Consider the following 72,089-nt stretch of genomic DNA (forward strand, 5'->3'; position numbering starts at 1 on the left):
CTGTCCTCTGCTTAAGGTAGTTGAACATTTTTGACAGATGACTTTGCGCTGATCAATTGGATGTTGTTTAAAAAAATGCCAGACTGCACTCTTTCTAGCATCGGATACCTTTTCAGGCATTGCAGACTGAGCTTTAACCGGATGGCCACGCTGTCCTCCAACAGGTTTTAGCTTTGCCACGCGTTTTGGGCAAGATACGGGCCCTGCAGATGGAACCTGTTGCGATGTTGATGCCTGCTGCGGCCCCTCCTCCTCCGCTTCAGAACTGCTGCCACCTGCACCCTGTTCCCCCAATGGCTGCCAATCGGGGACAAGAACTGGGTCATCTATTACCTCTTCTTGTAGCTCGTGTGCAACTTCGTCTGTGTCACCGTGTCGGTCGGTGGTATAGCGTTCGTGATGGGGCAACATAGTCTCATCAGGGTCTGATTCTTGATCAGCACCCTGCGAGGGCAATGTTGTGGTCTGAGTCAAAGGACCAGCATAGTAGTCTGGCTGTGGCTGTGCATCAGTGCACTCCATGTCAGATTCAACTTGTAATGGGCATGGACTGTTAACTGCTTCACTTTCTAAGCCAGGGACGGTATGTGTAAAGAGCTCCATGGAGTAACCCGTTGTGTCGCCTGCTGCATTCTTCTCTGTTGTTGTTTTTGCTGAAGAGGACAAGGAAGCGACTTGTCCCTGACCGTGAACATCCACTAACGATGCGCTGCTTTGACATTTACCAGTTTCACGAGAGGAGGCAAAAGAGCTAGAGGCTGAGTCAGCAAGATAAGCCAAAACTTGCTCTTGCTGCTCCGGCTTTAAAAGCGGTTTTCCTACTCCCAGAAAAGGGAGCGTTCGAGGCCTTGTGTAGCCAGACGACGAACCTGGCTCCACAGCTCCAGACTTAGGTGCAATATTTTTTTTCCCACGACCAGCTGATGCTCCACCACTACCACTACCCTCATTACCAGCTGACAATGAACGCCCCCGGCCACGACCTCTTCCACCATACTTCCTCATTGTTTTAAAAACGTAAACAAACTAACGGTATTTGTTGCTGTCACACAAATTACACGGTGAGCTATAACTTCAGTATGATTTAGCTACCCCTTTACAGGTGAGTGAGACCACAACGAAAATCAGGCACAATGTTACACACTCTGTTGTTGGTGGCAACAAATGAGAGAGATGCCACACACGCAGGACTGTCACTGAAGCACAAATGTAAATATTAATCTCCCACTGATTTGAAAAAAAAAAAAAATAATAGGCTTTCTATGGCCCACAATTGGAGAGAGAGAGAGAGAGAGAGATGGCACACCCAGGAGTCAAGACTGGCACACAAGCAGAAAGGGCAATATTAATCTCCCACTGATTTGTTTTTTTTTTTTTTTTTCAGGGAGACTTTAGGAAAAAAAAAAATAGAATAAAATGATTTTTTCAGGAAGAATTTAGAAACCAAATAAAATAAAATGATTTTTTCAGGGAGAATTTAGAAAACAAATAAAACAAAAAAAGGCTTTCTATGGCCCACTGAGTGAGAGATGACGCACACAGGAGTCAGGAGTGGCACACAAGCCCAGAGGCCAATATTTATCTCCCACTTTTTTTTTTTTGTTCCAGGGAAAATTTATAAACCCAATAAAAAAAATAATAAATAGGCTTTCTATGGCCCACTATCTGAGAGACAGAGAGAGATGGCACGCTTAGGACTGGCACACAAGCCCAAAGGCCAATATTAATCTCCCTTTTTTTTTTTAAGGGAGAATTTATAAAACCAAAAAAAAAAAAATAAATAGGCTTTCTATGGCCCACTATTTGTGAGAGAGATGGCACGCTCAGGACTGGCACACAAGCCCAGAGGCCAATATTAATCTCCCACTTTTTTTTTTTTCCAGGGAAAATTTATAAACCCAATAAAAAAAAAAATAAATAAATAGGCTTTCTATGGCCCACTATCTGAGAGAGAGAGATGGCACGCTTAGGACTGGCACACAAGCCCAAAGACCAATATTAATCTCCCACTGATTGATTTATTAATTTTTTCAGGTAGAATTTAGAACCCAAATAAAGCAAAAAAAAAAAAAAAAATGGGCTTTCTATGGCCCACTGAGTGAGTGATGATGCACACAGGAGTCAGGAGTGGCACACAAGCCCTGAGGCCAATATTTTTCTCCCACTGATTGATGTAGTGATTTTTTCAGGTAGATTTTAGAACCAAAATCAAGCAAAAAAATAAATAGGCTTTCTATGGCCCACTGAGTGAGTGATGATGCACACAGGAGTCAAGAGTGGCACACAAGCCCTGAGGCCAATATTTTTCTCCCACTGATTGATGTAGTGATTTTTTCAGGTAGATTTTATAACCCAAATCAAGCAAAAAAATAAATAGGCTTTCTATGGCCCACTGAGTGAGAGATGACACAGACAGGGATGGCACTCTAGCAGAAATGTCAATCTTAATCTCCCACAAAAAAAACAAAAAAAACAGGGAGTGTCCTTCAATTACTGTCTCCCTGCAGTAATCTCAGCCAGGTATGGCAGGCAGCAATAAGGAGTGGACTGATGCACAAATTAAATAAAAAGTGTGTACAAACCAAAAAGATAGCTGTGCAGAAAGGAAGGAACAAGAGGATTTGTGCTTTGAAAAAAGCAGTTGGTTTGCACAGCGGCGTACACACAGCAATGCAGCTATCAGGGAGCCTTCTAGGGCAGCAAAATGAGCTACAGCGCTGAGGGGGAAAAAAAAAAATGTAGCTTCCACTGTCCCTGCACACCGAAGGTGGTGTTGGGCAGTGGAAATCGCTACAGCACAAGCGGTTTGGTGGTTAATGGACCCTGCCTAACGCTATCCCTGCTTCTGACGAAGCGGCAGCAACCTCTCCCTAAGCTCAGATCAGCAGCAGTAACATGGCGGTCGGCGGGAACTCCCCTTTATAGCCCCTGTGACGCCGCAGACAGCAAGCCAATCACTGCAATGCCCTTCTCTAAGATGGTGGGGACCAGGACCTATGTCATCACGCTGCCCACACTCTGCGTTTACCTTCATTGGCTGAGAAATGGCGCTTTTCGCGTCATTGAAACGCGACTTTGGCGCGAAAGTCGGGTACCGCATGGCCGACCCCGAACAGGGGTCGGATCGGGTTTCATGAAACCCGACTTTGCCAAAAGTCGGCGACCTTTGAAAATGAACGACCCGATTCGCTCAACCCTATTTCAGAGTGCTCAGAAACAGCGGAGCACTCTGCACCACATGATCGCCACGCTCCCACAGCGGCGTAGCCCATTCCAACGCCCTGTCTGACAAGAGAGACACTATAAATCCCACCTTAGCCAGCTCTGTGGGAAAACGTGCAGCCAGGAGCTCGAGGTGAATAGAGCACTGACTCACAAATCCCCTACAAAATTTGCTATCACCAGAAAATTTTTCTGGCAGCAGGAGGTGAGAAAATGTCGGAGCAGGGGTGGCAATGGACAGGGTTGCTGCAGCCACGCTAGCAGCCTGTACAGCAACTGCGGTAACATCCACAGCTGAGGTTGCGCTCTCAAGAGCCGCCAACCTACCCTCCAGCTGCTGGATATACCGCAAGGATTGCTGTTTGTCCATCATTACTAGCCAGACCCTGGCGCTAGTGTAATGTTAGGGCTAGCGGAACGCACCAAATAATAAGACAGATAGAGTATGGTGCGTTCGCAGCCCGGGGTCCACCGTGCAGAGATGGAACCTGCTGCCAAGTAATGACGGACTATATGGCGGTACTCATAAGTATACACACGTGGGTTAAACTTCACCCAGCATGAAGGAAGCGATCCTGTTGCGTCACAGGACCGCGGTACCGCACATAGAGCGCGAGCAAGTAGTCAGCGAACTCAACCCCAACTAGGATTGAAGTCCGATTAGACCCTTGCTGGCACAACACCGCAACTGGGTGTGTAAGGAAACTATATAACAATATTTAGGCACAAGAGTGCATGCGGTGCCGCACTGACGAACGCCACTAACCACCCAGGCTTGGGTAAGGAAAGCACAGAGGAAGTGCACGGCGCAGTACTGGCGGTCACAGCAATTGGACGCTGTAATGTGTGATTCGTGCAGTAGGATAAGTCGGGCGCTAGATAGCAGCCATACACCTTCCGCGAACAGACATTCAATAGGGTAGGGGTATCCAAGGACGACTTGCACTCACAACATACACACATTACCAATTGTACACTAGCGCATGGCCGTGTGGTCATGCGCAGTTTATATAGCTGCAGCACAGGAAGTGGCCACAGAAACTTTGCCCTTCCAAGACCTGCCAAGAGGACCAATGGAATGTGCTGCAGAGCCTGAGCACATGACCCTCGATCTCCAACGGGAGATCTTGCCCTGGGCATGCTCAGTGTGTGCAGACAAGGACTTAGTCCCAGAGAAGTCCGCTCGCTGCTGACCAGCACTGGCTTTAATGGCAGAAGCTGAAGAAGAAGCAGTAACTCTCTGTACAGAGTGAGACTGAGCAAGACGCTGAGACCGATGTCCCTGCTGAGCAGGCTCCACTGCGGCTGAATAAAAATGGGAGACCGCAGCGGAGATGGCTCGAGATTCCCCCTGTGCAGAAGCGGGAACTCGAGACCTAACAAATTCTTCCTGAAAAAATCATTTTTTTTAATTTTGTTCCTAAAGTCTCCCAGAAAAAATTAAAAAAAATCAGTGGGAGATTAATATTGCCCTTTCTGCTTGTGTCCCAGACTTGACTCCTGGGTGTGCCATCTCTCTCTCTCAAATAGTGGGCCATAGAAAGCCTTTTTTTTGTTTTTTTGATTGGGTTTCTAAATTCTCCCTGAAAAAATAAAAAAAAATCAGTGGGAGATTAATATTGCCCTTTCTGCTTGTTTGCCACTCCTGACTCCTGGGTGTGCCATCTCTCTCTCTCAACTAGTGGGCCATAGAAAGCCTATTTTTTTTTTTATTTGGTTTCTAAATTCTCCCTGAAAAAATCATTTTTTTTATTTGGTTTCTAAATTCTTCCTGAAAAAATCATTTTTTTTATTTTGTTTCTAAAGTCTCCCTGAAAAAATAAAAAAAAATCAGTGGGAGATTAATATTGCCCTTTCTGCTTGTGTGCCAGTCTTGACTCCTGGGTGTGCAATCTCTCTCTCTCTCTCAAATAGTGGGCCATAGAAAGCCTTTTGTTTTTTTGATTGGGTTTCTAAATTCTCCATGAAAAAAAAAAAAAAAATCAGTGGGAGATTAATATTGCCTTTTCTGCTTGTGTGCCACTCCTGACTCCTGGGTGTGCCATCTCTCTCTCTCTCAGCTAGTGGGCCATAGAAAGCCTATTTTTTTTTATTTGGTTTCTAAATTCTCCCTGAAAAAATCATTTTTTTTAATTTGGTTTCTAAATTCTTCCTGAAAAAATCATTTTTTTTAATTTTGTTTCTAAAGTCTCCCAGAAAAAATTAAAAAAAATCAGTGGGAGATTAATATTGCCCTTTCTGCTTGTGTGCCAGTCTTGACTCCTGGGTGTGCCATCTCTCTCTCTCAAATAGTGGGCCATAGAAAGCCTTTTTTTTGTTTTTTTGATTGGGTTTCTAAATTCTCCCTGAAAAAATAAAAAAAAATCAGTGGGAGATACATATTGCCCTTTCTGCTTGTGTGCCACTCCTGACTCCTGGATGTGCCATCTCTCTCTCTCAACTAGTGGGCCATAGAAAGCCTATTTTTTTTTTATTTGGTTTCTAAATTCTCCCTGAAAAAATCATTTTTTTTAAATTTGGTTTCTAAATTCTTCCTGAAAAAATCATTTTTTTTAATTTTGCTTCTAAAGTCTCCCTGAAAAAATCAAAAAATAAAGTGGGAGATCAATATTGACATTTGTGCTTGAGTGACAGTCCTGCGTGTGTGGCATCTCTCTCATTTGGTGCCACCGAAAACAGAGTGTGTAACATTGTAATCCAAAAAAAGAGAAAAAAATCCAGCTTCCAAAAACTTACAAATTTATTCAGGATAAAAGGCCACCCACCTGTAAAGGGATATCTAAATCATACTGAAGTTATAGCTCACCGTGTAAGTTGTTTGACAGCAACAAATACCGTTACTTTGGTTACGTTTTTAAAACAATGAGGAAGTCTCGTGGAAGAGGTCGTGGCCGTGGGCGTTCATTGTCAGCTGATAATGATGGTAGTGGTAGTGGAGCATCAGGTGGTCGTGGGAAAAAAAATATTGCACCTAAGTCTGGAGCTGTGGAGCCAGGTTCGTCGTCTGGCTACAGAAGGCCTCGAACGCTCCCTTTTCTGGGAGTAGGAAAACCGCTTTTAAAGCCGGAGCAGCAAGAGCAAGTTTTGGCTTACCTTGCAGACTCAGCCTCTAGCTCTTTTGCCTCCTCTTTTGAAACTGGTAAATGTAAAAGCAGCGCGTCGTTAGTGGATGTTCACGGTCAGGGACAAGTCACTTCCTTGTCCTCTTCAGCAAAAACAACAACAGAGAAGGATGCAGCAGGCGACACAACGGGTTACTCCATGGAGCTCTTTACACATACCGTCCCTGGCTTAGAAAGTGAAGCAGTTAACAGGCCATGCCCATTACAAGTTGAATCTGACATGGAGTGCACTGATGCACAGCCACAGCCAGACTACTATGCTGGTCCTTTGACTCAGACCACAACATTGCCCTCGCAGGGTACTGATCCAGAATCAGACCCTGATGAGACTATGTTGCCCCGTCACGAATGCTCTACCACCGACTTACACGGTGACACAGACGAAGTTGCGCACAAGCTAGAAGAGGAGGTTATAGATGACCCAGTTGTTGACCCCGATTGGCAGCCATTGGGGGAACAGGGTTCAGGCGGCAGTAGTTCTGAAGCGGAGGAGGAGGGGCCGCAGCAGGCATCAACATCGCAACAGGTTCCATCTGCCGGGCCCGTAGATGGGACAAAACGCGTGGCAAAGCCAAAAACTGTTGGAGGACAGCGTGGCCATCCGGTTAAAGCTCAGTCTGCAATGCCTGAAAAGGGATCCGAGGCTCGAAAGAGTGCAGTCTGGCATTTTTTTAAACAACATCCAACTGATCCACACAAAGTCATCTGTCAAAAATGTTCAACTACCTTAAGCAGAGGTCAGAATCTGAAAAGTCTGAATACAAGTTGCATGCATAGACATTTAACCACCATGCATTTGCAAGCCTGGACTAACTACCAAACGTCCCTTAAGGTTGTAGCACCCTCGGCCAATGAAGCTAGTCACCAATGCTACATCCCTGCCGTCACTGTAAGGCCACCATATTCCGCACCACCTGCAGTATCTGTGCAGGATTCTTTGCCAGGCCAAAGCAGTCAGGGTCAGGGAATCACCAGTTTCGTAGTAGGAAACACTGCATCTAGGGCACAGGCGGAAACAATACCGTCTCCAACCGTCTCTCAGTCTGCCATGTCCACCGGCACACCCGCTAGTTCCACGATCTCCAGCTCTCCAGTCCAGCTCACCCTACATGAGACTCTGGTTAGAAAAAGGAAGTACTTATCCTCGCATCCGCGTACACAGGGTTTGAACGCCCACATAGCTAGACTAATCTCATTAGAGATGATGCTCTACCGGTTAGTTGAAAGTGAAGCTTTCAAAGCCCTGATGGACTACGCTGTACCACGCTACGAGCTACCAAGTCGACACTTCTTTTTGAGAAAAGCCATCCCAGCTCTCCACCAGCATGTTAAAGAGCGCATCGTCCATGCACTCAGGCAATATGTGAGTACAAAGGTGCACCTGACAACAGATGCATGGACCAGTAGGCATGGCCAGGGACGTTACGTGTCCATCACGGCACACTGGGTGAATGTGGTGGATGCAGGGTCCACAGTGGACATCAATTTTGGGACAGTTCTGCCTAGCCCACGGTCTAGGAAACAGTTGGCTGTAGGCATTCGCACCCCCTCCTCCTCCTCCTCATCCTCCTGCAGAAGCGAGAGCTCGTCCACAGATCGCAGTCGCCCAACCACTCCATCCGCAGCTGCCACTGTTGCACACCAGTTGTCCCATTATGGGGCAGCTACTGGCAAGCGTCAGCAGGCTGTATTGGCTATGAAGTGTTTGGGCGACAACAGACACACCGCGGAAGTTCTGTCCGAGTTCTTGCAGAAAGAAACGCAGTCGTGGCTGGGCACAGTAGATCTTGAGGCAGGCAAGGTAGTGAGTGATAACGGAAGGAATTTCATGGCTGCCATCTCCCTTTCCCAACTGAAACATATTCCTTGCCTGGCTCACACCTTAAACCTGGTGGTGCAGTGCTTCCTGAAAACTTATCCGGGGTTATCCGACCTGCTTCTCAAAGTGCGCGGACTTTGCTCACATATCCGCCGTTCGCCCATACACTCCAGCCGTATGCAGACCTATCAGCGGTCTTTGAACCTTCCCCAGCATCGCCTAATTATAGACGTTGCAACAAGGTGGAACTCAACACTGCACATGCTTCAGAGACTGTACGAACAGAGGCGGGCTGTTATGTTTTTGTGGGAGGATACACATACACGGGCATTCAGTAGGATGGCAGACATGGAGTTGTCAGGTGTGCAGTGGTCGAAGATTCAAGACATGTGTCAAGTCCTTCAGTGTTTTGAGGAATGCACACGGCTGGTTAGTGCAGACAACGCCATAATAAGCATGAGCATCTCCCTAATGCGTCTGCTGATGCAAAGTTTGACGCACATAAAAAATCAGGCGTCTGCAGCAGAGGAAGAGGAAAGCCTTGATGACAGTCAGCCATTGTCTGGTCAGGGCAGTGTACAGGACGAGGTAGCGGGCGAAGAGGAGGAGGATGAGGAGGATGATGGGGATGAGTATATTTTTAATGAGGAAGCTTTTCCGGGGCCACTGGAAATTGGTGGCGTGGCAAGGTCGGGTTTGGGTTTTTGAGGGACACAAGTGACGTAGATTTGCCTGAAACTGCCCCTCAACCAAGCACAACCGCAGATTTGACAACTGGAACTTTGGCCCACATGGCGGATTATGCCTTACGTATCCTCAAAAGGGACACACGCATTACTAAAATGATGAACGATGACGATTACTGGTTGGCCTGCCTCCTTGATCCTAGCTATAAAGGCAAATTGCAAAATATTATGCACATGACAACTTGGAACTAATATTAGCAACCAAACAATCAACTCTTGTTGACCGTTTGCTTCAGGCATTCCCAGCACACAGCGCCCGTGATCGTTCTCACACGTTCTCACAGGGGGCCAGCAGAACAGAAGTGTTAGAGGTGCAGAAATCAGAAGTGGCGTTGGCCAGATGGGTTTTCTGACCAGGTTGTGGAGTGATTTTGCTATGACCGCAGACAGGACAGGTACTGCTGCATCAATTCAAAGTGACAGGAGACAACATTTGTCCAGTATGGTTACTAACTATTTTTCATCCCTTATCGATGTTCTACCTCAACCGTCATTCCCATTTGATTACTGGGCATCCAAATTAGACACCTGGCCAGAATTGGCAGAATATGCTTTGCAGGAGCTTGCTTGCCCGGCAGCTAGTGTCCTATCAGAAAGAGTATTCAGTGCTGCAGGTTCAATATTAACCGAAAAAAGGAGTCGTCTGGCCACCCAAAATGTTGATGATCTAACCTTCATTAAAATGAACCACAACTGGATTTCGAATTCTTTTGCCCCACCTTGCCCGGCCAACACCTAGCTTTCCTATGAAAAGGTATTGCCTGTGGACTACTCTGAATGACTTTACCAATCTCGTAATTTGCAGCAGCTGATTGTCCAGCATACAACATGTTTACACCTCCCTAAATGGCCAAACTCCCCACAAGGGGCCGTGGTATCGCCACTTGGCGCAAGCACCCGTGAGAGTGCTGTTTGTCTGAAGAGGTGGGTGTGCCCGCTTTTGGTCTATGGCACTGCCACTGGGTCCCTCATAGTACAATAAAGTGTCTCTGGCGGTGGTGGTGTGCACCCAACGTCAGACACACTGTTGTAACATGAGGGGCCATAGGCATGTACCGCCAGCCACAAGAGAGTTCACCCACCCCCAGCTCAAACATTGCTCTACCACTTGCACAATTATCTCTCACAGTTACACCTATGTTTAGTCTATGCGCTGACATCCGTAAATTACTGCCACTGACAATACCATTGTGTTGACATGTATGATGGTACTTAAAGGGACTCTGTCACCTGAATTTGGCGGGACTGGTTTTGGGTCATATGGGCGGGGTTTTTGGGTGTTTGATTCACCCTTTCCTTACCCACTGGCTGCATGCTGGCTGCAATATTGGATTGAAGTTCATTCTCTGTCCTCCATAGTACACACCTGCGCAAAGCAATCTTGCCTTGTGCAGGCGTGTACTATGGAGGACAGAGAATGAACTTCAATCCAATATTGCAGCCAGCATGCAGCCAGCGGGTAAGGAAAGGGTGAATCAAACACCCGAAAACTCCGCCCATATGACCCAAAACCAGTCCCGCCAAATTCAGGTGACAGGTTCCCTTTAACATAGTCAGGGGCAGTGTCCTATATTTACCCCAGTAAATACTTTGTGCCAAATTACTAGGTCTGAAACTACGCAGAGGAGCCCAACCCTGTACCTAATGATTGCACCCTTTTGGTTTTTCTTTTTGTTGTAATGCGAGACATTAACATGTATTGATTTTTTGGGACTACTAACTGGCAGACACTCATCACAATCTGCCGCCGCTGACAACACCAATGGTTCCCACTGCCTGTGTACCCCTGCAAGAGAATTCAAAGTGCCTACAGCCCAATTTTATTATGTTAGGCCTTCGAAGCCTGTCTGTGGTCCCTCCTTCCACTAGGCCTCCACTGACCAGTCTACTGCTGCCCGTGTACCCCTGGAACCAATGTTAAAGTGCCTACAGCCCTAATTTATTATGTTAGGCCTTCGAAGCCTGTCTGCGGTCCCTCCTTCCACTAAGCCTCCACTGACCTGTCTACTGCTGCCCGTGTACCCCTGGAACCAATGTTAAAGTGCCTACAGCCCTAATTTATTATGTTAGGCCTTCGAAGCCTGTCTGCGGTCCCTCCTTCCACTAGGCCTCCACTGACCTGTCTACTGCGGCCCGTGTACCCCTGGAACCAATGTTATAGTGCCTACAGCCCTAATTTATTATGTTAGGCCTTCGAAGCCTGTCTGCGGTCCCTCCTTCCACTAGGCCTCCACTGACCAGTCTGCTGCCCGTGTACCCCTGGAACCAATGTTAAAGTGCCTACAGCCCTAATTTATTATGTTAGGCCTTCGAAGCTTGTCTGCGGTCCCTCCTTCCACTAGGCCTCCACTGACCTGTCTACTGCTGCCCGTGTACCCCTGGAACCAATGGTAAAGTGCCTACAGCCCTAATTTATTATGTTAGGCCTTCGAAGCCTGTCTGCGGTCCCTACTTCCACTAGGCCTCCACTGACCAGTCTACTGCTGCCCGTGTACCCCTGGAACCAATGTTAAAGTGTCTACAGCCCTAATTTATTATGTTAGGCCTTCGAAGCCTGTCTGCGGTGCCTCCTTCCACTAGGCCTCCACTGACCAGTCTACTGCTGCCCGTGTACCCCTGGAACCAATGTTAAAGTGCCTACATCCCTAATTTATTATGTTAGGCCTTCGAAGCCTGTCTGCGGTCCCTCCTTCCACTAGGCCTCCACTGACCTGTCTAATGCTGCCCGTGTACCCCTGGAACCAATGTTAAAGTGCCTACAGCCCTAATTTATTATGTTAGGCCTTCGAAGCCTGTCTGCGGTCCCTCCTTCCACTAGACCTCCACTGACCTGTCTACTGCTGCCCGTGTACCCCTGGAACCAATGTTAAAGTGCCTACAGCCCTAATTTATTATGTTAGGCCTTCAAAGCCTGTCTGCGGTCCCTCCTTCCACTAGGCCTCCACTGACCAGTCTACTGCTGCCCGTGTACCCCTGGAACCAATGTTAAAGTGCCCACAGCCCTAATTTATTATGTTAGGCCTTCGAAGCCTGTCTGCGGTCCCTCCTTCCACTAGGCCTCCACTGACCTGTCTACTGCTGCCCGTGTACCCCTGGAACCAATGTTAAAGTGCCTACAGCCCTAATTTATTATGTTAGGCCTTTGAAGCCTGTCTGCGGTCCCTCCTTCCACTAGGCCTCCACTGACCTGTCTACTGCTGCCCGTGTACCCCTGGAACCAATGTTAAAGTGCCTACAGCCCTAATTTATTATGTTAGGCCTTCGAAGCCTGTCTGCGTTCCCTCCTTCCAATAGTTCTCCACTGACCAGACCAATGCTGGCCGTGTACCCCTGGAACCCAGCTGAAAGTGCATGGAGCCTCCTTTTTTTCTTTGTTTTATATTTAGAAAGCCCAGATGAACTACGCTGTACCACGGTTCAAGCTACCCAGTCGACATTTCTTTTGCGAGAAAAGCCATCCCAGCCCTCCACCGGCATGAAAAAGTCTGCATTGTCATAGCACTCAGGCAATCAAACAGTAGAAAGGTGCACCTGACAAGAGACGCATGGACCAGTAGGCATGTCCACAAAAAGTTACGTGTCCATTACGGCGCACTGGGTTAATGTGTTGGAAGCATGGTCCACAGGGGACAGCCTACAAAGTCTGTCTGCAGTCCCTAATTCAAATTGTCCTCCGCTGACCACACCACTGCTGCACGTGTACCCCTGGAACCAATTTTAAAGTGCCTACAACCTAATTTTGTTGTGTTAGGCCTACTACGCCTGTCTGCGGTCCCTCCTTCCAATACTCGTCCACTGACCACACCACTGCTGCCCGTGTACCCCTGAAACCTATTTTTAATTGCATAGAGCATCCTTTTTTTAATTGTAGGCGTACAAAGTCTGTCCTCCACTGACCAGAGCAATGCTGCCTGTGTACCCCTGTAACCTTTTTTAAACTGCAGTGAGCCACATTTTTGGTTTAAGGCCTACTACCTGTGTCTGTCTGCGCCACTCAATACAGCTGTCCTCCTTTGAAAAAAGCAGAGCGTCAATAGTCTTGATTTCAGCCTCTAGGAATTTGAAAACTGCATTGGGGCTACTACTTTGGTAGGGCCTACTAAAGGTGTCTGCCGCTCCAAGGTGTGCCCCAGGTTTCCTCTCCATTGCTTCGATCTTCCGACTCTCGTTTAGTAGTTGTTGAAAACTACACTGCATTAGGCCTACAAATTGGGTATGGGGTGTAGAGACGGTATGTTCCACTCCAAGGTGTTCCCCAGGTTTCCTCTCCATTGCTTGGGTCTTCCGACTCTCGTTTAGTAGTTGTTGAAAACTACACTGCATTAGGCCTACAAATTGGGTATGGGGTGTAGAGACGGTGTGTTCCACTCCAAGGTGTTCCCCAGGTTTCGTCCACATTGCTTCGATCTTCCGACTCTCGTTTAGTAGTTGTTGAAAACTACACTGCATTTGGCCTACAAATTGGGTATGGGGTGTAGAGAGATGGTGTGTTACACTCTAAGGTGTTCCCCAGGTTTCCTCTCCATTGCTTCGATCTTCCGACTCTCGTTTAGTAGTTGTTGAAAACTACACTGCATTAGGCCTACAAATTGGGTATGGGGTGTAGAGACGGTATGTTCCACTCCAAGGTGTTCCCCAGGTTTCCTCTTCATTGCTTGGGTCTTCCGACTCTCGTTTAGTAGTTGTTGAAAACTACACTGCATTAGGCCTACAAATTGGGTATGGGGTGTAGAGACGGTGTCTTCCACTCCAAGGTGTTCCCCAGGTTTCGTCCACATTGCTTCGATCTTCCGACTCTCGTTTAGTAGTTGTTGAAAACTACACTGCATTAGGCCTATAAATTGGGTATGGGGTGTAGAGAGACGGTGTGTTACACTCCAAGGTGTTCCCCAGGTTTCCTCTCCATTGCTTGGGTCTTCCGACTCTCGTTTAGTAGTTGTTGAAAACTACACTGCATTAGGCCTACAAATTGGGTATGGGGTGTAGAGACGGTATGTTCCACTCCAAGGTGTTCCCCAGGTTTCCTCTCCATTGCTTGGTCTTCCGACTCTCGTTTAGTAGTTGTTGAAAACTACACTGCATTAGGCCTACAAATTGGGTATGGGGTGTAGAGACGGTGTGTTCCACTCCAAGGTGTTCCCCAGGTTTTGTCCACATTGCTTCGATCTTCCGACTCTCGTTTAGTAGTTGTTGAAAACTACACTGCATTAGGCCTACAAATTGGGTATGGGGTGTAGAGAGACGGTGTGTTACACTCCAAGGTGTTCCCCAGGTTTCCTCTCCATTGCTTGGGTCTTCCGACTCTCGTTTAGTAGTTGTTGAAAACTACACTGCATTAGGCCTACAAATTGGGTATGGGGTGTAGAGACGGTATGTTCCACTCCAAGGTGTTCCCCAGGTTTCCTCTCCATTGCTTGGGTCTTCCGACTCTCGTTTAGTAGTTGTTGAAAACTACACTGCATTCGGCCTACAAGTTGGGTCTGGGTTGTAGAGACGGTGTCTTCCGCTCCAAGGTGTTCTCCAGGTTTCCTCTCCATTGCTTCAATCTTAAAGCTCTTGTTTAGTAGTTGTTGAAAACAACACTGCATTCGGCCTACAAGTTGGGTCTGGGGTGTAGAGACGGTGTCTTCCACTCCAAGGTGTTCCCCAGGTTTCCTCTCCATTGCTTCAATCTTCTGGCTCTCATTTAGTCGTTGTTGAAAACAACACTGCATTAGGCCTACTAGTTGGGTTGGGGCCTTCTATCTGTGTCTGCCGCTCCTTGCTGTTCTCCTCCAGTGAACAAAGCTGTGCCGCCGGTTTACTACTGTTGCCAATTTTGAACTGCATTTAGAATACTTACTGATTTGGGCCTACTCTCTGTGTCAGCCTCTCATTCCAGTTGTCCTCCACTGAACAAAACAATGCCCCCTGGTTAGTCCTGTTACCAATTTTGAACTGCATTTAGCCCACTTTATTCTTTGGGCCCATATCTGTTTCCCCCTCATCCTGCCCATTGCCCAGCCAGTGATAGATGAGTCTGCTGGTACATTGACCCATAATGCAACATTCCCCGTGCACGCTACACTGCAAGATTGTGACCCTGCTGAAAGTCAGGTCCCCCTTCCCGCATACCATACCACCTTACACGGTGACAAAGAGGAAGGTGCAGATGAAGGTGCGCAGTTCCTTCATCAGGTGGGGGGAGGAATACTCGTTGGCGACGTCACTGGCACAGGGCCCCTCATAGTACGCAAAAGTGTTGCTGCCGGTGGGAGGCGCTTCCGCCGTGCAAACACACCGCTGTACTTTGAGGGACCCTGTGCCAGTGCCAATGCCAACGAGTGGGCCCCCCCCTGCTTGCTCAGGATCACAGCACTTGAAAAGTTGAAATACTTACCTCTCCCTGCTCCACTGCCGTGACGTGGTCCAGATTTACTGGGCACACTAATTACTTGAACCAGCCCTACCCCCCACAACTTTAGCCAAATGACCCCCAATTTCCAATGCCTTCCAATTATTATAAGCTAAATTACGATTGACAAGCTTCTGTAACAAGAATGGATGTTTTTGCCATTAAAATGGGCAGTGTAGGTGTTTTCCTGGCCTCCACTCACTGCCGACTATGCTCCCCCATTGACTTGCATTGGGTTTCGTGTTTCGGTCGATCCCCGACTTTTCGCGATAATCGGCCGATTCCACTCGACTCGACTTTTGAGATAGTTGGGTTTCGCGAAACCCGGCTCGACTCTAAAAAGGTCAAGGTCGCTCAACTCTAGTGTACACTAATGATGCCAGCTTTTCAAATAGTCAAATGGCGCTACTTCCTTTTCGAGCCCTGCCATGCACAGAAACACTATTTTTTCCTTACATATAGGGTATCGGCGTACTCAGGAAAAATTGCTAAACAAATTGTACTGTGCATTTTCTTCTGTTACTTGTGTGAAAATAAAAAAAATATGACTAAAAGAACATATTTGTGGGAAAAATTTTATATTATATTTTCACAGCTCAAAGTTATAAACTTCTGTGAAACAACTGGGGGTTCAAGGTGCTCACCAGACATCTAGATAAGTTCCTTGAGGGATCTGCTTTCCAAAATGGCATCAGTTCTTGGGGTTTACATTGTTTAGACACATCAGGGGCTCTTTAATCTAAAGATTCCAGCAAATTCTGCATTCAAAAAGTCAAATGGCATTCCATACCTTCCAAAGCCTGTTGTGTGGCCAAACAGTAGTTTTCCTTCACATATGGGGTATCAACGTAATCAAGAGAAACTGCACAACAAATTCTTCTGTGCACTTTCTTCTGTTACCCTTGTAAAAATGCTAAATTTGGGGCTAAAATACATTTTTGGACGTGATTTTGTTTTTGCATTCACGCTCTACATTATAAACTTATGTGAAGCACCCTTTGATTCAAGGTGCTCACTAAACATCTAGATACATTCTGTGATAGGTCTAGTTTCCAAAATAGAATCACTTGTTGAGGGTTTTCACTCTTTGGGCACATCAAGAGTGCTTCAAATGTTTGCTAATGAGTCCAGCCAAATTGGTTCTCAAAAAGTCAAGTGGTGCTCCTTACCTTCCGAGCCCTGCAAAACAGAAGTCCTCCTCCACATATGGGATATCGGCTTACTCAGGAGAAATTGCACAACAATTTTCATGGTGCATTTTCATCTGTTACCTTTGTGAAAATAATAAAATTGGGGCTAAAAGAACATTCTTGTTGAAAAAATGTGATTTTTTTTATTTTCACAGCTCAACGATATAAATTTCTGTGAAGCAAACCAAACATCTAGATAAGTTGATGGGTTTTAGTTTCAAAATGTGGTCACTTGTGGAAGACAGTGTGTCTTCCCTTCCAAGCCCTGTCATGCACCCAAACAGTAGTTTTCCCCATTATATGGCATGCTCAGGAGAAATTGTACAACAAATTTTGGGGTCCATTTCTTGCTGTTACCCTTGAGAAAAAAAATGGATCTAAAGTTAAATTTTTGAGAAAAAAGTTAAATGTTCTTTTTTTCCTTCCACATTGCTTCATTTACTGTGAAGCATTTGGAGAGAGGTAAACAAGGCCTATGATGAAAGGAACACCATTCCTGCTGTAAAGCACGGAGATGAATCGCTGATGTTTTGGGGATGTATGAGCTACAAAGGCACAGGAAACATGGTGAAAATTAAAGGAAAGATGAATGCAGCACGTTGTCACCAAATACAGGAAGCAAATTTGCAGTCATCAGCCTGGAGGCTGTGCATAGGACGTACTGGGACATTCCAACATGACAATGATCCAAAACACAAGGCCAAGTCGACCTGTCATTGGTAGCATTGGCAACAGCAGAATAAAGTGAAGGTTCTGAAGTGGCCATCTCAGACTCCTGACCTCAATATCATTGAGCCACTCTGGGGAGATATCAAGAGTGCGGTTCATGCTAGACAGCCCAGGAATTTACAGGAACTGGAGGCTTTTTGCCAAGAAGAGTGGGCAGCTTTATCATCTGAAAAAATTAAGAACCTCATCCACAACTACCACAAAAGACTTCAAGCTGTCATTGATGCTAGAGGGGGACACGGTATTAAGAAATGGGGTATGTGAACTTTTGAGTAGGGTCATTTGGATGTTTTGGGTTGTCATTATGATCTCAAAAGAGAAAACACAGTAGTTTGACAACAAATGGATTCACCCAACCACTAACCACGAGTGGAGAAAAAGTTTTGGTGTTATCATTCATATTCTCTGAAAAAAGGCCAAGAAAGCAAAAATATTTCAGTGGTATGTAAACTTTTGAGCACAACTGTTGTTAGGACTGGCGGAACGCACCAAGACAGATGATATAGATGCGTTCGCAGTCCGGGGTCCACCGTGCAGGTGAAAACCTGCTGCTAGCAATTTGCAGACTATATGGCGGTACACTAAAGTATAGACGCGTGGGTTAAACCTCACCCAGCGTGAAAGAAGCAATCCTGTTAACCCCTTAGTGACAGAGCCAATTTGGTACTTAATGACCAGGCCAATTTTTGCAATTCTGACCACTGTCACTTTATGAGGTTATAACTCTGGAACGCTTCAACGGATCCCGCTGATTCTGAGATTGTTTTTTCGTGACATATTGTACTTCATGTTAGTTGTAACATTTCTTCGATATTACTTGCGATTATTTATGAAAAAAACGGAAATATGGCGAAAATTTTTAAAATTTTGCAATTTTCAAACTTTGTATTTTTATGCCCTTAAATCAGAGAGATATGTCATGAAAAATAGTTAATAAATAGCATTTCCCACATGTCTACTTTACATCAGCACAATTTTGGAAACAAAATTTTTTTTTGTTAGGGAGTTATAAGGGTTAAAAGTTGACCAGCAATTTCTCATTTTTACAACACCATTTTTTTTTAGGGACCACATCACATTTGAAGTCATTTTGAGGGGTCTATATGATAGAAAATAATGAAGTGTGACACCATTCTAAAAACTACACCCCTCAAGGTTCTCAAAACCACATTCAAGAAGTTTATTAACCCTTTACGTGCTTCACAGGAACTGAAACAATGTGGAAGGAAAAAATGAACATTTAACTTTTTTTTTGCAAACATCTTAATTCAGAACCATTTTTTTTATTTTCACAAGTGTAAAAACAGAAATGTGACCATAAATTTTGTTATGCAATTTCTCCTGAATACGCCAATACCCCACATGTGGGGGTAAACCACTGTTAGGGCGCACCGCAGAACTTAGAAGTGAAGGAGCGCCGTTTGACTTTTTCAATGCAGAATTGGCTGGAATTGAGATTGGACACCATGTCACATTTAGAGAGCCCCTGATGTACCTAAACAGTGGAAACTCCCCACAAGTGACACCATTTTGGAAACTAGCCCCTTAAGGAACTTATCTAGATGTGTGGTGAGCACTTTGAACCCCCAAGTGCTTCACAGAAGTTTATAACGTAGAGCCGTGAAAATAAAAAATCGCTTTTGTTTACACAAAAATGATCTTTTCGCCCACAAATTCTTATTTTCACAAGGGTAACAGGAGAAATTAGACCACAAAAGTTGTTGTGCGATTTCTCCTGAATACGTCGATACCCCATATGTGAGGGTAAACCACTGTTTGGGCGCACCGCAGAGCTTGGAAGAGAAGGAGTGCCGTTTTACTTTTTCAATGTAGAATTGGCTGGAATTGAGATTGGACGCCATGTCGCGTTTGGAGAGCACCTGATGTGCCTAAACAGTGGAAACCCCCCACAAGTGACACCATTTTGGAAACTAGACCCCTTAAGGATCTTATCTAGATGTGTGGCGAGCACTTTGAACCCCCATGTGCTTCACAGAAGTTTATAACGTAGAGCCGTGAAAAAAAAATTGCATTTTTTCTACAAAAATGATGTTTTTGCCCACAAATTTTTATTTTCACAAGGGTAACAGGAGAAATTAGACCACTAAAGTTGTTGTGCAATTTCTCCTGAGTACGTCGATACCCAATATGTGGGGGTAAACCACTGTTTGGGCGCACCGCAGAGCTTGGAAGAGAAAGAGTGCCGTTTTACTTTTTCAATGTAGAATTGGCTGGAATTGAGATCGGACGCCATGTCGCGTTTGGAGAGCCCCTGGTGTGCCTAAACAGTAGAAATCCCCCACAAGTGACCCCATTTTGGAAACTAGACCCCCCATCGAACTTATCTAGATGTGTGGTGAGAACCTTGAATGCCCAAGTCCTTCACAGAAGTTTATAATGCAGAGCCGTGAAAATAAAAAATATTTTTTTTTCCACAAAAAAGATTTTTTAGCCACCAAATTTTTATTTTCACAAGGGTAACAAGAGAAATTGGACAACAAAAGTTGTTGTCCAATTTGTCCTGAGTATGCTGGTACCCCATATGTGGGGGTAAACCACTGTTTGGGCGCACGGCAGAGCTCGGAAGGGAAGGAGCGCCTTTTTGGAATGCAGACTTTGATAGAATGGTCTGTGGGCATTATGTTGCGATTGCAGAGCCCCTGATGTACCTAAACTGTAGTAACCCCCCACAAGTGACCCCATTTTGGAAACTAGACCCCCCCAAGGAACTTATCTAGATGTGTGGTGAGAACTTTGAATGCCCAAGTGCTTCACAGAAGTTTAGAATGCAGAGTCGTGAAAATAAAAAATATTTTTTTTTCCACAAAAAAGATATTGTAGCCCCCAAGTTTTTATTTTCACAAGGGTAACAGGAGAAATTGGACTGCAATAGTTGTTGTCCAATTTATCCCGAGTACGCTGATGCGCCATATGTGGGGGTAAACCACTGTTTGGGCGCACGGCAGAGCTCGGAAGGGAAGGAGCGCCGTTTTGGAATGCAGACTTAGATAGAATGACCTGTGGGCATTATGTTGCGTTTGCAGAGCCCCTGATGTACCTAAACAGTAGTGACCCCCCACAAGTGACCCCGTTTTGGAAACGAGACCCCCCAAGGAACTTATATAGATGTGTCGTGAGAACTTTGAATGCCCAAGTGCTTCACAGAAGTTTAGAATGCAGAGTCGTGAAAATAAAAAATATTTTTTTTTTCACAAAAAAGATTTTGTAGCCCCCAAGTTTTTATTTTCACAAGGGTATCAAGAGAAATTGGACCCCAGAAGTTGTTGTCCAAGTTATCCCGAGTACGCTGATGCCCCATATGTGGGGGTAACCCACTGTTTGGGCGCACGGCAGAGCTCAGAAGGGAGGGAGCACCATTTGACTTTTTGAGCGCAAAATTGGCTGTCGTGTTTGGAGACCCCCTGATGTACCTAAACAGTGGAAACCCCCCAATTCTAGCTCCAACCCTAACCCCAACACACCCCTAACCCTAATCCCAACCTCATCCATAATCCTAATCACTAACCCTAACCATAATCACAACCCTTACCCCAAAACAACCCTAATGTCAACCCTAACCATAACCCTAATCAAAACCCTAAATCCAACACACCCCTAATCCTAATCTCAACCCTAACCTCAAACCTAACCCTAATCCCAATACACCCCTAATCACAACCCTAACCTTAACCCTAATCCCAAACCTAACCCTAATCCCAAGCGTAACCCTAATGCCAACCCTAACCCTAATACCAACCCTAATCCAAACCCTAACCCTAATCCCAGCTCTAACCCTAACTTTAGCCCCAACCCTAGCCCTAACTTTAGCCCCAACCCTAACCCTAGCCCTAGGGCTACTTTCACACTTGCGTCGTTTGGCATTCCGTCGCAATCCGTCGTTTTGGACAAGAAACGGATCCTGCAAATGTGCCCGCAGGATGCGTTTTTTGCCCATAGACTTGTATTGCCGACGGATCGTGACGGATGGCCACACGTCGCGTCCGTCGTGCACTGGATCAGTTGTGTTTTGGCGGAGCGTCGGCACAAAAAAACGTTCAATGAAACGTTTTTTTGTACGTCGCATCCGCCATTTTTGACAGCGCATGCGTGGCCGTAACTCCGCCCCCTCCTCCCCAGGACATAGATTGGGCAGCGGATGTGTTGAAAAACTACAGCTGCTGCCCACGTTGTGCACAATTTTCACAACGTGCGTCGGTATGTCGGGCCGACGCATTGCGACGGCCCCGTACCGACGTAAGTGTGAAAGAAGCCTAACCCTAAGTTTAGCCCCAACCCTAACCCTAAATTTAGCCCCAACCCTAACCCTAAATTTAGCCCCAACCCTAGCCCTAACCCTACCCCTAACCCTAACCCTACCCCTAACCCTACCCCTACCCCTACCCCTAACCCTACCCCTAACCCTACCCCTAACCCTACCCCTAACCCTAACCCTACCCCTAACCCTACCCCTAACCCTAACCCTACCCCTAACCCTAACCCTAACCCTAACCCTACCCCTAACCCTACCCCTACCCCTAACCCTAACCCTACCCCTAACCCTACCCCTAACCCTAACCCTACCCCTAACCCTAATTTTAGCCCCAACTGCTGTTCTCCTGCCGGCCGGCAGATGGAGACAGATGGCGGGCGCACTGGGCATGCGTCCGCCATGTTCTGCTGCCGGTGGCCAGGAGGAGCAGCAAGAGGATCCAGGGACCTAGGTGAGTATGCTAGGGTCCCCGAATCCCCCTATTTCTCTGTCCTCTGATGTGCGATCACATCAGAGGACAGAGAATTACACTTTACTTTTTTTTTTTTTTTTTTGCGGTCGCCGGTAAACAGTTAATTACCGGCGATCGCAAAACAGGGGTCGGTAATACCGACCCCAATCATGCTCTTTGGGGTCTCGGCTACCCCCGGCAGCCGAGACCCCAAAGATTCTCCCGGTGCCGGCCGGCGGGCGCACTGCGCATGCGCCCGCCATTTTGAAGATGGCGGCGCCCACCGGGAGACACGAGGAGCATCGGGGGAGCTAGGTGAGTATTGGGGGGCCACCTGGGACCCCTTTTCTCTGTCCTCCGATGTGCGATCACATCGGAGGACAGAGAAATTAAAAAGAGATCGCTTTTTTTTTTTTTTTTTTGCGATCGCCGGTAAACGGTTAATTACCGGCGATCGCAAATGCGGGGTGGGTTAAAAACCCCCCGAATCATGTTCTCTGGGGTCTCGGCTACCCTCGGCAGCCGAGACCCCGGAGAAAATCGGTCTCTGGGGGGCGCTATGGACTTTTTCCACAGCGCCGTTAATTAACGGCGCTGTGGTTTAAGTACCCTTAGCGGCCGCCGTTAAAAGGCGTATCGGCGGTCGCTAAGGGGTTAAGTCACAGGACCGCGGTACCGCACTTAAAGCGCGAGCAAGTAGTCAGCGAACTCAACCCCAACTAGGATTGAAGTCCGATTAGACCCTTGCTGGCACAACACCGCAACTGGGTGTGTAAGGAAACAGAATAACAATATTAATGCACAAGAGTGCATGCGGTGCCGCACTGACGAACGCCACTAACCACCCAGGCTTGGGTAAGGAAAGCACAGAGGAAGTGCACGGCGCCGTACTGGCGGTCACAGCAACTGGACGCTGTAATGTGTGATTCGTGCTGTAGGATAAGTCGGGCGCTAGATAGCAACCATATACCTTCCGCGAACAGACATTCAATAGGGTAGGGGTATCCAAGGACGACTTGCACTCACAACATACACACATTAGCAATTGTAAGACAATACTAGCGCATGGCCGTGCGGTCATGCGCAGTTTATATAGTTGCAGCACAGGAAGTGGCTACAGCACTTTTGCCCTTCCAAGACCTGCCAAGAGGACCAATGGAATGTGCTGCAGAGCCTGAGCACATGACCCTCGATCTCCAACGGGAGATCTTACCCTGGGCATGCTCAGTACGTGCAGACAAGGACTTAGTCCCATAGAAGTCCGCTCGCTGCTGACCAGCACTGACTTTAATGGCAGATACTGGAGAAGCAGCAGTAACTCTCAGAACAGAGTGAGAATGAGCAAGACGCTGGGACCGACGTCTTTGCTGAGCAGACTCCACTGCGGCCGGATAAGAATGGGAGACCGCAGCGGAGGTGGTTCGAGATTCCCCCTGTGCAGAAGCGGGAACTCGACCCGTAACATTACCCCCCCTCCTTGGGCCTCGCTACGTTCGAAGGCAGCAATGAGCTGCGGAGCCCGAATGTGCTCAGCAGGCTCCCAGGGTCTATCCTCAGGACCGTAACCCCTCCAGTCCACCAAATAAAATTTTTTGCCACGAACCACCTTGTACCCCAAGATAGTGTTCACCTCGTAATCGTCCGTAGACGAACCCGACGTCCCAGTAGATGACTCAGAAAACCGGGACATGTAGACGGGCTTAAGGAGGGACACATGAAAGGTGTCGGTGATACCTAGGCGTGGAGGAAGGGCCAAACGGTAAACCACAGGATTAACCTGCTCGAGGACCTTAAAAGGACCTAAGTAGCGAGGTGCAAACTTGGTAGACTCAACTCGCAGCCTGATGTTACGGGCGGAGAGCCACACTAAGTCGCCAGGAGCAAAGGTTGGAGCGGGGCGCCGATGTGCGTTGGCGGAGGACCTCATTCTCTTCTTGGAAGCCTGAATGGCATCCTGAGTGCGATCCCAAATGTCCCGTGCCTCCACAGCCCAGTCTGCCACCCTGGAATCGGCGGAAGACACGGGCATGGGCACAGGTACCCGCGGATGCTGACCATAGTTAAGGAGGAATGGAGTCTGTCCAGTGGAATCAGCGACAGCATTGTTAACAGCAAACTCCGCCCACGGTAGCAAAGATGCCAAGTCATCCTGCTTAGCAGAAACAAAATGTCGCAGATATGTGACCAAGGTCTGGTTGGCTCTCTCTACCAACCCATTCGTCTCGGGATGATAAGCCGAAGAGAGATTCAACTCGATACTGAGAAGACGACAAAGCTCTCTCCAGAACCGAGACGCAAACTGGGGACCTCGGTCACTGACAATTTTGTCTGGCATACCGTGAAGACGAAAGATGTGTTTGACAAACAACGCTGCCAAGGCCCGTGCAGAAGGTAACCAGGGAAGCGGCACCAAATGCACCATTTTAGAAAAATGGTCGGTGATTACCCAAATAATGGTACAGCCACGAGACTTGGGCAGACCCACAACAAAATCCATCCCGACCATCTCCCAGGGCCTGTCTGCCACCGGCAGAGGGTATAACAAACCAGCTGGCCGTTGTCGGGAAGACTTATTCTTGGCACAAGAGACACATGCCTGAACGTAGTCTCCGACGTCACGAACCATATGTGGCCACCAGTACATTCTCGCCAGTAACTCAAATGTCCTTTTTGCCCCAAAGTGTCCACCCACTCTGGACGAATGAGCCCAAGAGAGAACCTCCGGACGCAAATTGATGGGAACAAAAGTCTTGCCCGGAGGCACAGACTCTAGCGAAACCGGAGCTACAGTTCTCAGACTCTCCGAAGGGACAATGAGCCGAGGCTCGTCCTCCTCCTCAGCTGACACGAAGGAGCGAGAGAGAGCGTCAGCACGAATGTTCTTCTCCCCGGCGAGATAATGTAGGGAAAAATGGAACCGGGAGAAAAACAAGGACCATCTGGCCTGACGAGAATTCAGCCGCTGGGCTGTTTGTAAATAGACCAAATTCTTGTGATCCGTGAAAACTTGGAAAGGGAACCGAGCACCTTCCAAGAGATGTCTCCACTCCAAAAAGGCCAACTTCATTGCCAGCAACTCCCTATCCCCAATGGAGTAATTTCTCTCCGCTGGTGTGAAGGTCTTTGAGAAAAAGAAGCATGGGTGCTTCCGACCCTGAGCATCCTTTTGATAGAGGACTGCTCCAGCACCAACGGATGAGGCATCCACTTCCAAAAGGAATGGCTTACCCACATCGGGACGATGTAAGATGGGAGCGCTAGCAAAATGGGACTTTATAGAAGTGAAGGCCTTGGAGACCCCTTCGGACCACGATTTGGGATTCGCTCCCTTCTTGGTGAGGGATACCAAGGGAGCTACCAAAGTTGAGAAGTGGGGAATGAACTGGCGATAGTAATTTATGAACCTCATAAAGCGCTGCACCGCTTTAAGAGAATGGGGTTCCTGCCAGTCCATCACTGCTTGTAGTTTGGCAGGATCCATAGCCAATCCCTGGGCCGAGATGATATAGCCGAGGAAAGGCAAGGACTCCTGCTCAAACACACACTTCTCCAACTTTGCATATAAAGAATTCGCTCATAAGAGTTCGAAGACTCTGCCAACATCTCTCCGGTGGGAGTCGATATCTGGAGAGAAGATGAGAATATCATCCAGATAGACTACGACCGAGGTAGAAAGCATATCCCGGAAGATATCGTTGACAAAGTCCTGAAAAACGGCTGGGGCATTACAGAGCCCGAAAGGCATCACCAGGTACTCATAGTGCCCATCCCTGGTATTGAAAGCCGTTTTCCACTCGTCCCCCTCACGGATGCGAATCAGATTGTAGGCACCCCGCAGATCTAATTTGGTGAATATTTTAGCTCCCCTTAATCTGTCAAAGAGCTCCGATATCAGGGGCAATGGGTATTTGTTCTTAATAGTGATAGCATTGAGACCCCTGTAATCGATGCAAGGATGTAACTCCCCGTTCTTCTTTTGCACGAAGAAGAATCCCGCCCCTGCCGGAGACACTGACTTCCTTATAAACCCTCTTGCCAAATTCTCCTGAATGTATTGAGACATAGCCTACGTCTCAGGGAGAGAGAGGGGATATACCCTTCCCCGAGGAGGTTCGGCTCCAGGCAAGAGGTCGATAGGACATTCGTAAGGGCGATGGGGCGGTAGAGTCACAGCAGCCTTTTTAGAGAACACGTCTGCATAACACCAATAATACCTGGGAAGTGATGAAAGATCTGCGGGTACCTCGGTAGTAGAGACCTGTACACACTCACTCACACACCTGCCCAAACAAGGCTTACTCCAACCCAATATTCTCCCTGAGGACCACTCAATATGTGGGGAGTGGAAACGGAGCCAGGGTATTCCCAGCAAAATCTCATCCATTCCCTCAGGAAGGACAAGAAGGGAAATAATCTCCTGGTGGGAAGGAGATATGGACAGCGAGAACGGAACTGTCTGGTGTGTGATTTGCAGTGGGAGTGTCGCCCCATTCACAACTCTAACCGTTATTGGTTTGGCGAGCATGACTAGTGGTATAGCATGACGTGTAGCAAAAGCAGAGGACATGAAGTTTCCCTCTGCTCCTGAATCCACACAAAGCTCAACTGTTAGAGTGGAGGAGCCTAACAGGATTGTCCCTTTAAAGGACAGTTTGGAGGAGAATGCTGCTGTGTCTAGTGAACCTCCCCCAATGGTTACTAGACGCGATCGTTTCCCGACCGCCGCGGACATTTATTGGCGTAATGTCCATGTTGTTGACAGTTATTACAAACCACGGGTACTCTAGCGGCTAGAGATTTAGGTCCCGCTCGAGAAACCTCCATGGCCTCATGGGAATCTGACGCCAAGACAGGGGATTCCAAAGGTCTGGCGAAAGTTGGAGCCAGCCGAAACCTCTGCCTACACTGGGTCCGCTCCAACCTCCGCTCGTGAAAACGGAGGTCGATGCGGGTAGACACAGAGATAAGTTCCTCCAGGGTGGCCGGTATCTCCCTAGTGGCCAAGGCGTCCTTCACATGGTCTGCCAGTCCCCTCCAGAACACCGGAATAAGAACTTTGTCTGGCCACTCTAACTCTGAAGCTAGAGTCCGGAACTGGATGGCAAACTGGCTGACCACGGACGTACCCTGTGTAATAGACAACAATTGGAGTGCGGTTTCGTGGGTAACCCGAGGCCCTAAAAAGACCTGCTTCAGAGTGTCCAAGAAGAGAGGAGCACTCTGTACCACACGATCATCTCGCTCCCAGAGTGGCGTTGCCCACTCCAACGCCCTGCCCGACAAGAGAGATAGGATAAATCCCACTCTCGCCCGCTCCGTAGGAAAACGTGACGCCAGGAGTTCAAGATGTATAGAGCACTGGCTCCCGAATCCGCGACAATGTTTACTGTCGCCAGCAAACTTGTCAGGAAGCGGGAGACGGGATAAAGTCGGAGCAGGGGTGGCAGCGGACAAACTGGCTGCGGCTACACTTGCAGCATGCACAGCTACAGCAGTGACATCCACAGCTGAGGTTGTACGCTCAAGAGCCGCCAACCTTCCCTCCAGCTGCTGGATGTACCTCTGTAAACGCTGGTCGTCCGCCATTTTACTAGCCAGACCCTGGCGCTAGTATTATGTTAGGACTGGCGGAACGCACCAAGACAGATGATATAGATGCGTTCGCAGTCCGGGGTCCACCGTGCAGGTGAAAACCTGCTGCTAGCAATTTGCAGACTATATGGCGGTACACTAAAGTATAGACGCGTGGGTTAAACCTCACCCAGCGTGAAAGAAGCAATCCTGTTAAGTCACAGGACCGCGGTACCGCACCTAAAGCGCGAGCAAGTAGTCAGCGAACTCAACCCCAACTAGGATTGAAGTCCGATTAGACCCTTGCTGGCACAACACCGCAACTGGGTGTGTAAGGAAACAGAATAACAGTATTAATGCACAAGAGTGCATGCGGTGCCGCACTGACGAACGCCACTAACCACCCAGGCTTGGGTAAGGAAAGCACAGAGGAAGTGCACGGCGCCGTACTGGCGGTCACAGCAACTGGACGCTGTAATGTGTGATTCGTGCTGTAGGATAAGTCGGGCGCTAGATAGCAACCATATACCTTCCGCGAACAGACATTCAATAGGGTAGGGGTATCCAAGGACGACTTGCACTCACAACATACACACATTAGCAATTGTAAGACAATACTAGCGCATGGCTGTGCGGTCATGCGCAGTTTATATAGTTGCAGCACAGGAAGTGGCTACAGCACTTTTGCCCTTCCAAGACCTGCCAAGAGGACCAATGGAATGTGCTGCAGAGCCTGAGCACATGACCCTCGATCTCCAACGGGAGATCTTACCCTGGGCATGCTCAGTACGTGCAGACAAGGACTTAGTCCCAGAGAAGTCCGCTCGCTGCTGACCAGCACTGACTTTAATGGCAGAGACTGGAGAAGCAGCAGTAACTCTCAGAACAGAGTGAGAATGAACAAGACACTGGGACCGACGTCTTTGCTGAGCAGACTCCACTGCGGCCGGATTAGAATGGGAGACCGCAGCGGAGGTGGTTCGAGATTCCCCCTGTGCAGAAGCGGGAACTCGACCCCTAACAACTGTATTGTTATATAAAGTGACACTGGTCAGAATTGTAAAATTTGGCCTGGTCATGGAGGTGAAAACAGGCTTGGGGGTTATGGGGTTATAACACACACACACACTTTGTGAGATAAACAGATGGGGCAAACACCCCAAAACACATGTCTGCAAAAGGAGTTTCTGATTTTGCATCTTGTTCTAAGTCATGTGGCAAGGCTTGTTAAAGGCTCTATGTTGACTTTTAGGATTGCTACATCCCATATCTGGCACTAGAGTTCAAATCCTTATTCTCTTTAAATTTCCAGAATAGCATTGCTTGGTCTATGAGTTTCCTTACTCTGACATGGCACTCTCCACAAAAAATATTTCACCTTAGACCTTTGTCAGAGGTTCTCAGCTAGCCAAATCAGACCCGCTTTGCACTGAGGAGGAGCAAAAACCCAAACAGATGTGTCTGCAAAAGGGGTGTTTCTGGTTTGGCTTCTTATCCTAAGTCATGTGGCAAGCCTAATAGTTTTCTTAGGCCGGAGTCAGACTGCCATAGAATATAGGTGAGTGCTATGTGAGAAAACATCACATAACTTCGGACCAGTGTTAATTTATGGGGCAGCTCACATCACCATTTTTTTTCTCAGGCGTATTCGATGTGCATGAAAAATTGTAGCATACTGTGATTGTACACGTATATCATCTGAGACTCGCCAATGCAAGCCTATGGGTGTGAGAAAAACTTGGACACCACATGGACCTTCTGCCTACCTTGCGACAAATATGCACACATTTTCCTGATGACAGGAAATTGCATCAGCCAAGAACATGAAGCTTAGCATGCGTGTTTTCCTGGCAATAGTGATGAGCGAATATACTCATTACTCAAGGTTTCCTGAGCATGCATGGGTGTCCTCCGAGTATTTTTTAGTGCACGGAGATTTAGTTTTCATCACCGCAGCTGAATGATTTACATCTGTTAGCCAGCATAAGTACATGTGGAAATGCTGATTGTTCTGGTGCAGGAGAGGCCTGAAATCAGGAACCAACGCGATGCCAACTATGGGGAATGCAACAGAAATTATGCAGCTTGGAGACGCATATACAGTCATGGACAAAAATTTTGAGAATGAGACAAATATTAATTTTTCCAAAGTCTACTGCTTCATTTTTTCTAATGGCAATTTGCATATACTCCTGAATGTCAGAGTGATCAGCTTAACAGCAATTACTGTACTTGCAAAGTCAATATTTGCCCAGAAAATGAACTTTAACCCCAAAAACACATTTCAACATCATTGCAGTCCTGCCTTAAAAGGAGCAGCTAACATCGTTTTAGTGATTGATCCATTAACATAGGTGTGGGTGTTGATGAGGACAGGGCTGGTGATCAATCAGTCATTATTAAGTAAGAATGACATCACTGGACACTTTAAAAGGAGGCTGGTGCTTGGTATCATTGTTTCTCTTCAGTTGACCATGGTTATCTCTAAAGAAACACGTGCAGCCATCATTGCACTGCACAAAAATGGCCTAACAGGGAAGAGTATCGCAGCTACAAAGATTGCACCTCAGTCAACAATCTATCGCATCATCAAGAACTTCAAGGAGAGAGCTTCCATTGTTGTCAAAAAGGCTCCAAGGCGCCCAAGAAAGACCAGCAAGCGCCAGGACCGTATCTTAAAACTGTTTCAGCTGCGGGATCGGACTACCAGCAGTGCCGAGCTTGCCCAGGGATGGCAGCAGGCTGGTGTGAGTGCTTCTGCACGCACTATGAGGTGGAGACTCTTTGAGCAAGGCCTGGTTTCAAGGAGGGCAGCAAAGAAGCCACTTCTCTCCAGAAAAAACATCAGGGACCGACTGATATTCTGCAAAAGGTACATCGAGTGGACTGCTGAGGACTGGGGCAAACTCATTTTCTCTGATGAATCCCCTTTTCGATTGTTTGGGACATCTGGAAAACAGCTTATTCGGAGAAGAAGAGGTGAGCGCTACCACCAGTCTTGTCTCATGCCAACTGTAAAGAATCCTGAAACCATTCATGTGTGGGGTTGCTTCTCAGCCAAGGAAATCGGCTCACTCACAGTCTTGCCTAAAAACACAGCCATGAATAAAGAATGGTACCAGAATGTCCTCCAAGAGCAACTTCTCCCAACCGTCCAAGAGCAGTTTGGCGCCCAACAATGCCTCTTCCAGTATGATGGAGCACCTTGCCATAAAGCAAAGGTGATAACTAAATGACTCATGGAACAAAACATAGAGATTTTGGGTCCATGGCCGGGAAACTCCCCAGATCTTAATCCCATTGAGAAATTGTGGTCAATCATCAAGAGACGGGTGGACAAAAAAAAACCAACAAATTCTGGCAAAATGCAAGCATTGATTATGCAAGAATGGACTGCTATCAGTCAGGATTTGGTCCAGAAGTTGATTGAGAGCATGCCAGGGAGAATTGCAGAGGTCTTGAAGAAGAAGGGTCAACACTGCAAATATTGACTTGCTGCATTAACTCATTCTAACTGTCAATATAACCTATTGGCACTCATAATATGATTGCAATTATATTTCTGTATGTGATATAAACATCAGACAAACACTAATAAAAACCAGAGGGCAGCAGATAATGTGAAAATATAATTTTGGTGTCATTCTCAAAAATTTTGACCATGACTGTACTACCAGATGTTCCCAAATTATGAAGTAAGTACATGTGAGGTCCAGCAGGAAAATTAGTAAGTAAAGTAGAAACTTAACAATAGTAATTAAGTAAAAAACTGAAAATAAAAGATAACACTACAATATTTTTAATATCCGGCATGTTTTTACCTTTACACTTGTCAAGTTGAATGAAACTTTAGACTGTAACCTATCTTTTAAAACACAAACAAGGTGATCATACTTATATTTCAGTGCTGATGTAACAAGACAGTAGCCAAGTTGATCAGTACTGCTGTGAGCAACAGCAGTGGGCCTGGAGTGGTGCAGAAGGCAGTAAAAAGCGCAAATATGTGCACTACTGTTCAAAAGTTTAGGGTCACCCAGACAATTTTGTGTTTTTCATGAACTTTATTAATCAAATGAGTTGCCAAATGAATTGAAAATCTAGTTCAGACATTGACAAGGTCCTAAAAAAAGATTTTTATTTGAAATAATAATTTTCTCCTTCAAACCTAGCTTTCGTCAAAGAATACTCCTTGTGCAGCAATTACAGCATTGCAGACCTTTGGCATTCTAGCAGTTAATTTGCTGAGGTAATCTGGAGAAATTTCACCCCATGCTTACAGAAGCCCCTCCCACAAGTTGGTTTGGCTTGATGGGCACTCTTTGTGTACCATACGGTCAAGCTGCTCCCACAGCAGCTCAATGGGGTTGAGATCTGGTGACTGTGCTGGCCACTCCATTACAGATAGAATACAGGCTGCCTGCTTCTTCCCTAAATAGTTATTGCATAATTTGGAGTTGTGCTTTGGGTCATTGTCCTGTTGTAGGATGAAATTGGCTCCAATCAAGCACTGTCCACAAGATATGGCATGTGTTAGGTGTCGAGATCCTGCAGAGCACAGGGGGAATCTTGAAACATCTCCGCTGCGGTCTCCCATTCTTCTCCAGCTGAAGTGGAGTCTGCTCAGTGGAGACGTCAGTCCCAGCGTCTAGCTCAGGCTGATACTGGACGACTGGTTACTGCTGCCTTTCCAGCTTCTGCCATTGTAGCGAGCAGACGTGTTTGAGACTAAGTCCTGCTCTTCCCTTTCTGAGCATGCCAAGGGCAAAATGTCTTGTTGGAGATCAAGGGTCACATGCTTACTGTAGATACTGCAGCAAATCCCATTGGTCTTTTAGGAAGGTCCTGAAGGTGTTCTTCTTCTGTGGCTGACTCCCATTGGTCCTTCTGGGAAGGTCCTGTTCTTGCTGCAGCTATAAAAGGTTCGCATGGCTGCACGGCCATGCGCTAGTGTACATTTGGAATCATGTGCTTGTTGATGAGTGCAAGTCGTTCTTTAAAATCCCCTCCCTTGTATATGACTGTTCGCAAAAGGTGGATGCATGCTGTCTAGCGCCAGACTAAGCTGTCAACATAAAAACACACGATACAGCGTCTATTGCTGTAACCGCCAGTGTGGCGCCGTGTGCTTATAGAGCGCTTTCCAATTCCAAGTCTAGGTGGTTAGTGGCGTCCGCCAAAGCTGCACAGCACGCACTCTTGTGCTTTAAGTTATATATTCTGTTACTTTGACACCCCAGTTGCGGTGTCGCGTGCAAGTGGTCTGAACGTACTCTAATCCTGTGTCTTGGGATAATGTCCTGAGACTCCTTGCTTGCGCTCTTGGTGCGGTACCGCGGCCCTGTGACGCAACAGGGTTTGCTTCCTTCACACAGGGTGAAGTTAACCCGTGTGTGTATCCACATTGCACCGCCATATAGTCCGTCATTACTCAGCAGCAGGTTCCATCTCTGCACGGTGGACCCCGGGCTGTGAACGCACCTTATACCATCTCTATAATTTGGTGCGTTCTGCTAGCCCTAACAGCATGACATTGCAAAATGGAGTGATAGCCTTCCTTATTCAAAATCCCTTTACCTTGTACAAATCTCCCACTTTACCAGCACCAAAGCAACCCCATACCATCACATTACCTCCACCATGCTTGACAGATGGCGTCAGGCACTCTTTCAGCATCTTTTCAGTTGTTCTGCGTCTCACAAATGTTTTTCTGTGTGATCCAAGCACCTCAAACTTGGATTCGTCTGTTCATAACTAGTGTTGAGCGATACCGTCCGATAATTGAAAGTATCGGTATCGGATGGTATCGGCCGATATCTGAAAAATATCGGATATCGCCGATACCGATATCCGATACCAATACAAGTCAATGGGACACAAATATCGGAAGGTATCCTGTAATGGTTCCCAGGGTCTGAAGGAGAGGAAACTCTCCTTCAGGCCCTGGGATCCATATCCATGTGTAAAATAAAGAATAAAAATAAAAAATATTGCTATACTCACCCTCGGACGCACCCTGGTTGTAACCGGGAGCCTTCCTTCCTAAGAATCAGCGCTTGAAGGACCTTTCGATGACGTCGCGGCTTGTGATTCGTCGCGGTAGCATCATGTGACTTCTCACGCGACCAATCACAAGCCGCGACGTCATCGAAGGTCCTTAACACGCTCATTCTTAGGAATGAGCGCGTTAATGACTTTCGATGACATCGCGGCTTGTGATTGGTCGCGTGAGCGGTCACATGACGCTACCGCGACCAATCACAAGCCGCAACGTCATCGAAAGGTCCTTCAAGCGCTCATTCTACCAAGGAAAGCATGGCGGTTGCAGCGGTGACAACCAGGGCGCGTCAGAGGGTAAGTATTTCAATATTCTTATTTTTATTCTTTATTTTACACATAAATCTTACTCCCGATACCGATTCCCGATATCACAAAAATATCGGAACTCGGTATCGGAATTCCGATACCGCAAATATCGGCCGATACTTGCTTTATCGGAATGCTCAACACTATTCATAACACTTTTTTCCAATCTTCCTCTGTCCAATGTCTGTTTTCTTTTTCCCATATTAATCTTTTCATTTTATTAGCCAGTCTCAGATATGGCTTTTTCTTTGACACTCTGCCCTTTAGGCAAGCATCCCGGAGTCACCTCTTCACTGTAGACGTTGACACTGGCATTTTTTGTGTACTATTTAATGAAGCTGCCAGTTGAGGACCTATGAGGTGTCGATTTCTCAAACTACAGACTCTCATGTACTTGTCTTGTTGCTCAGTTGTGCACTGGGGACTCCCACTTCTCTTTCTACTCTACTTAGAGCCTGTTCGTGCTCTCTGAAGGGAGTAGTACACACCGTTGTAGGAAATCTTCAGTTTCTTGGCAATTTCTCACATTGAATATCCTTCATTTCTAAGAACAAGAATAGATTGTCAAGTTTCACATGATAGTTCTTTTTTCTGGCTATTTTGAGAGTTTAATAGAACCAACAAATGTAATGCTCCAGATTCTCAACTAGCTCAAAGGAAGGTCAGGTTTACAGGTTCTCTAATCAGCCAAACTGTTTTCAGCTGTGCTAACATACTTGCACGAGGGTTTTCAAGGGTATTCTAACCATCTATTACCCTTCTTACACATTTAACAAACACAAAGTACCATAAGAACACTGGAGTGATGGTTGTTGGAAATGGGCCTCTATACACCTATGAAGATATTGCATTAGAAATCATAAGTTTGCAGCTAGAATAGTCATTTACCACATTAACAATGTATAGATAGAAATTATTGGCAATTATCAAGACACACTTAATAAAGGAGTGGCTCTGCAGGTGTGGACCACAGACCACATCTCAGTACCAATGCTTTCTGGCTGATGTTTTGGTCACTTTTGAATGTTGGTTGTGCTTTCACACTTGTGGTAGCATGAGATGGACTCTACAACCCACACAAGTGGTTCAGGTAGTGCAGCTCATCCAGGATGGCACATCAATTCGAGCTGTGGCAAGAAGATTTGCTGTGTCTGTCAGCGTATTGTCCAGAGGCTGGAGGCACTACCCGGAGACAGGGCAGAACACCAGGAGACGTGGAGGGGGCCATAGGAGGGCAACAACCCAGCAGCAGGACTGCTACCTCAGCCTTTGGGCAAGGAAGAACAAGAGGAGCACTGCCAGAGCCCTGCAAAATGACCTCCAGCAGGCCACAAATGTGCATTTGTCTGCACAAACAGTTAGAAACCGACTCCATGAGGATGGTCTGAGTGCCCGACATCCACAGATGGGATTGTGCTCACAATCCAACACCATGCTGGACGCTTGGTTCACACTGCCCACATGTTACAGAAGTGATAGAGTCTGGAGATGCCATGGAGAGTAATCTGCTGCCTTCAACCTCCTTCAGCATGACTAGTTTGGCAGTCGGTCAGTAATGGTGTGGGGTTGCATTTCTTTGTAGGGTCGTACCGCCCTCCATGTGCTTGCCAGAGGTAGCCTGACTGCCATTAGGTACCGAGATGAGATCCTCAGACCCCTTGTGAGACCATATGCTGGTGCGGTTGGCCCTGGTTTCCTCCTAATGCAGGAACATGCCAGAAACTATAGATGAAGTGCCATATAAAAGAGATCAGTGGATAGAAATTTAAAATGAATAAGAAACAAACAAAAATTGAGAAATTCACATATCCACGCATAATCTTAACAGTGTAGGTCATCATAAAAGTAAGCTACATAGCAAACTAAGCCCTGGTTCATCAAGAGACAACACTATTACAAGCTAAGGAACAGTTGATTTTGACAAATATCAGGGAGTGAAAATGACAAAATGTGATGAAGCAATTAACGTTAAGATGTGGGAAATATACAGACAATATTTAGAAAAAAAAGCAAGGCAAAAGACAGTCAAAGTCCCACAACTATAGGATTAATAAATACTGTAAAGTAAGTAAAAGACGCTCCTCTGCCGAAATACATTTGCGCATCTTTGTGTCCTTGAAGGTTATGCCAGGTTGCACAGCCTCCGAAAGAAGGTCAGATGTAGCGAGGCTCATATGACAGTACTGATAGAATTTGTCAGGATAGCTGCGTAGAGAACCATAGTCGGTCGAAATGTCCTTTAGTCAGCGGTCGCCTCAAAAGCGGATGTAGCTACATACGTCTCCGCCTCCTCAGATCAACAGGCACTGGATAATGCTCCCCAAAAATTGAGAAAAGACCAAATGGAAAACAACCCACTCAGTTGTGTTGAAGGTTAGCCTGTCACACATGTTGGACCCAACAAACAAGTCTTGGGCCTTTGGAAAAAAGCTGAAATAGACGGGAAGCAGCTAAAATGAAATGGGAACAGCATGAAGAAGATGCCTGCATGCCTTTCTGACTCACATATGGTATCTAGGGGTAATGTTCCCAGACTATTGCGCCCGTTTTAGGGATTTATTGAAAAGACCTACTAAACCCCAAAAAAAATTTAAGGGAAAAATGCTAAGAAACATTTTTTCCTTCATAATTACATGTACAGTATATAACGCTAAACAAAAAGATTAAAAAAAATTATACCTCCCCTTTTAGCATATGTTCACATGGAGCGTTTTGGCTTTAGTTTTTCCTTTAACATTTGTAAGGGCTCTCACTTCAACATTTGGGAGGTCCCTCCTCCTCCCTCATGCCAAATAGTTGGCAAGATAGTGGAATACATATTGCGCATCCCTATGTCAAACATGCCCATTTGAAGTTTGGGCTTTGTTCGCAACCACCACCATGTCCACCACCATGTCATTATGCGGCCCTCACTTTTAATTTTCACAGGTCACCAGGTGCTGTGTAATCTGCATTTTGTAAGGTCACAGTTCATTTGTGTCACCGAATCCCAATGGAACCACTGTCATAGCAGGTGAAGCCGCTGTAAGGTGAATATAATACAGAAGTTGGGTGAGCTGTATGCTCAATGACACCACAAGCATTTGAATTTAATTTGGAATACAGTGTATGTAAGCGAGGGCTTGAATTGTGGTCAGCCTGTCAGGCCTGAATTTCATGTCATGAAAATGTACAGGCCTCATTTTACTTGGAAGCAGCTTCCTCAAGAGAAAGAGACAGGAGTGCCATTGACCAATCTGCACAAGCCTACGCACTTCTTCTGGAAACTACCCAACTAGGCAGAAAGGATCTTTTGCATGGTTTTGAGCAACAATGGGATAATTATAGGATATGCCCCAAAGAGTGTCGAGGTCTGTTGAGTGTATTACTCAAGTGACAGGCAGTGCTACAGAGCTCAGGTAAAGGCCTTAGCATGGCAATGACCATGTTCCAATATGTGTAAGGCCGCGGCCTGAATAGTTGTATTCGTATGAACCCAGTTTCTTAAATGTGCTTGAAATATACAGAAACTGGCCAATACCTCCCTACATTTTTTTGTAAGGACCCAAATTTAGAAAATGTAAGGGATGCAACAGTTTAATAAAGATGCACAATTCTGATATAGGAGCCTGGAAAAGTTATCAATGGTATTTGACCAGCAGAGGACAATGTAAATTGTTAACAAATATGTATGCCCCATCTAACTAACCATTTGTGAACAGACATATATGCTGATAAGGTCCATTGGTTTCACCGTCAGACACATATTTTCTACCCAGGCATTCCACCCACCTACTGGGATGCTGTGTGTGTGTGAACAGTATATGGCGTATGCTAGCAGAGGTATTATACTGAATTTCCCTTTATGAAGGGATGTGTGGGTAAGATATTTAAACTAGCAGCATATATATAGAGCATGTTTCATTACTCATATTATTACTCTGTGTAAGGCTTAAACCTGAAGAATTGTGTGGAGCATATTAATGCATTCCAAAATGTCCAAATGCAGACCCAAAAAACATCAGGCTACCAGATACATGCTCAGTCTCACAAGAGACTGTGAGTAGGGTAACACAATAGAAAAAAATTATGATAGTAGAATATATAGAGATTGATAGTAGAAATGTGACCATTGCACAATGTACAAAGGTTTCCAAAAATTATCCCAAAGGGGCTGTATCATACACGCTGAAAGAGACCGTGATGGGGACCTCACAATACATTTTACAGTTATTACAATAGGTAGCAATAGGGAGTACAAGTTTCACCATTGCACAATGTGCAAAGGTTTAACCCATTTCTGCCATCGGATGCAATAGTACATCCAATGGCAGAACCCCAGCTTTGATGCGGGCTCTGGCGGTGAGCCCACAATAAAGTCAGGACATGTCTGCTGCTTTGAACAGCTGACATGTGCCCACAATAGACGAGGGCAGAATTGCGATCTGCCTATTAACTAGTTCAATGCCGCTGTCAAACTCTGACAGCGTCATTGAACAAGAGCTTACGGCCATCCGGCCGAAAATGCGCCCACCGCTGACCCCGTCACATGATCAGGGGGTCATCGGTACGTCGGCATAACAACCAGAGGTCTCCAGCAGACCTCTATGGTTGTTGATGCCTGATTGCTGTGAGCGCCACCCAGTGGTCGGCGTCCATAGCTATGCAGTAATTTTGCTATATAGGGGCGATCAGAGCATCGCCCCTAATTAGCAGAGCTGATCAGGCTATGCCAGCTTCTAGCCTCTTATGGAGGCTATTGAAGCATGGCAGAAATAAGAAAAAAAATTAAAATATGATAAAAATAAAAAAATATACAAGTTCAAATCACCTCCTTTTCACCCCATGCAAAATAAAACAATTAAAAAAATCAAACCTACACATATATGGTATCGTCATGTTCAGAATCGCCCAAAATATCAATAAAGAAAAAGTATTAACCTGATCGCTAAACGGTGTAGCAAGTAAAAAATTAAAAACTCCAGAATTAAATATTTTTGGTTGCTGCGATATTGCATTAAAATGCAATAACAGGCAATCAAAAGAATGTATCTGCATGGAAATGGTATCATTAAAAACATTAGCTCGGCATTCAAAAACTAAGCCCTCACTCAACCGGAGATCACTAAAAATGGAGATGCTACGGGTATCAGAATATTGCACTTTTTTTTTTAACCAAGTTTGGAATTTTTTTTCACCACTTAGATAAAAAATAACCTAGACATGTTTGGTGTCTATGAACTTATAATGACCTGAAGACTCACAATGGCTGGTCAGTTTTAGCATTTAGTGAACCTAGCAAAAAAGCCAAACAAAAAACAAGTGTTGGATTGCACTTTTTGTTGCAATTTCAACGCACTTGGAATTTTTTTCCTGTGTTCTAGTACATGACATGGCAAAACCAATGATGTCTTTCAAAAGTACAACTCGTCCTGCAAAAAATAAGCCCTCACATGTCCATATTGACAAAAAATTTAAAAAGTTATGGCTCCTGCAATGAGGGGAGCTTGAAATGAAAACACAAAACCGAAAAAAGCTCTGGTCATTAAGGGGTTAAAAAAAAATAGCCAAGCGGTCTCTCTCAGACCAGCTGAAAGATGCAGTGATGGGGACATCACAATACACTTAGCAGTTATTGCAAGACGTAGAAATATAGAGTACAAGTTTTACCATTGCACAATGAGCAAAGTTTTCAAAAAGTACAAAACAATACCCATGTATACATAGATGAACACTAAGTGCTTGTTGCAGAAGCAGGAGGAGGAGGATTTGATTTCCTGAACAAAATGGTTTTGGATGTTAAGGGATGGTCGTTAGGACAACTTCCAAAAATAAACATTTGGCCTGCATTTACATAATGTTGCCGTCATCCTTAGGGCTTACAAAGTTGGAGAAAATCCAGCCCTTGTTCAATTTTAGTAGAGTCAGCCTGTCTGCATTTTCCATTGACAGCCGTGTGCACCTATATGTTATGATTGCACCTGCCGAACTAAAAACCCATTCAGAAAACACACTCGTGGCATTGCATGGCAGCACCTCCAAGGCACACAAGGAGAGGTCAGACCAAATGTGCAGCTTGGACAATCAAGGCCACTGAAGAATCAGGAAGGACACTGGTATGGTCACTTAAGTAGTCCTTCACCATCTTGGTCAATTTCTCCCTCGTCGTCATAGTTACACTCACTGATAACACTTGCTGAAGGGATGATCTCATGAAAATAGCCCAGTTGGTGGACATGCCTCACCCCTCCTCATGTTTGTGACCCTACCCTGTAATCCTTGTAAAAAAGATGGTACCTCTGCCACCAGCGTTGTCTGAGGGTAACCTTTTAAGCAAGTCTTCAAACTACAGCACTCTGGCATGCATGCACTGAAAATGGCATGTCTGCATCCAACATTAGAGAAGCAAATTTATTCTTGTACTGTGGGTCAAGAAAGGTGCACAGCCAGTATTTCATGGGGGACAAAATATCTTTCAAGCGATGATCTTCAGAAAGGCATCTGGACATGAACTCTGCCATGTGTGGCAGACTACAAAGAGTCAAACGTTCATTATTCTCACCAGGAATAACAGTATCCATGCTCTCCTCCTCACATCGCATAGCCTCCTCATCCTCCTCTTCAAGCCATCTATGCTTGACAGGCATGAAGCTGGGATTGGGAGTCCCCTCTGTAGTGCAAAGCAAAAAATCCTGTTCCTCATGCTCCTCATTTTGTTCCTTGTCATCACTCAATGTGGCCTGAGAATACTGTTTTTGGCTGGGCTGTGTGGTATCAGCCACAGCAGAATCTTGCTCCATAGCCACCTGCTTGGCATTCAAAGCTTTCTCTGAATCTTTCAGATTCTGCAGCGAACCTTTTAATAGACAGAGGCATGGAATGGTTAAGCTCATAATAGCATCATCGGCACTCACCATCTTGGTGCAGTACTCAAAGTTTTGAAGAACCTCACATAGGTCAGCAATTTGTTCTTTTAATCCTTTTGAACAGATCGGCTCTGTTGTGAGCTTTATCACCTAAACAGATGAGCTTCAGCAGAGCATGCTGCAGTTTGCCAGCTGGGGAGTCTTGGGGAGGCTAGTTCTGCTGAGGATGAGGAGGAGGAGGACAGACAGGAACTGGAATACGAATAGACTGAAACCATGATGAAAGTTGGGCCTGCTATTCTTGGTGTGGGTAAGATGTGTGATGTCCTATCCTCTGACTCTGTCCCAGACTCTACAGGGTTTACCCAGTGTGCCATCAGGGAAATGTATCATCCCTGTCCACAAGAAATTGCCATGTGTCTGTGGTTAGGTGGACCTTCCCTGAGACTACGTTGGCCAGCACACTGCTGATATTTTGTAACACATGCTTATGTAATGCATGTATGACACACTGGGAAAAATAGTGTTGCCTGGGAATCGAATACTGAGGGGCTGCCACTGCCATGAGGTTGGGGAAAGACTGAGTTCCCACAAGTCGAATCAGCAACATTTCCAAGGCTAGCAGTCTGGCAATGTGGATGTTTTGCATTTGGGCCTCTGAGTGGATGGTTGGTTATTTCTGCTTTCTATTAAATGTCTGGAGTAGGGACAACTGAACTCTGTGCTGAGACAACGAAGTGGACGTGGTTGCTGACTGCTGTGTGTGCAACCATTGGTTGTGGGAAGAAGGCATCAGCGCTTGCTTCTTGGCCAGCAAATTGTGAAGGCATTAACATTGGTGAAAGGGCAGCGGTTTGACTGTCAGACACAGATTTGGAACCCAGGCGTTCCACCGATCTAATGGGGTGCTTGGCTGCATTGTGCTTTTCATGCTGGTGGTGGTCAGGTTGGCAGTGTTCTTGCCTACTCTTAGCTTAGTTTGGCAAATGCTGCAACTTACAGTTCTTTTATCTGACGGACTTTCAGAAAAAGCTGCCATACAGTGGGGGGCCTCTGTGCAACAGTTGACCGAGTTCTACCTCTGGGCAAACCACTACCTCTTTTTGCATGTCTTCTTGCTACAGATCCATCCCTCTTTGCACTGCTGTGCTTGCTAGGCATGCCACCTTGCCAAATTGGATCAGTGGCCTCAATTTGATCCTCCTCCTTCTGTGCTGCGATTTGAGCCTGACCTAATGGAAACTGTGTGTTATGATTATCCTCCACCTCTTCAGATATCAATTGGCATTTCCCATTGTGCCTTTCTCCTGGCCGTGGTTGCTCAAATGTTTGGGCATCACTGCACTCCACTTCCTCATGTCCCTCTATAATGATGCACATTGAGAGGCCTGACAAATTACAAGGGAATGTCAACAGTTCCTTAAAGTGGCCAGTGTTGGGGTTATATGTCTCCTGGAACTCTTGATGGTGGGAGGAAGAAGGACCAGGTTTAGGATTCAGAGGCCCAGCTACTTGGCTACTGAGACTGGACCATGCGGAAGACTTTGTGGTGCTGCTTGTCAACACACTGGAGCCTTTGTCTGCCATCCAACTCACAACATGCTTGTCTGGGTTTGTTAGTGGTGTAGCATGCTGACCAAATTTTGACAGGAACCTAGAACGAGATACAGTCACCTTTGGATCTGTTACACGGTCTTGGTGGGCACTACCACTTCCACATTCCTTAACATCACTCTTTCTTATCTTGAATGTGTTATGCTTATGAAACAAAAAAATACTGGCTTTATTTTTCACAAGTACCCTTACAATGGTTTTTTGTACAAATTCACTGTATCTACCAATGTGTGGCTATTTTTTGGAAATCATCTTGCTGACAGACTGCAAATGCAAAGTAATGAAGAATATTGCCCCTGCTAAATTGTCACGTAAGATTATCTCTACCCAGATTACGGCAGTCACACAAATACTAGATAAAGATACGCTATTTTTTAAACCAATAGCAAATTATGATTTTTTTCAATCATCTTGCTAACACACTCCAAATGCGAAGGAATGAATATTACTACCTCTGCTAAATTGTCACGCAAGATTATCTCTTCCCGGATTGCACCAGTCACACAAATGCTAGACAAATATTAGGTATTTTAAATGGAAAATAGCAGAGAGCATGTACTTGCAATGATGAGAACACCCAGCTACCTGCCTTTCAATCTCCCACCTATTAAATCCCTCCCTACTTAAATCCCCACTTAACAGACGAGTAATCTCTTGACAATCTTCAGCTGTTAAAAGAGCTTTTTGGAATAAACATCACTCACTATAACCTCCTATCCCTCTACCTATGCTACTTTCACTCTCCCTATGCTGTTTCTGACTGCAATGTGCGCAAGATGGTGCCGGCAGCCATTAAGTAGTCCCTATGATGCTGGAAGGCCAGTCAATCACAGTAATTCCACACCAAAGATGGCACCAGCATCGTACAATGTTGGTCAGTACCTGGGCCATTACAGCTAAGTGGTCTTCAGTGGAGCACAGTTGTACAGCAGAGTCATTCCATCTGTTGCTCTCTTTCTAACAGTCTAACCTCTTGTGATTAGTGGCGTTATCTCGTTCTAGCTTCTGTAGTGTGTAAGCTCTTATGGTCAACAGGGTCCACTGTCTCTCCTATAGAATGAAAACTTTTATGGTCAGTGGGGTTCTCTCTTTTTTTCCTCTCCCCGCATGCATTTTCCAGGCAATTACAAGGTTTCCAGTATTGAGTTTTGCACAAATGTTTTCATTGAGAATCTTTTTTTAATTAACTTTTCAAAAGATCCACTCATCTCTATCATGCATTAAGAATGAAAAAATGGCTGTAATTAGTAACAAATTGATTTGGTTCCTAAGAGAGACAACGGGGCATCCAATCAAAAAGCTAGTGCGGGTGGTGGGGTGGTGTAAGCAGATCCAAAAGTTGCCCTGTTCTCATAGATCTATAGTTAGCCTCCTGGACAGATGGTTTTAATATTATGGCATGTTTGCATATTTAAATTCTGCATACCTTTTTGTTTTTGAACTGATCCACACTCAGACTTTAAAATAGTCCAGTCCTTAAAATGTAGGCAAATCAGTGATTACAGACACGTTTAAAAATAAAGATTTTCCATTGATTGTGGAGAAATGATTGCTTACCTGAAGCAACCAACTTTCTATGTATGAATAAATTACTTTTTTAACAAGAAACTCAACCTAAAAATTACCAAATCGATTATGGCTTTTCTTAGCTTAGAGGAAATAAGCATGGTATTTTCCATTATTACATCATGAAAGTGGGGAAAATACAATCAATGTAAGCAATCTAGTTAGAAGTTAAGAAGGGATAGAGATTTAAATTGTTTGAAATATTCATTTATAAAGTTATCTGGATAAACTCTTTACTCTAAGCCTCTTAAAAAGTTTTACAAATGCATCGTCAAGTTTACATTTTGGATGCTAAGTTTTATAAAGTACAATATAATCAAACAATTATCCATGAAAATAGCCTATGAATTGATGATACTGAGCAAACGTATGTACTATTCAATGTTTAATAGTAATTAATTCCAGACATTTTTAAAAGCATTCTTAAAAATGTTTTTTTCTTCTATATGATTTTTGTGTCATTAGATTGATTAGAAATTAATGGACGCTGTGCTGTGATTGGCTGTTGTAGGCAGAGAAGATAACCCAGCTTCCAAAGAGTGTGGTGGTTGTTATGATTAGGCAATTCAGTACCACAGTGGACATAGAGGTCAGAGCACATACAGTGATCTGACAATAACCCAAAAACATAGAACGAGCTCTGAGACGTGGGAACTCTGTTGACCGCAATCCCTGATCCTCTCCAACAAACACTAGAGGCAGCCGTGGATTGCACCTAACGCTCCCTATGCAACTCGGCACAGCCTGAGAAACTAGCTAGCCTGAAGATAGAAAATAAGCCTACCTTGCCTCAGAGAAATACCCCAAAGGAAAAGGCAGCCCCCCACATATAATGACTGTGAGTTAAGATGAAAAGACAAACGTAGAGATTAAATAGATTTAGCAAAGTGAGGCCCGACTTTCTGAACAGAGCGAGGATAGGAAAGGTAACTTTGCGGTCAACACAAAACCCTAAAAACCACGCAAAGGGGGCAAAAAGACCCTCCGTACCGAACTAACGGCACGGAGGTACACCCTCTGCGTCCCAGATCTTCCAGCAAACAAATAGATAAGCTGGACAGAAAAAAAAACAAACAAAATAGCAAAGGAAAACTTAGCTATGCAGAGCAGCAGGCCACAGGAACGATCCAGGAGGAAAACAAGTCCAATACTGGAACATTGACAGGAAGCCAGGATCAAAGCACTAGGTGGAGTTAAGTAGAGCAGCACCTAACGACCTCACCACATCACCTGAGGGAGGAAACTCAGAAGCCGCAGTACCACTTCCCTCCACCAACGGAAGCTCACAGAGAGAATCAGCAGAAGTACCACTTGTGACCACAGGAGGGAGCTCTGCCACAGAATTCACAACAGGTGGTGTCCATTGCACCCAATCATCTTTCATTTTACCTCTGGATTATATGAAATGAAAGCTGCCCTGTCATTGGTTGTTATGTGCAGAAAATAAAAATTTGGTTTTAGTCACAGTTCATAACAGTGTGGTTGTGATCATAGCAACTAATAAGAGCACAGTTTTAATTTTACCTCAGCAGCAATATAAGAACTGAAAGCTGCACTGTGATTGGTTGCTAAGGTAACAAAAGCCAATTTTCTTTTCGACAGAATTCGTAAGAGTGTGGTGATGTGTTTACCATGATTACTTTCAGTATTTAGTTGTTGTGGATTAAGCTTCTGTTTCTAACATCATGATCAAAATGGCTATAAGGTTGGTGTCGTAATTCAAACCAGCAAGAATAAGGGTCAAAGCCCAGGATTCTCTCAATTTTGAAGATTTACTAGCAAAGAGAATAAATTAAAATTTAACTTTTATTTCCTTATACAATAAAACTACCTAAAAGAAACAGTGATAAAGTGCAATTAAAATCTCACTCATCCACTATTCGTCCACATGGACCAAAAAACATAGGGATACTTCCATACTCTTCTCAAGGAGTCCCTATACAATATTATATGTGACTAATTCCCATTCTGATCCACATTTAAATTGGATACCAATTCATATAATAATAGACTGTGATATTATTCAAACAAACCCAGCATCATCAAAGATGTTCTGCAGACAAAAAAATCGCAGTCTCAACGTGGACTCGCTTGCACATATTAATTCCCACACTATATAAAGAAAATGGAGGGATCTCACCCAAAAGTAGCGCAGGCACCGACCATCAATCCTTCATTTCCAGGAAGCCGGGCTCCATGTAGAGGAGTGGGGTATTCTTAACCTGTTAAGCCTTGTAAAGGCTATTGCGGCCCTAACCCCATAGACTCCTGCCTTTACAGCGGGAGATCGCTGAGGATCTGTTTATACCACGGAAGGTGATGGGCACAAGGGGGCATTCTTTGCGTCTGGAGGAGAGAAGGTTTTTCCACCAACATAGAAGAGGATTCTTTACTGTTAGGGCAGTGAGAATCTGGAATTGCTTGCCTGAGGAGGTGGTGATGGTGAACTCAGTCGAGGGGTTCAAGAGAGGCCTGGATGTCTTCCTGGAGCAGAGCAATATTGTATCATACAATTATTAGGTTCTGTAGAAGGACGTAGATCTGGGGACTTATTATGATGGAATATAGGCTGAACTGGATGGAAAAATGTCTTTTTTCGGCCTCACTAACTATGTTACTATGTTACAAGGGCAGTCCACAGCTGACTTATTAGCAACTTACCGAACCGCTCTCTGCTTCTTCTCAGTTGGGGATTGCAACTCTCTGAGTCCCATACTGGATTATTGATAAAGCAGTCAGAGACTGTTTGTGTTTCTTGGTCTGCACTGGTCTCTATCACGTCTGGGTGAAGGTCATTTTTTCTCCTCATCATTCAACATCTATCATGTAATTACTCCTAACAGGTTCTGATCTCATATGTGTCTTGTTTAAATTATAATAAAGTTGTACCTTTTAGTAGTGGACTGTTTCTCCTCATTTTTTTTCTCAGGTGTACTAAAATGTTGCAGTACCAGAGGGCCCTTGTAGCAGAATTACTTAAAAAATTCCCATCTGAGTACGCTGGCAGCAGACGTCAGAATTTGTTGTACAACCAAGGAGTCCAAGCGAGAGAGACAGAAGTACAATCCAGCTCAGGCAGGGGAACAATGGCAAAGTTCTGGGACAGTTTTCTCAGACCCTCCCATCATGGCGGCACAGAGGCAAGGGGTGCTGTCACAAGAAGTGCAATGTTTGGGAAGATGCAGAGGGAGTACCTTGCAGATGATACAAACATCCTCCGGGATTCCTCTATGCCTTTTAATTATTGGGTATGCAAGCTGGACACGTGGCATGAACTGGCTCTCTATGTGTGCTGTCCTCATACACGTTAGCAGGGTGTGCAATGAGACATGTAGCTAAACCCCCTGTCTTCTTTAAGAAAAGAGGCTGTAAAATTGTAACCTTATTTTATTGATTGCAGATGTGACAGGAAAAGGTGAAACTATAGGATGCAATAACAGGAGCATTTCAGAATATATAACTGCATAGAGTATGAAACACAAATAGTCTGGAATGCACAGGTAACATGAGGTAATACACAGGTAACATGAGGTAATGCACAGGTAACATGAGGTAATACACAGGTAACATGAGGTAATGCACAGGTAATATGAGGTAATACACAGGTAACATGAGGTAATGCACAGGTAACATGAGGTAATACACAGGTAACATGAGGTAATGCACAGGTAATATGAGGTAATACACAGGTAACATGAGGTAATACACAGGTAACATGAGGTAATACACAGGTAACATGAGGTAATACACAGGTAACATGAGGTAATACACAGGTAACATGAGGTAATACACAGGTAACATGAGGTAATGCACAGGTAACATGAGGTAATGCACAGGTAATATGAGGTAATACACAGGTAACATGAGGTAATACACAGGTAACATGAGGTAATACACAGGTAACATGAGGTAATGCACAGGTAACATGAGGTAATGCACAGGTAACATGAGGTAATACACAGGTAACATGAGGTAATACACAGGTAACATGAGGTAATGCACAGGTAACATGAGGTAATGCACAGGTAATATGAGGTAATACACAGGTAACATGAGGTAATACACAGGTAACATGAGGTAATGCACAGGTAACATGAGGTAATGCACAGGTAACATGAGGTAATACAAACTGATGATTACCTACTTAGTACAGCAAATGTATTGATAAATACAGGATTATAACACATAGATAGTGCTTACCAACTATGCTTAGAGCAGGCTGTTTAATGAGCATGAAGAACATGAATGGTGTAGTTTCTCCTAAGACACATGGAGGAATAATGGCTGCTGTTCCCTTCACAGTGTCATGATAAGACCATAATGCAACAGGAACAATCCCACAATGCCCTAGGAACTTCCCACAAGACATTAAAAATTCAACTAGAATATATGCATTAAACGGCCAGCAGGTGGTGCTGTTACCTTACAATATGAAATATGGGAAGGATTAATACACACAAAAATACAATGTCTGTAATAACGGAGACATTAAAAAAATGACTAAACTTTCTAGACAGCAATTATATGGCTGGACAGAACACTATGCCTTGGAGGTCCTGGCCTGCCCTGCTGCTAGCATTCTGTCAGAGTGGGTTTTTGGTGCTGCTGGTGGAATTATAACAGATAAGCGCTTCCACCTGTCAACTGATGATGCTGACAGGCTGATTCTTATAAAAATGAACAAGGGCTGGATTGGGCAAGACCTTTGTACACCACCAAGTGAAAACAGCAAAACATAACCTCAAATACATTGTCTTTTTGGTGGAGGTGTATTCTCATGCACCTCTTCCCAACCTCACATGGGTATACACTTCCTGATTTGGTCTTTGCTGTCATCCTCCTCCTTATCCCCATCCTCATCATCCCCAAACATACGAACACAAAGGTGAACGTATTCAATGATGCAAAAGTCAAGGGTGTCTATAATGCCCATAAATAATTTTTTTTAAAATGAACCCCCCATGGGGAAATGTTTGCCAGCAATGCACTTCATATATGGGCATTACAAGTCTAGGAGATCCATTCCATTACATATAGCCTAGTTTTTAATGAGGCCTTCCTCAACGTGTCATCATTCTCTGCCACTAGATCACCAGGGTTAATATGTTCTGTGCTGCTACAGGCAGTCCAATTTTTGGCAAGGGTGTCTATAATGCCCATAAAATATGTTTAAAAAATGAACCCACCATGGGGAAATGTTTGTCAGCCCATGCACTTAGTGTATGGGCATTACAAGTCTAGGAGACCCACGCCTTTACATTGGGCCTAGTTTTAAATGAGGCCTTCATCAATGTCTCATCATTCTCCGCCACTAGATCACCAGGGTTAACGTGTTCTGTGCTGCTACAGCCAGTCCAATTTTTGACAAGGGTGTCTATGATGCACATAAATAATTTTTTAAAAATGTACCCCCCATGAGGAAATGTTTGTCAGCAATGCACTTTGTGTATGGGCATTACAAGTCTAGCAGACCCGCTCCTTTAAATTGGGCCTAGTTTTTAATGAGGCCTTCCTCCATGTCTCACCATTCTCCGCCACTAGATCACCAGGGTTAACGTGTTCCGTTGTGCTACAGCCAGTCAATTTTTTGGCAAGGGTGTCTATGATCCTCATAAAATATTTTTTTAAAATGTAATCCCCACGGGGAAATGTTTGTCAGCCCATGCACTTCGTGTATGGGGATTATGAGTCTAGGAGACCCGCTCCTTTGTAATGGAACAGTTTTTTTTATGAGGCTCTCCTCCATGTTTCTTCCAAGGGGGAATTGGGGTGCATGCAAATTTCGGTCAAGGCAGCCCTTGCATTCAATGCATAATGAAACAGTATGACAGGACCAACTGAAAAATGTGAAGTGGGTTTTCCTGTGGCCTTCCCGTACCTGGATTCAAAGGATTCTTGGGGTGCATATGACTTGATAGCAGGGCAGGCCTTGCAGTCAATGCAAGATTTTTTCAGGAAGCCCTCCTTACCACTCGTGAAAGGGGTATTGGGGTGCGTCGTAATTCTTGGCAGCCCAGCCACTCACTGCGTAGGCAATAACAGCATAGGAGATCCACTGTTTAATAATGGCTCTTTAAGAATATTAATGCCGCCTGATGCCCCTCTAAAAATAGGCTTTGTGACTTTAAGAGTCCCTCCTTCATAAATGAAACAATATATGTCTCCTTATGTGTCACACATCACATGGCCAGCTAGGGTTGTTAAATGTTACAATGACATTTCCCAATGAATGCATGTGTATTGGTTGAAAGCAATGTTAAAGTTGAAAAACACTGAGTGTGAACATAGCCCAAGTGGTGGAGGAACATTTTGGTCTGAGATTAATTATTTTGCCTTATATACAAGTCAATACCCTGGAAAGGATGTACCTTAACATATTTCCCGGCAAAATCCATTTTGGTTTTGTTTTTGTATGTTTTTTGGAGCACCTGTAAAAATGGCATGAAACTTTGACAACATTGCTTAGAGCTGTGACCTCGGAGTCAGAAATGCTTCCAGGTGCGATCCCCATGATGTTCCCATTTTATTTCTGCAGTGTTTCCATCATTTTCAGACATTTTCAGACCTTAAAAGGACCCTCCGGGGGATCACGGTAAAAATACTCAGGTTTCCCATTGACTTACATTGGGCTCGTTGCTTGGGTAGAGTACCCGAGTATTCCAATTTGCTAGACCAGAGCAACGTGCACCTGAGCTTGGCCATCACTAGTATTTACATTGTAAGCCTTATTTACCGCTGTCCAGAATATGATGGTGCTGTATAAATGAATAAAATAAAATTAAATGGCTACAATTATTAACCCCTTCAAGACCCAGCCTATTTTGACCTTAAAGACCTTGCCGTTTTTTGCAATTCTGACCAGTGTCCCTTTATGAGGTAATAACTCAGGAACGCTTCAACGGATCCTAGCGGTTCTGAGATTGTTTTTTCGTGACATATTGGGCTTCATGTTAGTGGTAAATTTAGGTCAATAAATTCTGCATTTATTTGTGATAAACACGGAAATTTGGCGAAAATTTTGAAAATTTCGCAATTTTCACATTTTGAATTTTTATTCTGTTAAACCAGAGAGATATGTGACACAAAATAGTTAATAAATAACATTTCCCACATGTTTACTTTACATCAGCACAATTTTGGAAACAAAATTTTTTTTTGTTAGGAAGTTATAAGGGTTAAAATTCGACCAGCGATTTGTCATTTTTACAACGAAATTTACAAAACCATTTTTTTTAGGGACCACCTCACATTTGAAGTCAGTTTGAGGGGTCTATATGGCTGAAAATACCCAAAAGTGACACCATTCTAAAAACTGCACCCCTCAAGGTACTCAAAACCACATTCAAGAAGTTTATTAACCCTTCAGGTGCTTCACAGCAGCAGAAGCAACATGGAAGGAAAAAATGAACATTTAACTTTTTAGTCACAAAAATTATCTTTTAGCAACAATTTTTTTATTTTCCCAATGGTAAAAGGAGAAACTGAACCACGAAAGTTGTTGTCCAATTTGTCCTGAGTACGCTGATACCTCATATGTGGGGGTAAACCACTGTTTTGGCGCACGGCAGGGCTTGGAAGGGAAGGAGCGCCATTTGACTTTTTGAATCAAAAATTGGCTCCACTCTTTAGCGGACACCATGTCACGTTTGGAGAGCCCCCGTGTGCCTAAAAATTGGAGCTCCCCCACAAGTGACCCCATTTTGGAAACTAGACGCCCCAAGGAACTTATCTAGATGCATAGTGAGCACTTTGAACCCCCAGGTGCTTCACAAATTGATCCGTAAAAATGAAAAAGTACTTTTTTTTCACAAAAAAATTCTTTTAGCCTCAATTTTTTCATTTTCACATGGGCAACAGGATAAAATGGATCCTAAAATGTGTTGGGCAATTTCTCCTGAGTACACCAATACCTCACATGTGGAGGTAAACCACTGTTTGGGCACATGGTAAGGCTCGGAAGGGAAGGAGCGCCATTTGACTTTTTGAATGAAAAATTATTTCCATCGTTAGCGGACACCATGTCGCGTTTGGATAGCTCCTGTGTGCCTAAACATTGGCGCTCCCCCACAAGTGACCCCATTTTGGAAACTAGACCCCCCAAGGAACTAATTTAGATGCCTAGTGAGCACTTTAAACCCTCAGGTGCTTCACAAATTGATCTGTAAAAATGAAAAAGTACTTTTTTTTCACAAAAAAATTCTTTTCGCCTCAATTTTTTCATTTTCACATGGGCAGTAGGATAAAATGGATCATAAAATTTGTTGGGCAATTTCTCCCGAGTACGCCGATACCTCATATGTGGGGGTAAACCACTGTTTGGGCACTCGGCAGGGCTCGGAAGAGAAGGCGCGCCATTTGACTTTTTGAATGGAAAATTAGCTCCAATTGTTAGCGGACACCATGTCGCGTTTGGAGAGCCCCTGTGTGCCTAAACATTGGAGCTCCCGCACAAGTGACCCCATTTTGGAAACTAGACCCCCCAAGGAACTTATCTAGATGCATATTGAGCACTTTAAACCCCCAGGTGCTTCACAGAAGTTTATAACGCAGAGCCATGAAAATAAAAAATAATTTTTCTTTCCTCAAAAATGATTTTTTAGCCTGGAATTTCCTATTTTGCCAAGGATAATAGGAGAAATTGGACCCCAAATATTGTTGTCCAGTTTGTCCTGAGTACGCTGATACCCCATATGTGGGGGTAAACCACTGTTTGGGCGCACGGCAGGGCTCGGAAGGGATGGCACGCCATTTGGCTTTTTAAATGGAAAATTAGCTCCAATCATTAGCGGACACCATGTCACGTTTGGAGAGCCCCTGTGTGCCTAAACATTGGAGATCCCCCAGAAATGACACCATTTTAGAAACTAGACCCCCAAAGGAACTAATCTAGATGTGTGGTGAGGACTTTGAACCCCCAAGTGCTTCACAGAAGTTTATAACGCAGAGCCATGAAAAAAAAAAAAAAATTATTTTCTCAAAAATGATCTTTTAGCCTGCAATTTTTTATTTTCCCAAGGGTAACAGGAGAAATTTGACCCCAAAAGTTGTTGTCCAGTTTCTCCTGAGTACGCTGATACCCCATATGTGGGGGTAAATCACTGTTTGGGCACATGCCGGGGCTCGGAAGTGAAGTAGTGACGTTTTGAAATGCAGACTTTGATGGAATGCTCTGTGGGCGTCACGTTGCGTTTGCAGAGCCCCTGATGTGGCTTAACAGTAGAAACCCCCCACAAGTGACCCCATTTTGGAAACTAGACCCCCAAAGGAACTTATCTAGATGTGTGGTGAGCACTTTGAACCCCCAAGTGCTTCATAGAAGTTTATAATGCAGAGCCGTGAAAATAATAAATACGTTTTCTTTCCTCAAAAATAATTATTTAGCCCAGAGTTTTTTATTTTTCCCAAGGGTAACAGGAGAAATTTGACCCCAATATTTGTTGTCCAGTTTCTCCTGAGTACGGTGATACCCCATATGTGGGGGTAAACTACTGTTTGGGCACATGCCGGGGCTTGGAATTGAAGTAGTGACGTTTTGAAATGCAGACTTTGATGGAATGCTCTGCGGGCGTCACGTTGCGTTTGCAGAGCCCCTGATGTGCCTAAACAGTAGAAACCCCCCACAAGTGACCCCATTTTGGAAACTAGACCCTGAAAGGAACTTATCTAGATGTGTGGTGAGCACTTTGAACCCCCAAGTGCTTCATAGAAGTTTATAATGCAGAGCCGTGAAAATAATAAATACGTTTTCTTTCCTCAAAAATAATTATTTAGCCCAGAATTTTTTATTTTCCCAAGGGTTACAGGAGAAATTGGACCCCAAAAGTTGTTGTCCAGTTTCTCCTGAGTACGCTGATACCCCATATGTGGGGGTAAACCACTGTTTGGGCACACGTCGGGGCTCAGAAGGGAAGTAGTGACTTTTGAAATGCAGACTTTGATGGAATGGTCTGCGGGTGTCACGTTGCGTTTGCAGAGCCCCTGGTGTGCCTAAACAGTAGAAACCCCCCACAAGTGACCCCATTTTAGAAACTAGACCCCCCAAGGAACTTATCTAGATATGTGGTGAGCACTTTGAACCCCCAAGTGCTTCACAGACGTTTACAACACAGATCCGTGAAAATAAAAAATCATTTTTCTTTCCTCAAAAATTATGTTTTAGCAAGCATTTTTTTAGATTCACAAGGGTAACAGGAGAAATTGGACCCCAGTAATTGTTGCGCAGTTTGTCCTGAGTATGCTGGTACCCCATATGTGGGGGTAAACCACTGTTTGGGCACACGTCAGGGCTCGGAAGTGAGGGAGCACCATTTGACTTTTTGAATACGAGATTGGCTGGAATCAATGGTGGCGCCATGTTGCGTTTGGAGACCCCTGATGTGCCTAAACAGTGGTAACCCCTCAATTCTACCTCCAACACTAACCCCAACACACCCCTAACCCTAATCCCAACTGTAGCCATAACCCTAATCACAACCCTAACCCCAACACACCCCTAACCACAACACTAATTCCAACCCTAACCCTAAGGCTATGTGCCCACGTTGCGGATTCGTGTGAGATATTTCCGCACCATTTTTGAAAAATCTGCGGGTAAAAGGCACTGTGTTTTACCTGCGGATTTTCCGCGGATTTCCAGTGTTTTTTGTGCGGATTTCACCTGCGGATTCCTATTGAGGAACAGGTGTAAAACGCTGCGGAATCCGCACAAAGAATTCACATGCTGCGGAAAATACAACGCAGCGTTCCCGCGCGGTATTTTCCGCATCACGGGCACAGCGGATTTGGTTTTTCATATGTTTACATGGTACTGTAAACCTGATGGAACACTGCTGCGAATCCGCAGCCAAATCCGCACCGTGTGCACATAGCCTAATTCTAAAGGTATGTGCACACGCTGCGGAAAACGCTGCGGATCCGCAGCAGTTTCCCATGAGTGTACAGTTCAATGTAAACCTATGGGAAACAAAAATCGCTGTACACATGCTGCGGAAAAACTGCACGGAAACGCAGCGGTTTACATTCCGCAGCATGTCACTTCTTTGTGCGGATTCCGCAGCGGTTTTACAACTGCTCCAATAGAAAATCGCAATTGTAAAACCGCAGTGAAATGCGCAGAAAAAAACGCGGTAAATCCACCATAAATCCGCAGCGGTTTAGCACTGCGGATTTATCAAATCCGCAGCGGAAAAATCCGCAGAGGACCAGAATACGTGTGCACATTCCTAACCCTAACCCTACCCCTAACCCTACCCCTAACCCTAGCCCTAACCCTAACCCTACCCCTAACCCTACCCCTACCCCTACCCCTACCCCTACCCCTAACCCTACCCCTAACCCTACCCCTAACCCTAACCCTACCCCTAACCCTAACCCTATTCTAACATTAGTGGAAAAAAAAAAATTTCTTTATTTTTTTATTGTCCCTACCTATGGGGGTGACAAAGGGGGGGGGTCATTTATTATTTTTTTTATTTTGATCACTGAGATAGATTATATCTCAGTGATCAAAATGCACTTTGGAACGAATCTGCCGGCCGGCAGATTCGGCGGGCGCACTGCACATGCGCCCGCCATTTTGGAAGATGGCGGCGCCCGGGAGAAGACGGACGGGACCACGGCTGGATCGGTAAGTATGATAGGGTGGGGGGGGACCACGGGGGGGGGGATCGGAGCACGGGGGGGGGGATCGGAGCACGGGGGGGGGAATCGGAGCGCGGGAGGGGTGGAACGGAGCGCGGGGGGCGTGGAACGGAGCACGGGGGGGCTGGAATGGAGCACGGGGGGGTGGAACGGAGCACGGGGGGGGGGTGGATCGGAGTGCAGGGGGGGTGATTGGAGCACGGGGGGGTGATTGGAGCACGGGGGGAGCGGACACGAGCACGGGGGGGAGCGGAGCACAGGGCGGAGGGGAGCCGGAGCAGTGTACCGGCCAGATCGGGGGGGTGGGGGGGCGATCGGAGGGGTGGGGTGGGGGAACACTAGTATTTCCAGCCATGGCCGATGATATTTCAGCATCGGCCATGGCTGGATTGTAATATTTCACCCGTTATAATGGGTGAAATATTACAAATCGCTCTGATTGGCAGTTTCACTTTCAACAGCCAATCAGAGCGATCGTAGCCACGAGGGGGTGAAGCCACCCCCCCTGGGCTAAACTACCACTCCCCCTGTCCCTGCAGATCGGGTGAAATGGGAGTTAACCCTTTCACCCGATCTGCAGGGACGCGATCTTTCCATGACGCCGCATAGGCGTCATGGGTCGGATTGGCACCGACTTTCATGACGCCTACGTGGCGTCAAAGGTCGGGAAGGGGTTAAACACAAAGAAGGAAAAAGATCACCATTAGCAAATATACGACCTCAAATTAACCAAACTTAATAGTTACAAATGGAAACTGTGCTTCCTTGGTTGCTAGTTTGTCCATTGATCTCCTAATATTTAATTCATCCAAGTCATTTAAGGGCATGATGCATTTCTAACTCCATGTAGAGAATATTTGGCATTGTGTGCAGCTTGCAGTGTAGGCTGGCTGACAGCATCCATAGGAGCATAGCTAATGTATTCCACTGCAGCTGTGATAGTCAAATGCTTTTTAAGATTGTGGCACTTGCCTTTATGTATACAGAGACAAGTGTTACTGGGAGATTTCAGATAATAAGGAGATAAACTAAGATATACAATGTACACTACATCCACTGTCCCTGCTCTCTAGAAGTTTTTTTCTGATCAAAAGAAAACATCTTCGATTTATGAATTATTCACGCCTAGTCTTAAATTATGCCAAGCTGCTTGAATACTTTGCCTCTGTTTCCACCACTATGTTTTAATATCTGATTCATAGCTGTTAATGGAACAAACTGTATAACGCAGGTATAAAGGTAACGATAGACAGTAAAACCTCTTTGAGATGATCACCTAAAATTGCACTAAAAAATTGACTTGTGGCAGGTTGGTCCCTTCAAAGAAGTATACGCACTGGAAGTATAGTCTAGGTAAAAGCATAAAAGGGATGGGGAGAGGAAGGCACAATGCACAGCAGATGAGCAAGCAGTGTTGTTAGCTTTTCTTTTTTTCACTCCATTCATGGCACTGTATGGTGGTCTCCACCACAGTAATGTACTTATATGAGCGAGGCTTTAGTAGCATCTCTAGCTGGGGATGATTGCTGATTGATTTACTCGGGTGCAACTTTGATCACATGGTGCAGAGGCAAGGGTTCTACCAACTACCACTGCCTGACAATATGTTATGACAAGCGAAGAAGGTCTAAGTTTTGCTCTGTGGTCTATAGCAATTTAATTACAACACTATTTCAAAGTCTTCCAGATCTAAACATCTGTGAGATACATTTATGATAAAAATGAATTACGGATATCATACAATTTGCTCCATAAACACAGCTATGAATCTGCCAAATTTGAACTGAACTGATCTGTTTGGATTTGTAAAATGCCATTCACTTTGTTCTGAGAACGCATGATCCCAAAGACTAATATATGGAGTGGACTGGTGAAAAAAAACAAAAAACAATAAAATATCATACCTCTCAACTATTGCTGACGCTGCAACACACCATAGGTCATTTGCTGACGCCCTAAGGCACCAGCTCCAGCTACGATCTTCTCTTCATGGTTCACAGTTGATTATGGAGCCAAATAAGCCTCAAAGCATGTAATGTCATTATGTCATGAGATGCATAAACCCAAGCATGAAAGTGTGGATGGAGCAACACATGTAATGGTGTCATGAAATCACAACCTTATACTGTAATGTGCTATGAGGCAAAGTCGACTTCAGAAAAAAATGGTAGCTATCTTGCTGCATTCATGCAAAATTAACCCTTAAATATTTTGTATTGACTAGAATTCAAGACTTTTAGGTAATTCTAAATTAATTTGTTTAGTTTAATATCACCGTGAGTCGGTGCGGAGGGTCTTTTTGCGCCCTCTGCGTGGTCTTTTTGTAGGTTTTTGTGCTGACCGCAAAGTAACCTTTCCTATCCTCGGTCTGTTCAGTAAGTCGGGCCTCACTTTGCTAAATCTATTTCATCTCTGTGTTTGTATTTTCATCTTTACTCACAGTCATTATATGTGGGGGGCTGCCTTTTCCTTTGGGGAATTTCTCTGAGGCAAGGTAGGCTTTATTTTTCTATCTTCAGGGCTAGCTAGTTCCTTAGGCTGTGCCGAGTTGCATAGGGAGCGTTAGGCGCAATCCACGGCTATTTCTAGTGTGTTTGATAGGATTAGGGATTGCGGTCAGCAGAGTTCCCACGTCCCAGAGCTCGTCCTTTATTATCAGTAACTATCAGGTCATTCCGTGTGCTCTTAACCACCAGGTCCATTATTGTCCTGACCACCAGGTCATAACACACATCAGCACCTTTCTTGGTCAAATCAGTCAATGGTTTAACAACACTAGAAAAATTAGCGATGAAGCGACGGTAAAAATTAGCAAAGCCCAGGAACTTCTGCAGGCTCTTCACAGATGTCAGCTGAGTCCAATCATAAATGGCCTGAACTTTAACAGGGTCCATCTCGATAGTAGAAGGGGAAAAAATTAAACCCAAAAACGAAACCTTCTGAACCCCAAAGAGACATTTCGACCCCTTCACAAACAAGGAATTCGTACGAAGGACCTGGAACACCATTCTGACCTGCTTCACATGAGACTCCCAATCATCCGAAAAGACCAAAATATCATCCAAATATACAATCATGAATCTATCCAGGTACTCTCGGAAGATGTCATACATAAAGGACTGAAACACAGATGGAGCATTAGAAAGCCCGAATGGCATAACCAGGTACTCAAAATGGCCCTCGGGCGTATTAAATGCTGTTTTCCATTCATCGCCCTGTTTAATTCGCACAAGATTATACGCCCCTCGAAGATCTTTCTTGGTGAACCAACTAGCCCCCTTAATCCGAGCAAACAAATCAGACAGCAGCGGCTAAGGGTACTGAAATTTGACTGTGATCTTATTAAGAAGGCGGTAATCAATACAAGGTCTCAAAGAGCCATCCTTCTTGGCCACAAAAAAGAACCCTGCTCCCAACGGTGGTGACGACGGGCGAATATGACCTTTCTCCAAGGATTCCTTTATATAACTCCGCATAGCGGCGTGCTCTGGCACAGATAAATTAAACAGTTGGCCCTTAGGAAACTTACTACCCGGAATCAAATTAATAGCACAATCGCAATCCCTATGAGGAGGTAGGGCACCAGATTTGGGCTCATCAAATACATCCCGGTAATCTGACAAAAACTCAAGGACTTCAGAAAAAGTGGAAGGCGAAATTGATAGCAATGGAACATCACCATGTACCCCCTGACAACCCCAGCTGGACACAGACATAGATTTCCAATCCAATACTGGATTATGGACCTGTAGCCATGGCAACCCCAAAACGACCACATCATGCAGATTATGCAACACCAAAAAGCGAATATCCTCCTGATGTGCAGGAACCATGCACATGGTCAATTGAGTCCAGTACTGAGGCTTATTCTTGGCCAAAGGCGTAGCATCAATTCCTCTCAATGGAATAGGATACTGCAAGGGCTCCAAGAAAAAACCATAGCGCCTGGCAAACTCCAAGTCCATCAAATTCAGGGCAGCGCCTGAATCCACAAATGCCTTAACAGAATAGGACGACAGAGAGCAAATCAGAGTAACGGACAAAAGAAATTTAGACTGTACCGTACCAATGGTGGCAGACCTAGCGAACCGCTTAGTGCGCTTAGGACAATCGGAGATAGCATGAGTGGAATCACCACAGTAAAAACACAGCCCATTCCGACGTCTGTGTTCTTGCCGTTCCGCTCTTGTCAAAGTCCTATCACATTGCATAGGCTCAGGCCTATGCTCAGAGAATACCGCCAAATAGTGCACAGCTTTGCGCTCACGCAAGCGCCGATCGATCTGAATGGCCAAGGACATAGACTCATTCAGACCAGCAGGCGTGGGAAATCCCACCATGACATCCTTAAGGGCTTCAGAAAGACCCTTTCTGAAAATTGCCACCAGGGCACACTCATTCCACTGAGTAAGCACAGACCACTTTCTAAACTTCTGACAGTACACCTCCGCTTCATCCTGACCCTGACACAAAGCCAGCAAGATTTTCTCTGCCTCATCCACTGAATTTGGTTCATCATAAAGCAATCCAAGCGCCAGAAAAAACGCATTAACATCACGCAATGCAGGATCCCCTGGCGCAAGGGAAAATGCCCAGTCTTGAGGGTCACCACACAACAAAGAAATAACGATTTTTACTTGTTGAACGGGGTCACCAGAGGAGCGGGGTTTCAAAACTAGAAACAGTTTACAATAATTTTTGAAATTCAGGAATTTAGATCTATCCCCAGAAAACAAATCAGGAATTGGAATTCTAGGCTCTAACATCGGATTCTGAACCACAAAATCTTGAATGTTTTGTACCCTTGCCGTGAGATGATCCACACAAGAGGATAGACCCTGAATGTCCATATCTACACCTGTGTTCTGAACCACCCAGAGGTTAAGGGGAAAAGAAATACAAAAAACACTGCAGAGAAAAAAAAATGGTCTCAGAACTTCTCTTATCCCTCTATTGAGATGCATTAATACTTTGGGCCAGCTGTACTGTTATGGACCTGGTGGTTAAGAGCACCCAGAACTGATGGTTAAACTCACACAGGACAAGCTCTGGGAAGTGGGAACTCTGCTGACCGCAACCCCTAATCCTATCACACAACTAGAAATAGCCGTGGAGCGTACCTAACATGACCTAGACGCCTCTTCACAGCCTAAGAGCTAGCTAGCCCTAAAGATAGAAAATAAAGCCTACCTTGCCTCAGAGAAATTCGCCAAAGGAAAAGGCAGCCCCCCACATATATTGACTGTGAGTTAAGATGAAAGTCACAAACACAGAGATGAAACAGGTTTCAGCAAAGGGAGGCCAGACTTACTAAACAGACTGAGGATAGAAAAGGTATCTTTGCGGTCAGCACAAAAAACTACAAAAACCAAGCAGAGTGTGCAAAAAGACCTCCTCACCGACTCACGGTGCGGAGGTGCCACTCTGCATCCCAGAGCTTCCAGCTAGCAAGACAAAATCATGATAGCCAACTGGACAAAGAAACAATGAACAAATAATTAACAAGCAGGGACTTAGCTTCTGCTGGAGTAGACAGGTCACCAGAAAGATCCAAGAGCGAACTGAACTAGTACAAGAACATTGACAGCTGGCATGGAGTAACGATCTGAGTGGAGTAAAATAGAACAGCCAGCCAAAGAATAAACTACGTCACCTGTGGAAGAAACCTCAGAAGCAGCAGCTCCACTCACAGCCACCAGAGGGAGTCCATGGACAGAACTCGCCGAAGTACCATTCATAACCACAGGAGGGAGTTTGAAAACAGAATTCACAACATTTACTTAAGTACTATTTTTTAATGGCGTCTGGCCCAGGAAATATTTTTGGGCCTAGTAGCAATTTCTGCTACTCAGCAGAGTACCCCACCCATGAAGCAAGCTACACCGCCTTCTTCCTTTCTCAATCTAACCCCTCGGCTCTGGGGTGTCCACTCTCCCTCCAGCTCTCTCCTTCTCACAGGTGGACTACCGCATGTTTTCACACTGTAGCAAATCATTTGGGCCCAGGCATAAGAAGTCGTCGAGGTAATGGATAATATGTGCCGCCTTACAAAGTCCATGACGAAACATTCAAGGAAGCAACTAAACACCTCAAATAGTGAGCAGGATATGGAGCACCCCATGGGCAAACAGCAATCTATGTAGTATGCTCCTTCACCTTCACAGAAGCAGCCCAATGGGAGGACACTATTCGGAGGCACAGGTAGTAACTGGAACGCCCCCTCAATGTCTGTTTTGGCCATTAGGGTGCCCCTTACCAACTTCCTGACCCGCCTAATTGCCTCGTCAAAGGAGGTACAGTACTTAGTACTGTACTTGGTTCCGCATCTATGTCCTGCCCCTTAGATATGACAAATCGTGGATTAGTCTGAATGTATTGGGTTCATTTTTTGGCACAACTCCCAACGGGGGTACCACTACTGTATGTCTTCTAAGGAAAGTGTTCTGAATGGACCCGCCGCCATTCTACCTAAAGATATTTCTTTTTTTTCTTTTTTTTGTCAAGACGTCTGGGTGTTGGTAGAGTGATTTTAGATTTTTACTCCAGCCTTTCTTGATTTTAGAAGGGCAAGACATGCCTATATCTGTGTCTCCTCATCCTTTTACTCCTCCACCTCTTTTCTTTTCACATGACTCTATGTAGTTGTGACTTTTCCATGTGTTTGTTGTGTCTTCTGTGCAGTTTGTCAGCTTTTGGACACCTTTTAAGGTGTTTTCTATGTGGTGCCCATGTGTTGGTATGTGTTTATGTTTGCCTGCCATTGGTTTCAATGGGGTTCGACGGTGTTCGTCGAACGTTCGACGAACAGTTCGGCGAACACGTCCCTGTTCGACAAACCGAACCCGAACACTAGAGAGGTGACTCAACACTAATACTGATAGGGAATTTAAATTGTGAGCTCCATTGGGGACAGTGATGATAATGTATGTAAAGCGCTGCAGAATAAGGTAGCGCTATACAAGCAAAGCATAATAAACAAAGAAATAGATAGGGAAAACAAACAAGAGTAAAGGTCTATTGAAATGTTTGGTCCGCCATGATGCACTGAATGCCTCTACTTGGTTTGAACAGTCATTCTGAGCTAACAGAGTAATTTAATCACATCTGCTTTCTCTACTTCTAGGTACAGTGGAAACAGAAAGTATTCAGACCCCTTTAAATTTTCACTTTTCATTTTTGTTTCATTGCAGCCATTTGGTAAATTCAAAAAAGTTCATTTTTTTTACTAATGTACACTCTGCACCACATCTTGACTGAAAAAAACAGAAATGTAGTAATTTTTGCAAATTTATTAAAAAATAAAAACTGAAATATCACATGGTCATAAGTATTCAGACCCTTTGCTCAGTATTGAGTAGAAGCACCCTCATTAATGATGGTAGAAACACAGGTGCAATACCGATGGAACAACCCAAATGCTCTGCATTGCTTTTGTGAATAACAACACGTACAGACTATTATCTTTTATCTTTTTGTGCACTAAAATACCAAACAACCAACACTGAAATGAAAGTGGCTGTTTCATCAGTATTGTTGCACCTGTGTTTCAGCCATCATTAATCGGGTCCGCTGCACCCTGCCAGTGCATTTGTTTTGGAGGCCTGAGCAGGTAATCATCTCTGCTTTTTTCTCTGTAACTTTTTTCAAATTTTTGGAGGATTTTTTAAGTTCTCTTTTTGTGTCTGTCAGCTTTTGTTTTATGTTTAGCGTTAGGACTGGCAAATGTAAGGACCCTTGACGTGGGTTGCCAGCTGACGTGTTGTGGCCCCAATATACCAATACCTTACATATATTGATATGTTCTTTTGCACTTTATATTTCAGGGTGCAGTTGGACCAAGATGGCTCTGTAAACTGTGGCCTTTGTTCACACAGCATGCATTTTGTAGCACTGGGCAGCCCGCCTGCATGTGCATTACTAATAGGTTGTTAGCCAGATGCTCTGCATTGCTTGTGTGAATAACGCCACATACAGACTATTATCTTTTATCTTTTTGTGCACTAAAATACCAAACAGCCAACACTGGATTGAAAGTGGTTGTTTCATCGGTATTGTTGCACCTGTGTTTCTGCCATCATTAATTCCTTGCCTCAGGAGGTGGCGATGGAGAACTCAGTTGAGGGGTTCAAGAAAGGCCTGGATGTCTTCATGGAGCGTAACAATATTGTATCTTACAGTTATTAGGTACTTTAGAAGGACGTAGATCTGGGGATTTATTCTTACAGAATTTAGTCTGAGCTGAATGGACAAATGTCTTTTTTCGGCCTTGCTAACTATGTTACTATGTTACCCCCATAGCATGATGCTGCCACCACCATGTTTCACTTTTGGGATTGTATTTGTCAGGTGATGAGCAGAGCCTGTTTTTCTCCATACATACCGCTTAGAATTATCACCAAAAAGGTATATTTTCTTCTCATCAGACCAGAGAATCTTATTTCTCATAGTCTGGAAGTCCTTCATGTGTTTTTTTAGAAAACTCTATGCAGGCTTTCATATGTCTTGCACTGAGGAGAGGCTACCGTTGGGCCACTCTGCCATAAAGGTCTGACTGGTGGAGGTCTGCAGTGATAATTGACTTTGTGTAACTTTCTTCCATCTCCCTACTGCATCTCTGGAGCTCAGCCACAGTGATCTTGGGGTTCCTCTTTACCTCTCTCATCAAGGCTCTTCTCCATCGATTTCTCAGTTTGACTGGACGGCCAGGTCAAGGAAGACTTCTTGTGGTTCCAAACTTCTTCCATTTGAGGACTTTGGAGGCCACTGTGCTCTTAGGAACCTTGAGTATTGCAGAAATTCTGTTGTAACCTTGGCCAGATCTGTGTCGTGTCACAATTCTGTCTTTGAGCTCCTTGGCCAGTTCCTTTGACCTCACGAATCTCCTTTGGTCTGACATGCACTGTGAGCTGTGAGGTTTTATATAGACAGGTGTGAGCCTTTCCAAATCAAGTCCGATCAGTTAAATTAAACACAGCTGGACTGCAATGAAGGAGTAGAACCATTTCAAGGATGATCACAAGAAAATGGACAACATCTGACTTAAATATGAGTGTCTGAGAAAAGTATCTGAATACTTATGACCATGTGATATTTCAGTTTTTCTTTTTTATTAAATTTGCAAAAAATCTACATTTTTGTTTTTTTTATTCAAGATGGGGTGCATAGTTTTAATGAGATATAATGTTAATGTTAATAACTGCTAATGAGAAAAAATGAACTTTTTTGAATTTACCAAATGGCTGCAATGAAACAAAGAGTGAAAAATTTAAAGGGTTCTGAATAGTTTTCGTACCCACTGTATGCTTCACTTATTGACAATGGTGTATATAATGAAGGAAATAGCAATGCCTCTTTTGATATTACTTGCAATGACTGATCATGTGATGAGCGAGATTCCAATGTTGCTCATAACTGCTGGTTCTAACAAGCACTGATTGAGAGAAATGTCACAAATGTATAACTGCTATGATGCACAGGTGACAAATTAGGTAACATGTAATATGAGTATCTGTTCCCAACTGCAGTTTACAATTTTATTTCTCTGTTCCATTCTACAAACAGATATACAACATTCATTCGAAGAAGGGTTATGGTGCATAGAAGATGCAAATAGCATGAGAAGGATACAGTTTTGACTGTAATGGGATCTTCCAAGTTTTAATTAAGGTTACATTTATTTTACACAAACTTGTAAAGCCATGACAGCATTGAACCACAAACCAAAAAGACCCCATTATAGTCTCGGTGTCATTTGCATCTGCTATGTAGTGGATCTATCAACATGTACACAGATTTCAACAGAGTCTAAATAATGACAAAGTTTACTTAATTTGCATCTGCTATATAATTGAATTTAGTTAACAGATAAATACTGTCATAATTATTGTAATCAATGGGATGCATGTTTTGAACAAAAATTGTTTCATTTTTATCAAAACTTTCTTATAAAGATTTGGAGATGCATTTAGGGATGTTGAATCCCATTGAAATCAATTTAAGGATTATGAAATAGAATAGCTGTCTATAAACTTTGAGTCAAATTTTGTAAAATTTGTAAACCCTAATGGATGCGAACAATTTGCAATTGTTTTGCATGGATCACTAAAAAAAATGACTAGTGCAATTTCACAGATTTCTAAAGATTGCGTCAGCCTAAGAGTAAACCCACATAAAGTCAGACACATTTGAGCAGGTTTAGCAATAATGCCTTGCAGCTATTACATCATATGGTCTAGCACATCCAATGAAAGGGGGCTGTCACAGCCAAATTAAAATATGAGGTTGGGAAAGTAGAGACCATTTTTTGGTTTTACAGCTAAGGGATAGTAGGTTAGAGTGCATTGCTCCTCATTAGAGATCAGGTTGAGTCGATGTAGTAGCTGTACTGTTGTACTTCTGGGAAACTTCCAAAACAGGCATATTTTGCATGGCTTGTTGGCAAGTCATTGCTTCTGATGTGTTCCTATTGACAAGATACAGGGATAATTTTTGGATGGCTTGATAAAAAGCCATTGCAATTGTTTATTCATTTTGTAAATATCAAACCTGTTACAGGTTAAAAAAACAAAAACGGATACTTTTGTCACTCATATTTGAGGAGCAATTGCTTTTTCACTTGTTTACTGCTTCCTGAATAAAGGAATAATTTTTTCAAGGCTTGAAAATAGACCATTGTTTCTTCATTTTGAAAATAGCAAACATCTGGTGGATCCCACAATAATTTTTATATGTCCTGTTAATAAATTGCCACATATTTTTTCTATCTAAACAGCAAATATATTACTATCTGCTGACCCCAAAACAGAGATAGTGTAGCTTTATTTCAAGACATTAGATTATCACTCATTCATTTAGCTAAGAACAAACATCTTTATACTCCTTTAAGGTGCTTGTGCATGCCCTCATAATCTCCCGCCTTGACTACTGCAAAATGCTTTTCTGTGGCCTCCCTGCTAACACCCTTGCACCTCTCCAGTCCATCCTTAACTCTGCTGCCCCACTAATTCATCTCTCTCCTCGCTACTTCTCTACTTACCCCTCTGCAAATTTCTTCACTGGCTCCCATTCCATCAGTGTATCCAGTTCAAATTACTAATACTGACCTACAAAGCCATCCACAAACTGTCTCCTCCATATATCTCTGAACTAATCTCTCGATATCTTCCCTCACGTAATCTCCGGTCCTCCCATGACCTCCTTCTCTCCTCAACACTTATCCGCTCCTCACCCAACTGCCTCCAAGACTTCTTCAGAATATCCCCCATCCTCTGGAATTCTTTGCCTCAACACATCCGACTATCAACCACATTTTGGATCATTCAGACAGAACCTGAAAACCCACCTCTTCAGCAAAGCCTATAGCCTGCACTGAACCTGCTGCTTCCTCACCACTACCGAAGCTACTGCCTCACCAACACCGGAGCTCTTACAACCCTCAACCTATTGTCTCTATCCCCACCATCCTCTAGAATGTAAGCCCGCAAGGGCAGGGTCGTCACCCCTCTGTATCAGTCTGTAATTGTTAGACTGCTTACTGTACAGCACCATGGAATCATGGGTGCTATGTGTTAGGACTGGCGGACCGCACCAAGTATAAGGTGAAATAATATTGGTGCGTTTGCAGTCCGGGGTCCACCGTGCAAGTGAAAACCTGCTGCTAGTAAATGGCAGCACTATATGGCGGTGGAAGCAAACCCTGTAAAGCCACAGGTCCACAATACCGCACTAATGAGTGCAAGCAAGGAGTCAGCGAACTCAATCCCAATACTCAGGGTTGAAGTCCGTTCAGACTACTTGCGCACAAAACCGCAACTGGGTGTGTTAGGTAACAGATAGAAATAGTTAGTGCACCGAAGTGCGAACTGTGCCGTGCTGGCAGACACCACTGAGCACCCGGACGTGCGTTAGGAAGCGCACTACTGGCGCGTGGCGTCACACTGGCGGTCACAGCAATCGATGCTGATTCGTGTGTAACACATTGAGAGGATAGTCGGGCGCTAGATAGCAGCCATACACCTTACACGAACAGTCATACAATAGGGTAGGGGTATTTAATGAACGACTTGCACTCATCAGCAAACACACGTATACAATTGTACAGTAGCGCATGGCCGTGTGGTCATGCAAAGCTTTTATATAACTACAGCACGTTCAGAACCTTCCAATAAAGGACCAATGGGAAGCTGCCACAGAAGTTAGCACCTTCAGGACCTTCCAGGAGGACCAATGGGAACCGCTGCAGCATCTGAGCATGTGACCCTCGATCTCCAACGGGAGATCTCACCCTGGGCATGCTCAGAAGGGAAAAAGCAGGACTTAGTCCCAAAAGCGTCCGCTCGCTGCTGCCCAGCACTGGCTTTAATGGCAAAAGCTGGAAAAGCAACAGCAAGCCTAAGCACAGAGTGAGACTGAGCCAGACGCAAGGACCAACGTCTCCGCTGAGCAGGTTCCACTGCGGCAGAAGAATGGAAGACCGCAGCAGAAACGGCCTGAGATTCCCCCTGTGCAGAAGTGGGAACTCTGTTATGATACGGTGGTCTAGGAGCAACATGGAACGAGCTCTGAAGGAAGTGGTAACTGTACTGACCGCAGTCCCTAAGCTCAACACAACACTAGAAGTAGCCGTGGGATGCTCCTAACTCTCCCTAGGCACCTCGAACACAGCCTAATAGCTAACTACCCCTAAAGATAGAAGCAGGAAAGCTATCTTGCCTCAGAGAAAATCCCCAAAGGATAGATTAGCCCCCCACAAATAATGACTGTGAGTGGAGAGGGAAAAGACATACACAGAATGAAACCAGGATGAGCACAGGCGGCCAGTCTAGCTAAATAGATAGGACAGGATGGAATACTGTGCGGTCAGTATAAAACACTACAAAAAATCCACGCAGAGTTTACAAAAAATCTCCACACCTGACTAAAGGTGTGGAGGGTAAATCTGCTTCCCAGAGCTTCCAGCAAGACAGAATAAATTCATACTGATAAGCAGGACAAACATAGAAAGCACAGAACGGATAAGTCCACAATCTATGGACAGAAAAGAGCAAGCAAAAACTTAGCTTTGCTGAACTGGTCAGGATAACAGGGAAATCCAAAGAGATGTGAATCCAACCAAGAACCATTTTCAAGTGGCACTGGCTGAAGAAAGAGCCAGGCATAAATAGCCGAGCAGAAAAGACGATGAGTGGAAGCAGCTGAAGACAGCTAAATCCAAGGAGCAGCCATACCACTAGAAACCACAAGAGGGAGCCCAAAAGCAGAACTCACAAAAGTGCCACTTACAACCACCGGAGGGAGCCCAAGAGCGGAATTCACAACAGAACTCGCCCCCTAACATTGCCCCCCCTCCTTGGACCTTGCTACGCTCGAAGGCAGCAATGAGCTGCTGAGCCCGAATGTGCTCAGCAGGCTCCCAAGACCTGTCCTCAGGACCACAGCCCTTCCAATCCACCAGATAAATTATTTTGCCACGTACCACCTTGTACCCCAGAAAGGCATTCACCTCTTAATCATCCGTAGACGAACCCGATGTCCCAGCAGATGACTCGGAAAACCGGGACATGTATACGGGCTTCAAAAGAGTCACATGAAAGGTGTCGGTAATACCTAGGCGAGGCGGAAGGGCTAAACAGTAGACCACAGGATTAACCTGTTCGAGGACCTTAAAAGGACCCAAGTAGCAAGGTGCAAACTTAGTGGACTCAACTCGCAGCCTGATGTTACGGGCGGAGAGCCACACTAAGTCGCCAGGAGCAAAGGTCGGAGCGGGGCGCCGATGTGCATCGGCGGAAGACCTCATTCTCTCCTTGGAAGCCCGAATGGCATCCTGAGTGCGATCCCAAATGTCCTGTGCCTCCACAGCCCAGTCTGCCACCCTGGAATTAGCAGAGGACACGGGCATGGGCACAGGTACCCGTGGATGCTGACCATAGTTAAGGAGGAATGGAGTCTGTCCAGTGGAGTCGGCTACAGCGTTGTTCAGAGCAAACTCCACCCACGATAGCAAAGATGCCCAGTCATCTTGCCTAGCAGAGACAAAATGTCGCAGATATGTGACCAAGGTCTGGTTGGCTCTCTCTACCAACCCATTCATCTCAGGATGATAGGCAGAAGAAAGATTTAACTCAATACTGAGAAGATGACAAAGCTCTCTCCAAAACCGAGACGTAAACTGGGGACCCCGATCACTGACAATTTTGTCCGGCATACCGTGAAGGCGGAAGATATGTTTAATAAACAACGCTGCCAAGGCCCGTGCAGAAGGTAGCCGAGGAAGCGGCACCAAATGCACCATTTTAGAAAAATGGTCGGTGATTACCCAAATAATGGTACAGCCACGAGACTTGGGCAGACCCACAACAAAATCCATCCCGACCATCTCCCAGGGCCTGTCTGCCACCGGCAGAGGGTATAACAAACCAGCTGGCCGTTGTCGGGAAGACTTATTCTTGGCACAAGAGACACATGCCTGAATGTAGTCTCCGACGTCACGAACCATATGTGGCCACCAGTACATTCTCGCCAGTAACTCAGATGTCCTTTTTGCCCCAAAGTGTCCACCCACTCTGGACGAATGAGCCCAAGAGAGAACCTCCGGACGCAAATTGATGGGAACAAAAGTCTTGCCCGGGGGCACAGACTCTAGCGAAACTGGAGCTACAGTTCTCAGACTCTCCGAAGGGACAATGAGCCGAGGCTCGTCCTCCTCCTCCTCAGCTGACACGAAGGAGCGAGAGAGAGCCCGTGCAAAAGGTAGCCGAGGAAGCGGCACCAAATGCACCATTTTAGAAAAATGGTCGGTGATTACCCAAATGACGGTACAGCCACGTGACTTGGGCAAACCCACCACAAAGTCCATCCCCACCATCTCCCAGGACCTGTCTGCCACCGGCAGAGGATATAACAATCCAGCTGGCCGTTGATGGGGAGACTTATTTTTGGCACAGGAGACACATGCCCGAACATAGTCTCCGATGTCACGAACCATATGTGGCCACCAGTACATTCTCGCCAGCAACTCAGATGTCCTCTTTACACCAAAGTGTCCACCCACTCTGGATGAATGAGCCCAAGAGAGAGCCTCCCACCAAAGTGTCCACCCACTCTGGAGGAATGAGCCCAAGAGAGAACCTCCGGTCACAAATTGATGGGAACAAAAGTCTTACCCAGAGGCACAGACTCTAGCGAAACCGGGGCTACGGTTCTCAGACTCTCTGAAGGGACAATAAGCCGAGGCTCCTCATCCTCCTCCTCAGTTGACGCAAAGGGAGCAAGAGAGAGCGTCAGCACGAATGTTCTTCTCCCTGGCGAGATAATGGAGAGTGAAGTGGAACCGGGAGAAGAACAAGGACCATCTGGCCTGATGAGAATTCAGCCGCTGAGCTGTACGCAAATAAACCAAATTTTTGTGGTCCGTGAAGACTTGGAAGGGAAACCAAGCACCTTCCAAAAGATGTCTCCACTCCGAAAAGGCCAACTTCATTGCTAGCAACTCCCTATCCCCGATGGAGTAATTTCTCTCCGCTTGTGTGAAGGTCTTTGAGAAGAAGAAGCATGGATGCTTCCGACCTTGAGCATCCTTTTGATAGAGGACTGCTCCATTACCAACGGATGAGGCATCCACCTCCATTAGGAATGCCTTATCCACATCGGCACGATGTAAGATGGGAGCGCTAGCAAAATGAGACTTTAGAGAAGTGAAGGCCTTGGAGACCTCTTCCAACCATAATTTGGGATTTGCTCCCTTCTTGGTGAGGGATACCAAGGGAGCTACCAAAGTTGAGAAGTAGGGTATGAACTGGCGATAGTAATTTATGAACCCCATAAAGCACTGCACCGCTTTAAGAGAATGGGGTTCTTGCCAGTCCATCACAGCCTGTAGTTTGGCAGGATCCATAGCCAGTCCCTGGGCGGAGAAGATATAGCCCAGGAAAGGTAAAGACTCCTGCTCAAACACACACTTCTCCAACTTTGCATAAAGGGAATTCGCCCGTAAGAGTTCGAAGACTTTGCCAACATCTCTCCGGTGGGAGTCAATATCTGGAGAGAAGATGAGAATATCATCCAGATAGACTACGACCGAGGTGGAAAGCATATCCCAGAAGATATCGTTGACATAGTCCTGAAAAAATGGCTGGGGCATTACAGAGCCCGAAGGGCACCACTAGATACTCATAGTGCCCATCCCTGGTATTAAAAGCCATTTTCCATTCGTCCCCCTCACGGATGTGAATCAGGTTGTAGGCACCCCACAGATCTAGTTTGGTGAATACTTTTGCTCCCCTTAGCCTGTCAAAGAGCTCCGAAATCAGGGGCAACGGGTACTTATTTTTAATGGTGATGGCATTAAGATCCCTGTAATTGATGCAAGGTTGAAGAAGAATCCTGCCCCTGCAGGAGACACTGACTTCCTAATGAACCCTCTTGCCAAATTCTCCTGGATGTATTGAGACATAGCCTCCGTCGCAGGGAGAGAGAGGGGATATACCCTTCCCCGAGGAGGTTCCGCTCCTGGTAAGATCAGTAGGACAGTCATAGGGGCGATGAGG

The sequence above is a fragment of the Ranitomeya imitator genome, chromosome 1, assembly GCF_032444005.1.
Source record: "Ranitomeya imitator isolate aRanImi1 chromosome 1, aRanImi1.pri, whole genome shotgun sequence".
In the NCBI taxonomy this organism is placed as follows: domain Eukaryota; kingdom Metazoa; phylum Chordata; class Amphibia; order Anura; family Dendrobatidae; genus Ranitomeya; species Ranitomeya imitator.